Raw genomic sequence first — 63,840 nt, forward strand, 5'->3', positions numbered from 1 at the left:
GCGTCATCCACGACCATGCGTTTCGTTTATCTTCAGACCGCCAGCGTCTCGCAGCGGTGCCGTCTCATTGATAAGAAACTCGCTAATCTTACGAGCAGCTGCGCTGTCCTACGATCCGTCAGATGGGCCCTGATGAAACAGAACAATCGCAACTGCACCTCTTTCTCGCCTCAAACGCTTTCAGAACCGCATTTTAGAGGACAGTTTACAGGTGGAATAAGAGAACCTTCACGAACAGGCCGCCATGTTGTTCAGTTCGAAATTGGGAGCCGAAACTAAGGGCCGCTGGCGTGTCTATCCAATCAGGCGCCGGCAGTGTTGCGTGGTAGGCTGGCGACGTCGCTTGGCCCCGTACCGATCCCACAGAGGCATCTATCTGATGAAATATGCCAAAATTATTTCCATAGCACCGCCCATCCAGCAGTTTTGGGGCACGGTTTGGGTGAGAGTGTACCTTTACAGCTGCATTCAATCGCTACCAATTTGCTATGCTGCACTACATGGTAATGGTTATAATGCTTTATAACGCTTCACAGCAGGACATCAAACTCCCTCTCACAGTAGATGGAAATAGACACAGAAGCAGTATTGCAAACACAATGAAATAAAAAAGTGCAACTCGAACCAAGATTGATTACAAATTTTTCTAAACATTTATTGAAGCCATTTTGTTTTCCACAAGGAACAGAACACAATCAAAGAAAGAAGCATGCATCCACTGATTCTTTACAGCCCTGGCATACCCCACAGCGCCCCCTGGGTGCATGGAGGAGCAGTGTTGTTTCAGCTCGCTTGGGGGGGGGGGGGCAAACCCCAGGAAGGCGGGGGGCAAAAGGGGCGAGCATGGCACGTGTACATACAGACGGACGGACGGACAGACACAGAGGCTCAACACATATGATGAAACATATGATGAAGTGCAAAGGAGAAATCCTTTTATAAGGGTACCACACGTCAGTAAAAATAAAGAAAGCAGCCTCATTTAAAACCATAAAAAGCCAAAATGAAGGGGGGGGGGTGGCAGGGAAGAGAAAATGGCCATCATATCGAAGCTTCAAAAAAGAGATTGTCTATGAGATTCCTTTTAAATACCTATAAATATTCATCTTGACAAGATGGATGGATCTCTAAAAATAGATTCATAATCAGCATTCAGGCAATGTTGATGTTACATTATCGTTTTTTTTTTTTTTTTTTACTAAGACATCAAAAATGGAGATGAAAAGAAGAAAGGGAGGAGAAAAAAGTCTGAAAATCGTGGTCACCTAATCCAACACCCCCCTCCATCCCTCCCTCCCTTCATCCCTCACTCCCTCCCTCTCTCCCTCCCTCCGTCGCTCACTCTCTCCCTCCCTCCCTCAGTTCTACAGGATGTGAGGTTTCGAAAAAAGATTACTGGAGGCCCCAGGAAGTCCTGGTCCCCCGGAAAGGTGCAGCGAAGTTAAAATGGCGGGCAGGGGGGCGTGGCTATGTACAGGCCGCGTGGGGGCGTCGGCTTCTACGCCGGCATGTAGGGGGGCGGCGGCTCCTTCTCCGGCATCTTCACGGCCATCTCGTAGGTGGGCAGGACGTACTGCGGAGGAGCAAGCAGGGGATTGGTCAGCGCGTGTTTGTGACACCGCGGTTCTGCACGCTCTAAAAATGAGTGACAGCAGGAATTTTCACACACCTCTCCAGAAATGGTCTAAACTGCACTTAACCCCATTTTACTCAGAATGTGTCGGCAGGGCAGCAGAATTAAACCGGGGCACCAGGTGAGTTAAACCTCCGGCCAATCTGTGGCATTGAGCGAACAACTAACTATGGGGTGGGATAGAGAAACCCTGCAGTACTGCTGACTGACTGTGTGTGTGTGTGTGTGTGTGCGTGAGTAAGTACGTATATGTACATGTGTGTGCGTGTGTGTGGTGTGTTGTATGTGGTGTGTGCTGGTAGTACGTGCGTGTGTGTGTGCGTGAGTAAGTACGTATACGTACATGATGTGTGTGGTAAGTCTATATATGTATGTGTGTGCGTGAGTAAGTACGTATATGTACGTGTGTGCGTGTGTGTGTATGTGTGCGAGCATGTGTGCGTGTGTCTGCGCGTTGTGTGTGTGCATCAGATAATGGTGCATGGCTGTGGTTGTCTGTCTTGCGCAAGCTGAAGCTTGTGTTGGGCGGGGGGGGGGGGGGTACCTGAGGGGGGGTGTCGAAGGACGGGTAGACGGCGATCTCAGGCATGTTCCTGTTGTTGATGTACTTGTAGCAGTTCCACACGCAGCTGATCAGGTAGGCCTGGGGGAAGCGAAGAGAGTCACTCAGTATGGCTACAGTCAGCCAGTCATTCTGCAGTGCGGCCTTTCCCACGCCAGTACAGCCTCAGCTCCAGCCTTTATCCCCATTCACTCATTGGCTGAGAGCCAGCCAATAAGGTGCCACTTCCTGTACGAAGCCGCCTCCTCCCCAAACTCACCGAATTACGCCTAATAGACACCCTTCAGCTGATTTAGAAGTGCCAAACTCCAGTCCTGAAGGGGTGCAGTCTCTGCTGGCTTCTGCGATTTAATTTCAATCTGCAGCCAACGTAGACCAACGAAAACAAGGTGTGCAGACACTTCAGCCAACCGCCGACTTAAATTAAGCAGTTATGCGCAGGAGGACATCAAAAACCAGCAGAGTCAGCAGTCCTCCAGGACCGGACTTTGAAATCACAGCATTAAATCAACGGAATGGCATGTGGGTGGAGCTAAGTGAGTCCGGGCTCCCTTAATGACACACCGTGGTGACCAATCACAGGCCTGGCAGGCACCCTCACTGGCTGCTCCCAGTGACATCATGTCCATTATTTTCCTTCCAAGAAAAATAAAGGTACTTTCCAGCTCCAGCCTGAAGGTCGAATTTAAGCGAAATGAACGAAACCAAACCTAGGTTTGGGCGATCATCCATAACAATAATTATAAAATATTTCTTGAACTCAAGAACAATCTTCACTGCCATGAGGCATATAAAATTACTTTGTTTTTTTCTTTCTTGGATACTACCCAACGTGGCTCTGAACCTCTAAAATTCATGTGAAATGCTTCCCAAAAAAAAGAAGAAAAAAAAAAACATACATCCTTGTAATTGGGAGTGATGTGACAGCCAATCAGCAGCAAGGCCAAACAGCTCCCATTTGATCATGTGATGTGCTTCTGTCAATCACATGGAAGCTGCATGGCTGTGCTTCTGATTGGCTGTAATATATCAAGGTCTCTGAGTTTTTTTTTAAGCTTTTCATATGTATGGCCTCAGAAGGCTGAAAAAAAACATAGACAAAGAGAATGCTGACACTCCCTCATGGTGACACTGACCACACTGTGAACATTTCTCCAACACATCGGCTCTGCACTGAACACTCCCTAAACCTGCTATAAACGCGCATTCTACAGTAAATTATCACTACCGATATAAATAGGCCTACATAGAGGAATTTATTTATATCCTTTAAACAGAGAGAAAATATATGAGTTCAGTTATCGGCGGACAAAGGTTCCAGTGCCCTCAGCAGTATGGGCTGGCGGCCGTTCTGTTCGTTCACCAGCCGGTTCTAGGGGCGAGAACAGCAGAACGCCAACTGGGACTTGAACCAACAACCTTCCGACCACAGAAACCGAGCTCCTGACAACGATGGCGACAGCCCAGCCATACATGTTAGTAGTTCCCAGCATGCATTTGGGTGAGCAGCGCCAGAGACACCAGAGCGGCCTCTGAACAGCAGATGAAGTGGTGGGGGGGGGTGTACTTTGGTTGCCCAGCAACGCATAAAGCGCAGCCACGTTTAAAGACAAAAATGAAAAGAAAGAAAGGATGACAGGGAGAGAAGGTTCCACACTCTGAGCGTTTTCTAATTGCAGCCTCTCGCCATCTGGAAGCCGCCTGAGGCGGAGGAGACGAGCCAATCGGGAACACGCTCCGCTCCCCCTGCACACGCCGCAGAACTACAGACGAGGAAGACTAGCGCCGCTGCCTCATCGTCTCAGCGTGTGATCAGCGCGCGCTGCGCCACAAACGTCCAGAACCTACGCCCTGACCCTACGCCCTGACCCTACGCCCGGACCCTACGCCCGGACCCTACGCCCGGACCCTCGCCTGACCTCGCCTGACCCTCGCCCGACCCTACGCCCGACCCTACGCCCTGGACCCTAGCGCCTCGACCCTGACGCCCTGACCCTACGCCACCGCGACCCCCGCCGGACCCTACGCCCGGACCCTACGCCCGGACTCTACGCCCTGACTCTACGCCCTGACCCTACGCCACAAACACAGTTTCGGTGTGCCGCGTGCATATAGAGCAAACGCAAAAACGTCTACCTCTCCCTCAGCTTGTACAAAGGAGCATGAAAAAACTTCAGTCTTCAGAGCACATTTAAAAGAATGCAAAAAAAAAAAAAGAAAAAAAGTTTACAAGCTTTCTCAGCTCATATTAATTAGCCAGCAGTTTCTACCTAAAAAACGGGAAGCGTGAAATGTACCCCAAACCGATATGGACTCATTTCCATTTTACAAGAATCGCTTCTGCTTTGCATCAGCCCTGGTGCTAGCTGAGGCGTTTCGCAAGTTTCTCGTTCCCTTATCTCTTCAGCAGCACGACACAAAACGCTTCACAGAATAAGAGCTCTGCGACGGATTTGAAGGCATTTAAATTTAAATGCAGGATTTTTTTTACCTTGAAAATATCATAAAATAACCACGCTAAGGCATCTACGAGGCACTGGCAATATCTGTCTTCGTGCACTTTTGCCAAATTCGTGCACCTTCACCTGTATTTGCTATTCTAAAATGTGTTTGGGACGTTTTTGGGCATGCCGTCCTCTTTGCTGTGTGGGGAGAGGTGGTGGTTTGGGCTAGCTGCTGCAATGGTGGAAGAACCCCAGATGCAGCAAAGCAAAAAGACAAGCCGGCAGGGCTCGCTCAAGAACTAGAGCTAACCTTGGCATTGCGTTTCCTCAGTGGTGTCAGCTGAGGTTCGCCTTGAGGCTGAAAAGCAATGCGAAGCTGGCTTGTTTTCTACAGGACCCGTAAGTATCTTAACGTATCCAGCTAGATACGTTAGTTAGCTAGAGGGCCAAAGTCGGGTAGCCTACTCGGGGGTGAGTGGGCAGGGTTGAAGGGCTGGAGGAGGAGGCTTCTTAGACTGTAAACACATAGCCATAGCAAGGCTAAAAAATCCTGCATAGTATGTCTTTAAACAAAGACAAGGGGAATTTAGAATTTACTAAAATAATGACAAGATAGTAAAATGGAGCATAAAAAAGCAATATAATAAAAAATTCTATCTAAATTTTTTTTTGTAATTTTAGATAGAAACATAATAAGAAACATAGAATAGAGACTCAAGTACAAAGTGAAGACTGACAAAGCAATTCTACAGGAAGACTGTTCTAACTGCATTGCATTCTAACTGCAGCGCTGCTCCAGAGCTGTGAAGCTGGGTCACTTGGGATTGCAGTCATTTATCAGACGCTCTTATCCATTGCGAGGGGACATAAGAGTGTCCAGCAGAGCGTTATTAACAGCTGCCAGACCTGGCTAACAACATTAGCCGGCCAGCGAGAGCATGAGCAGCTTCACTGAAGCACTAAATGCCAGTTAGCATGCCGGCCTGCAAGCGGAATACCAACGATAAATTCACGCAGCAGACATCCGTACGAAACCACGAAGCTTGCCGTAGCAACGCTTATGTGATTGTATAATACAAGGCCACGGTGTGGGATTGCATGCCTGGACCAGCACTGGGGGGGGGGGGTTGAGAGCGAGGGCCTTACCTTGAGGAAGATGAGGAAAGCGAAGAAGATGAGGACGATGAGCAGCAGGCAGCTGGAGTCCAGGGAGAGGAGGTTGTCCTTGTAGGGAAAATCGGGCTGAGAGGACAGAGCAGAGAGCTTTGCGTCAGTCACGCAAGAAATGCGCCCTGATTGGCTGACTGACTGGCTGGCTGGCCAGATGACTGAATGACTGGCTAGCTGGCTGGCCGGCTGGCTGGCTGCCTTACTTCCTGACACACTGACTGACTAACGCACACACGCCGAGACTGAAACTATCACCAGCAATGCAGCCAATGCCATTTAGTTCCCGGAAATGAACTGGAATTCGATTCATTAAGTGAAAAATAATGACAGAACACTATTGGCTTCTTTTCTTTATTTTTTTCCCATTTCCAGAGCTGAAACAGGACGAGCCCAAAGCCAGGCTAGCATACGGGCGCAGTGAGAGCCATTAGCCTACACACGTAACAATAATCCCAGAGAGGATATTTTCAGCTACATTTCCCCTCTAATTAATATTCCCAAGCTCATTCGTTAGCCCAGTGCAGCTGGCTAATTGAGCATTTCGGTGTGGTTCACATTCCACGCCCCCCCCCGCCCCCCCCATGCAACACTTCTCTGACAGGCAAAGCAAGCTCATCCGCTCGGAGCCGGGTGAAATGCGACGCAGTCGGGGAGGGGCGGGGCCACTGACCAGCTGGTCCAGGTAGTCCTTGATCCTGGGCAGGTAGGTGAGGGAGCTGATGGCCACCAGGCAGCTGAGGGCGAAGTCGAAGAGCTGGTAGCAGAAGAAGGGGATGAGCCAGCCGTCGCGGTGCTGCGGGGGAGAGACCCAACAAAACCGTCACAAAATAAGAAAACTGAAACCTGCGAGCCCGCTTTCTCTCAGGGGGTTCTGGGAAACGAGGAACACCTGCACACGGCACTCCACGCTCCAAACGCACGTTTTTAAAGTTTTTTAACGTTACCGACATCATTTCCACCCGCAGAGGTCTTCCGCAGCTTTGCGCTTGAGAAGCCGGTAATCCAGCGTACAGGTGTTCCCCCTCCTCCCCCCTTCCCACCCCTCAGAACCGGGCCGGACGCACCACGCCTCTTTTCGCCGTGAATCCGTCGGTATACCGTGCGCGCAAAATATCCCTTCGACAGACAGGCGCTCAGCGGAGGGACAGACGTCACGGTCTGGTGCGTTAGTTTAAACCACGCCCCCTCTGTTAATATCAGCCTGTCGCCATCAAATCAGTGTGAAATAAATTTTAAAAAACGAGCTATGGGATTATCAGAGATCAGCATCTGAGGAGCGGCACTGCATAAACTACAGCTAGAGAGACCAGTAAAGCAGCACAAAGCTTTCTACCCAGAGAAAAAGGCCACCAAATGTATGTGCAGCCAGAAAGCCAGCTCAAACTGTGGTGTGCTGTGCTTGAATACTTTTATTTTTCATCTGACACTTCACTCTCTCTAGAATACATTCTAAACAAAGCCATTAGCTGGGAATACACTGAGCATGTTCTCTACCAAATGTAACAGATCTAATTCATACACAACTAATACCGGGAGCTAACATTAATATAGGACTATTAGATGCTAGTTAGCTACTACAATCAGCTACACACAAATAAACATCGCACCTGTTTGGCAATCTCTTCTCGTACGGCTGTTCAACAAAAAGAAGCAGTCAGCACTGTGAGCAGACCAACCCACCGGAGAGCTGAGCTGTGGTCAGGTAACTGATTAAACAAATAAAATAATTATAACCCAAGACCACAGCTCATTATATTTAAATATATAAACAACTGGCACAAGGGCCTGAGGTCACATGGTGCCAGACAGGCGGTGGAAATGATCCGGTGAGCAGGGTTTAGCATCGGGGGGGAAATGAGGACGAGGGCGGCTCGTCCCAGATCAGTCATTCCCTTTGATGCCATTGCCACGGTTACGAGAACTACCAGCCTTAAAAAAATATTATAAAAATAAAAAATTTCTTTTAAAAAGAACAAGCTCTGCCAGAACCACGGTCCCTCCATCCTGCGCAAATAAGACTCTGTACACAAAGCAAAGCGTCAGCAACCTGCTCAAGCCAGAGGGACAAAGTCCATTTGCGTGCCGTTACATGAAACAGGCACGGCGAGGGGGGGAGGGGTTAGACCGGAGAGTCACTACACAGGGCAAACGCCGGTCAATTAGCGATGCCCACAGAAGCGTGCGGGTTCAGGACAGGCCTCGGGTGCAGGCACCACCTGCAGTGAGTACAGCAGAAGCATGATGTCATGGACAGTGAGCCGGGCTTGTAACTATAGAGGTTGCAGGTTTGATTCCCAGGTGGAGAAAAGCACACTCGGGTACACTGCTAGTTAAAAGAGCAACAAAAAAGGGCAACTGTAATTTTTTTCAGTATCGTCAACATAGCCCGTGAAAATACCAAAATGTTTTCTGTCCAACTCTCAGTACTTTTCCACATTGCCCCACCCCATTCAGAGTTCAACCAGGAAAGCCATTAATTTCAGTCACGCGCTGAATTCATTAAACGCAGCTCAGAAAGATATATTTTCAATTTCAGAAACCGCAACCTATTACCATAAAAAAAACATGGCCAGTGTAGTCTTTACCAAATTTACAAAGGTGACTGTTTTCAGTGTTTGAGTGCCACGGAAAACTATTTTCCACATGCAGAAAAAGCAATCGTTGTCACTTTATAAAGGAATTTCAGGAAAACGTACAAAGGCTAGGTTCTCGTAATGGTAAATTATGCTGACCAAAGCATGTTTTAATACTTTTCTTTGGACAGCGATGTAGTTCTATGACTTCCGGTATATCGTTGTTGGCTAGACGAACTATGATTTGTTTGTAGGCCAAATTCATTGAGAGCTGGACAGGAACATTATCAGTTTTTTTCTTTTCATAGGACACGGTGACGATACTGAAAAAATGAAAATGACAGGTGTTATCCGTTAACAGGTTTCGATAAAATCAGTGAAAATGTCACGGTTAGCTGCCCAAGCTGCTGTGTGCGGGAGCCCGAGCTGAACCCCTCAACCTGAACGTAAAACGGCAGTTTGAAAAAAAAAAAACAAAACACATTCCTCTCCGCGCGGGTCCTCCGCGCGCGGCCACACAGCCGAGCCGCCAAAAACGACGTTCGCTCAGCAAGCGTTGACGAAAATAAAAAAATAAATAAAAACCACGGGCAGCGGTCCCGCCATTAACGGTAGGGACTGAGCCGGGCTTGTTTTACAGGGCGAAGGAAATGTGGCGCGGAACTTTTTTTTTTTCGCAGTCTGGCGCTTTGGGTAGCCAGCCCCCGCTGCCGGGGGGAAGGGGGGGGGCAGAGGGAGGGAGGGAGACGGGCTGTCACCGCTATGCAGCGTCAGGTTGCCGAGGAAACAAGGCGGAGCCGCCACTTACTGTAATGGCTCCGTACACCATCATGGCGCTGATGGTGAACATCAGCAAGGAGATGGCGAATCCCACGCAGGCGTTTTCTGGAAGGGAGAGAGAGAGAAAAAATGACATCACTCTTCTCAAAGAAGAAAAGTCAAACAAATACAGTCAAAAGTCGGTCTTCGTATGAAAAATTGGTTCCTGCAGCTTACAATTTATAAAGTGTCAAATTCAGGTGATTTTATTTACATTTTCAAATACATATTTTCACACTCATACTCATACTTAAAACCCAATCAGTAAGGTCTGAGAGAAAACCAAACACTGTTGTTGCTACAGCTGCCAGCAGATGCTAGACTGCACCAACAAACTAAACTACGAGGATAACGGGGTCTAAAGGAGAGACACTGTACACAATATCCCAGAATCCACCACAGTACACACACATGGATTGCCTTATAGTCATGTGACCAAAGCAGGTACAAACTGGCAGCAGCACCCGGTGTTCTCAGTGGTCATAATCACCACCAGCACCTGACCCGGGACCGTTCAGCCTCTAGCAACTCAAAACAGCGCCCCCTAGTGACCTCCACGGGTACACCTGGTTTTCCTTTCACTAGTTTTGAAACATTTGCTTTCATTCATTTTTTTTCTGTTCTAAATGACATCATTTCTGGCTGGAACTGGCGCCTCACAGGAAGGAGGGCCTCATTTCGAATCGCAGGGTGGGGGCTGGTTTATTCTCCCCGTGTCCACAGCCCAACTGGCTAACTGGAGACTCTAAATTTCCCGCAAGCATGCGTATGTGAGAGCCGTGCAATTGATTGGCAACCTGTCCAGGGTGTATACCTGCCTCTCACCCAATGCATGCTGGGATAGGCTCCAGCCCCTTCCCCTTCCCCTTCCCCTTCCCCCTGCCCCCCCCCCCCCACGACCCTGACCAGAAATAAGCAGGTTAGAGGACAGATTGACAGATTACCTTAGTTCATTAGTATGTATTGTTCAGCCTAGTGCGTGTACATGCGGTATAATACTGAATAGCAACAGTGGGGCCAGGTGTTGGAAAGTAGCTTTTGGCTATGCTTTCTTCCCCCATTTGCCTCACAATAAGCGAATGAATGCACCAGCTGTCTTTCTGAGGCCACACCTCAGTTTCATTGAAACGTAGCTCTCGCTAAATCAGCAGTACTGTCAAATAATTAACACTCAAGGGGTAGTTGAGCTGCAGTTCATTTCAAACGGGCTGAAATGCTCTCGTTTGGTGAAATGACGGGCTTATTACGAGGCACTGCCAGGGCTATATTGATGCTTTAATGTCCACCCCCCCCCCCTCCCCCATACACAGGAGAATACTCAGAATTAAACAGCATTCAGCAATGCCCAATTTGGCGCACCCCCACCCCCACCCCCAGGCAAAGAAAGCACAAACAGCATGCCCACCAAATTCAGATATAAAGAGAGAGGCTGTGCACATTTTCACAGTCAGGAGGACTCAATAAGACTGAGCAGGCCAATCCATCCAGTAAATGCACCTAGGCTGCCATTCCCTCAGTTTCTCAGACAGAGGCGTTTGTTTTCCTCACCATTTGTTCAGAGGAGCCTGTGCAAACGAAAGCCAAGCCATGCTATGCATCATTTAAGGAACTTAAAAAAACAAAACAAACGAAAATGGCCTACTTCCCTTCAGCTAAGTTTAACCCTTTCGAAGAGTAGGTTTGAATTCCATGTCAGTGTTCTAGAACTCCATCGCTTTCAGTTACCAATAGTGATTGTGACATCAGCATTAGAATGTTGAGTTATGAACATTCTAATCAGGCATTGTGAGCTGGGTAATGTAGGCAGACAGGGACCGGCGGAGATGGCTAGCAACCAACACGGAGATGCTCGTGGGCACCAGCCGGGCCTACAGCAACAAAACACATCAAAAAAAAATTCTACTCTAATGCAACACAGAGCCAGGGTGGAACCTTCTGGATTGCAAAACAATGGGACCAACACTCAAAGGAGTCCCCACCCAAAAAACTAAAAAAAAAAAACTAAAAATAAAACGATAACGAAAACAGAAACGCGTACAGAGAGCTTTCAAGGCCGTTCCACGTCTTTGTCCTTGGTTCTGTTGTTTACAGGCAGGCCGGAGCGCTGGCCGTTATTCACAAACGCGCAGGCCGACCCCCCCCCCCCCCCCCCACCGCATCACAGCAGTTATTCATTGGCTGCTGGACGGCCTCCAGGGCACACTGGGGCCCCCGCCGAATCGCCGCTCAATCAGCCCGACGATAAAATAGCGCCCGGTGGGGGAGCCCCCCCCGGCGGCCGCGGCACGACCCGGGCCCTTTCCTGGAAGCCCCCCGCGCAGGCCCCTAATTAACCGGGCCGTGGGGTCCCATCGATCCGCCGAGCGCCCTCTCTCACCGCGGCACCCCCAAAAGCCCCTGGCGCCGCGGCTACAGGCATAAACAATGCCGACGTCCTCCCTCCCCTTCCCGAGCCCGTCTCCCAACGCTCTGCGGCTGCACGTTACCGGCCGCGGCTCCGCCCCGAAAGACCGCATTACCCAGAGTACCTCTGCGTCAGCGCAAACCGGCTGCGGCTCCGCCCAAAAGACCGCATTACCCAGAGTACCTCTGCGTCAGCGCAAGCCGGCTGCGGCTCCGCCCGAAAGACCGCATTACCCAGAGTACCTCTGCGTCAGCGCAAACCGGCGCGGCTCCGCCCCGAAAGACCGCATTACCCAGAGTACCTCTGAGTCAGCGCGAACCGGCTGCGGCTCCGCCCGAAAGACCGCATTACCCAGAGTACCTCTGAGTCAGCGCAAACCGGCTGCGGCTCCGCCCCGAAAGACCGCATTACCCAGAGTACCTCTGCGTCAGCGCAAACCGGTTGCGGCTCCGCCCCGAAAGACCGCATTACCCAGAGTACCTCTGCGTCAGCGCAAGCCGGCTGCGGCTCCGCCCGAAAGACCGCATTACCCAGAGTACCTCTGCGTCAGCGCAAGCCGGCTGCGGCTCCGCCCGAAAGACCGCATTACCCAGAGTACCTCTGCGTCAGCACAAGCCGGCCGCGACTCCGCCCGAAAGACCGCATTACCCAGAGTACCTCTGCGTCAGCGTGAACCGCCCAGGCCAGGGCCGACTTCACGCGTCGAAAGGACGCTCACTTTTTGGGCAGACCTGGAAATCGGAACACAGTGTCTTTACAGACCAGGAACAGAGCTTACTGTGCCAGTGTGTGCCCACAGCAGTCTGGTTTATACACGGGTCGAATTCTCAAAGAGGGGCCAGTGGAAATGTTTTGTATTTAACACATGCCCTCTCCCCTGTTCCACACACACCCTCTCCCCTATTCCACACACACACACACACACACACACACACACACACACACCTTCTCCTCTATTCCACACACACACACCCTCTCCCCTATTCCACACACACACACACCTTCTCCTCTATTCCACACATACACACCCTCTCCCCTATTCCACACACACACACATACACACCTTCTCCTCTATTCCACACACACACCCTCTCCCCTATTCCACACACACACACATACACACCTTCTCCTCTATTCCACACACACACCCTCTGTACAACAGTCCACTTCACACCTGCCTTCGCTGGGCTGACACAGCGACAGACCCGCCCAACTTTTAAGAACAATGCATTTACAGGTCAGGGTGGGAAAGTGGGCTCTATCGCTCTGGAGTTCCCTTTCTCTCGTCAGGTTTATCGCAGTGGCGCAAGCCTGGTGCGTGAGGGTAAACCGCTCGGGCTGCCAGGGATCGCTTACGGGCGCGCGCGGAAACGCGCGGCGCGCCGCCGAGCGCTAACGCTCCGCGGGACGACGCTGGAGGACTGCCCAAAACCGCACCCCCCCCCCCTCACGCGCGACACGCCAGAACACTCTCAGCCGCACCCACGCAGTTTCAGCACGCGCCAGCGAGAAAGTGAAAGCCTCCATTTTGCTGTTTCGGATTACTTTCTCCAGGATTAGGACAAATCTCAGCGCGAGACAATGCCTTGCTGTTCACCCCCAGCAAGAGCGGGCCTTCAGCTGCTGGCTAATGTTTCCGGGAGGGAAAAGATTTACTCTGGTAAAGACGCCAGAACGGAAGGAAAACCGCCAATCAGACGCTGTACCCATTCCCCCCCCCCCCGCCAAAATCACAGCCAGGAAACCGTGTTCCTGGAATCCCACCGTACCGATTAGCCAGAACTTTTTTTAAATCCGTGTTTCGCTGGGCGAAAAAAAAAAAAAAAAAACTCCCTTTCGGTCACCTGAGCAAAATAATACCAAGACGACATAAAACCGAAATACATTTCTGGCACCGCGGCCGGCGAATCTAGCGCTCCTCATCGTCCGGTGCGAACGAATCAGAGGCCCACGTGAAAATCAAACAAGTCGGTTCCATGTGCAAAGCTTGTGGGCGGAGAGAGACAACAGCCAGCAGACGGCGTCGCACGGAGTCCCATGCCTGGGTTCAACCAGCACCAGTCCTTAACTCTGACTTACATTTCCACCACAAACACAGCGAGGGCGAGTTTGTTTTGGCAATAGCCAAACTCCCCCAAACTGGGACAATGAAGTGCCATGTGAGTCCATGGTAAGGACAGGGGTTTGGTGAATCCTGGCCTTGGAGCGAGGCCCGGTTTCTTCCACAGAACCACGACCCTGACACACACTCACGCACACACACACACACACACACTAATGTGCGCACACACACACACACACACACACGCGTGCGCGCACACACACACACACACACGTGCACACACACACACATGCACACGTGCGCACACACACATGCACACGTGCGCACACACGTACACGCGCGCACACACACACGCACACACACACACACACACACTCTCTCTCTCTGAAAGCCGAGCGGAGGACCGGGCGTCCAGCGGGCCGTACCTGCCATGCGGTCGGAGGCGAAGTAGTGCTCGATGACCTCATACTGCAGATCCACCGTGGGCACGTTATCTGGGTGAGTTACAGCCACCGTCAGGAGGATCCCCATCAACAGGTTCACCACCTGGGGGGGGGGGGGGAGAGGGAGAGAGAGAGAGGGAGAGAGAACACGAGAGAGTGAGACTGATTCCAAAACAAAGCAAGCACCAAACTTAGCACCTCCACGCGTATATAACCTGCTGTGGGGAGCCCGAGGTGTGAGTGCTCTGGAAAGACTTCTATGGTCCGTCCGGAGGTCTGTTCTTTAATGGGACAGACAGCAGCGTTACCCTCCCAGCCCGGCAGCCTGTTATCTGCTCATCAATCCCTCCTGTCAGAAGCCGTCTCCGCCGCCTGCTGTCCTCACGCCAGGCGTCAGCTCCACTTCAAAGAGCTTCAATCTGAACGCAGGCCCACGCCTACCCAAAGGCTACAACCAGCCCCGTCCTGCCCTGCCCCGTCCCGTCCCGTCCCGTCCCGTCAGGGACAGCATGCCAATCATTAATAAACACCCAAAAAAGAAAAGAAGAAAGAAAAAAAAGAAAAACAGTTTGCACACATCCTGAAAAGCAAAGGAGAGGGTGTGTGCTTTCACTTAGCATTAGCTTAGCTCTGCAGTAAAAGGCACTACATTAACTATATGGGCATGTCCCCATCATACCAGGCTGAGTGGGAGTGCTCTCCGACCAGTCACACACACACACACACACAAATAATCCCCAAATCACATGACTGACATTGCCATTCCATTACCAAAACGCAGCTGTCAGCAGTCTTGTTAGTCATGTTGCCTGGCAACCTAGTGCCATGACTTCACTACCCTTTGTACCTGAATGCTACGCCATGTCAGGAGGGTGACTAATTTTAAAGTTTTGTTTTTTTGGGGGGTTTTTTTTGGTCCAAGACTCAGGATTTCACCCTCCGTATGAAATGTTCATTTGGGAGCATTTATCGGTTTCAGTTGCTTAAAAAACAACTGTAAAAACATGATCTGAATGTGAAGAAACCAGTTTCAGGGAACCCAAACGACACAAACCGCGTGTCATTTCTGTTAACTTAGACTGCAGGGGTTCTCAAAACTACTCCTAGAGGGCAGCAGTGCCGGCAGGTTTTCGTAGAACAAATTCTGTCGGTTCCATCGGTTAAAGTTGCTGATTAACCTCAGTAGCCATTCACCTGGTTTCCTGAGTCCAGACTGACTGCTGATGACAAGCTGAAATCACCAGCCAACCGGCCCGGGGGGCTACAACCTCCCAGCAACCGGGCTCCATGGTCAACCTCCTCCATTCCTAATAAACCCCAAAATCCTTTATTGGCTGGACCGCAACAGCGGGGCCAGCCCTACAAACGCGAACGTCTGTGACTGAGTGACTGAGTGATGAAGTTACACCACTGGTCGGCCGAGTTATGAAGTCACACCATTGGTCGGCCGGATCACGTGTGTTAGGTCCAGCCATATACTAGGTTTTAACCTGGACTTGTCTGCAGTCTGTTGAGTTCCCCAGAGCCCATTTCCAACAGGAAGAAAAGCACACGGACTGATATTCAGCCTAATATTTCACCTCCGCACACAGTCTGGTGGCCTTGCCCCTGCAGACCTGGGTGGGCAGCCCCACAGACTCCCCTCCGCGGCAGGGTTCCCCCTGGACTGCCGCACGGCATTACTCAGGAAGTTTGGCTCGCACCGGCCGTTCGGTGCAGTGGAGCGTTAAATTTGGACAAGGCGGAACAGGCTGACCGCGTCCCGTCAGGTGGAAACGCTCTTCTGGTAAATGGTAAATGGACTGCATTTATATAGGCTAGCGCTTTTATCCAAAGCGCTTTACAATTGATGCCTCTCATTCGCCCATTCATTCGCCCATTCACACACACTCACACACCAACGGTGAAAGGCTCCCGTGCAAGATACCAATCAGCTCGTAGGGGTTAGGTGTCTTGCTCAGGGACACTTCGACACGCCCAGGGCAGGGGGGATCGAACCGGCAACCCTCCGACTGCCTGACAACCGCTCTTACCTCCTGAGCTAGGCGGCCTCGGGGACAGGCTGACCACGTCCAGTCAGGTGGAAAGGCTCTTCAGCCGATAAGTCTGGGCGTGCGCGCTTTATGGTCTTAGCCTCAGAGCTTAAACACCAGGCCAGTCAATCAGCACCGGGCTCAGATTAACCACCGGCTAAACCTGAGGAATAAATCCGCTCTGCTGCACAACTGGGGCGATGCAGGCCTCCCTAAAGCCTGGAGTTTCTCGGTAATTTCATTCCGGAAATCAGCATTTCCAGGAGCTGCGTTTGGATTACGTCACCTCACGGGTATTCAGCAGACGCTCGTAACTAAAGCGACTTACACAACTTCCTCATCTTCACACAACAAACCCAGCTGCGCATCTGGATCAAGGGTCCACAACGGCACTGGGAATCAAACCTGCAACCTTCAGGTCATGAGCCCAGTTCCCTAACCATTGCCCCACCTTTCCGAGGGGTAGGCAATGCTATGGGGACACTCTGCCACAGACTTACTGACCAAAGAGAAATTCTCTGCACCAGATATTCTTTTTGTTTTGCCAGTGTTTCAACCGTTTCGGCCAGCAAGCTCATTGCCCTTATAAGGAAATTAAATTCATCCTCCAGTGAATCTGGTCCAGGACAAGTACACCAATATGCTTACAGAGCTCATACACACGCTACTGAAAATGCTTGCCAGCAGCTGCAGCGCCTGAAATCAAGCTAACGTGCAGAAACTCACGGGAGCGACAGATTTAAAGTTCAGACGGCAGCGTAACTGAAAATAGAGGATTCTCTGCTCCCGATAACCGTGTGTTCTGCATATCTACACGCCCACTAACCAGTAAGGCAAGAACGAACGAATCCGTTTTGACTTTTACCGTTGCTTTAAGACCGAAAAGCAGGGAGTGAATTAAGGGATCCTTGCATCAGCACTTCCGTAAATCTCGAGGGCTTAAATGGCTTCCTTGTGTTCCCTCTCGACTGCGAACGGACTGAGGACGAGGGCGTGCTGAACAACAACAGTTTTCTTCATTACTCAAAGGCGCTTAATTTGCATCCCAACGGCGTTTGGCGGTACACAACCACCGCTTTCTCCTCCTGTGTTCCACGCCATTAATTGTGAATTAACGGCGCTTTTAACAGCGAAATTATAATAATAATAATAATAATAATAATAATAATAATAGTAACAACAACAACATTTATAAAATTGCTTGCGATGCTGTCATTCTGTTCGGTAAAAACACATAAGTCTTCCGATTAGATGTATTATTTTCCTAACTCACTCTGTTCGTGCTCAGGCGCAGTCACACGTGTATTAAATCGCAGAAAAGGCGAGACATCCACAGATGAAAATGAGGTGCCTTACTTCAGTCTACACTACCGCCGCCCCACCTTGGATAAAAGGAATCCACTACCTTACCTTAAATATAACTGTTAAACGCAGCTTAACCATTTCAAGCGCGAGTTCTGCACAAACAAATTATAACCTAAATAATCCGCGGCTCCCGATACTCAAGATTTGGGTAAAAGCCTGACTTCTCCCTCAATCATATATTATGGCTGCGAAGATATCTTTCGTTCACTCGCACTTCCAGGCAGGCTAATGAATATCAATGAATCACTTTTTTAAAAATTATGTACAGTACTTTGATTCCCATTTCAGAAATATTCATTAGAAAGAATACAACTGGATCTTTCGTATTTTTTGGGTCAATTAACAAGAATTGCAATGATGCAACGATGATGATCAAAAATGATCTCTCTCACTCACTGTATAAAAATTATGTCCCATTCTAATGAAATATTCTCAATATTTTGAACCATAGTTCAATAATAATTTAAGCTTTTTTTTCTTTTGCTTTTCCAGAACCAAAATAGCAGCATACTCTATACCGCCTGAAAGGGTGCTGCAATTGTACTGTAATTTGGAGGGGAAAAAGCAGTTCTTTCCGTTACAGAACCCCCCTTCCCCCAAGCCCCCCCTCGGAAACAAAATGACTCTATTCAAAGAAATTCACAATGCGGGGAGCATAACGGCTTCATCAAACGTCCTTACATAATAGAGAGAATGAAAAGTGCCAGTAGGCAAAACGAGGCTGACAAAAAACACACGGCATGCACAGCCCTTTAAAAAAAACAGAAACAAATAAATACTCAGTTACGAAAACCGACGTGCGTTATGTCAACATTATTCAAAAATTAACACCGGAAACCACAACAAACTGTTCACCCCAAGCATGCTGATTCTGTATAAGTAACTCACGGAAATACGAGTGTTGCTCGTTTTTTTAATAGCTGCAGTCATTTAAAGAACGGAAACAGGCGTATTTTGTTCGCACGGGGACGCTGTAAATCTGCATACTGGTATGGAAAATAAATCAGGGGAAAGACAGTCCAGTAAATAGTCCTAGAAGTTATTGCTTCGCACTGAGACGGAATGCAAGATTCTCGGTCATAAAATTGATGAGGTGGCTGGAATCGCTGCATCACATTTTGCGGTGGGCACTCGAAGTTCCCAAACAACCGCGCGGCTCACAGCCGAAATAAATGTTTGAAACGACAGAACCGAGGCCAACACTCGTATTTTCGTTACTGCCGTCCACTGCAGATGTCGGGACAATCCTTCGCTTGGATAAATAAAATAAATAAAACGCCAGAACTACAGGCGTCTAAGTGACATTTCTGACAAAACTGAATTGACACAGGAATGGCCTGCCGTGTCCCTTTGCTTTACACGAGGTTTTTTTTTCTTTTTTTTTAAAACCATCATGAAAACAAAACATCACAATGCAATGCCTGGTACTGAACTTTAAAACTACAGCTACGTCTGAAAGCAGAGACTTCTGCAGATAGAGCATTATAAGTCTAAAATCGAAGTCTATAACTGTTAAAAATTGATACTGTACCAAAGTAATTACTCAATATAGACTAATTATCCAATGCGACTACACACACGGTTAAATGGGGAGCATGCTGTACACTACTAGCTAGTAAACCGAGACACCAAAATGACGTCCATACTGGAAAATCTGAGAAAATCTAGCTAGCTAACTACACCTAAACAAAAAGGCCAGCTAATCAGCTGATGTGGCCATTGTAAAACAACAACAGCAATTTCCTTAGTTTGCAGTTGTGCTAAATGTTATTTACGATAAAAAGTCTTCTCACATTTGACTGTAGTTACATGAAATCAATGACCTACCAAGCCAACTAGCAAGTATGCGTTAAAGACCTCGCAGTAGCTAACTGGTCTAGTTAGCCTTACTTTAAAACCATAGAGCTTTCGCTAGCCTGTTTCAAGGATAAAACCGCTAAACAGTCATCAAAATGCGGTGACCAAATGCGCATTTCGCGAATTCACATACTGTCAACAAAAGCCACACACTTTGCTAGAATGCTAACCAGAATAGTGCTCGTTAGCTATCTATTAAACTGCCAGCTAACGTTTTACATTTGCTATCGGTCCACAAGCTGGCTGACGTCCGCAAAGACTGCACACCAGCAGCAGCGAAGGTTAAATACCAACGTTGCCCAGCTAGCGTGTGCATCCAAACGAAACAAAAAATTGAAAATAGTCATCTGGTGATCTGCAAATTCATAACAACATGCCACAGAAACCAGACAGCGAACACACCAAACTGTACGTGGTAACGTTATTTTTGGCTAACTAACCTTGGATGATGAGCTTCTGCCAGCTACATAGGAAACGGGCTAACTAGCATGTAGCAAGCGCTAGCAAGTACGTGTTAGCCATCTAGCTACTTACCATGTACCATGTTCCGAGAATGATGGTCCCAGTTCTAACATGGCAACATCCACAACATCTGGTAGTGTAGAATCTGTCTCGACTCGGTTTAAAATGCATATTGTCCTCTATCTGAGGGAGAAACATTGCTGGCCAGAAAATGCCCGAAGAACCCAATGCAAACACCTCCCACACCAAACAGCACAACGAAGGCTTCTGCACTAGCGACTGACGCAAACTAGACACAATGCAAAACTGACACATTTGACGAACAGTAAGTGTAACCAATAAGCGAGAGAGACGTAATTATCGTCAACAAATTTATTTTGACAGACAAGGGAAGTAACGAATTATGAAGCTAAATTAATATCGTTCTAATCCAAATAAGGTTTGACCCGCCCATTTGGAGATTATGGGTTTGGGCCGGTGCCAGACATAGAGCATACTGTATATGGTGCCAAATGACCCGTGAGATCATTTGGAAAACGAAACGCATCCGTGAACGATTGCCAATAAACAGGAACGTGTTGTGACATTCTTAAATTTTCAGCGAAGATACCACACCTACATTACAGCCAACTGTACGTATGTCCTTATGGAAAGAACGTCGTGTAGTAATGCTTTAAATGTGAAATACAAATTTTAATTTATTAAAACGTTTATACGTGAACTACAATGTAAAACATAATGGATATTAATTCATTACTAGGGCATTATAGTAAATTAATACATTACATTTCAGTTGTTACCCAAATACTCCATGATCTATAGAACTGTAGCTTTACATAATTCTGTTTATTGAACACAAAACAAATATAGACCTAGGTTTCATATAAAATAATCGGCATTGCAGTAATAGTCAGCTACTGTATGTTGAACAACTTTATTTTAGTGTTTTTTCAGATACACTGGTAAAAAAGTTAACACATATAAAATTGGAAACATGCAACACATTTTTATAAATATGCACACATTAAGAATAACAAAAATCATTTTTGAAGTATTATTTTACCTGTAATTCCCGAATTTGATATTTTTTACATGCAGTATCTAAAGTGAACCATTCCCTTTACAATTCATTGTCTCGCACCAGTATCTCAATAGCAGTCTTTGTTGTCCATTTGTATTGGTATTCAGTGTAATAAAATCACCAGTCACACACAGGTTTTTTTTACAAAGTTTGAGGTCGTTTAAATTTGAGCAAATGCATTCTCGTGATTTTGTTGGGTCGCAACCACCTCCATACCACATTTTTCTGAGTAAAAAAATGAACAACGTAGCTATAGGAAAGGTTTTTATTTTGGGGAGGAGAAGGAAATGTTCTTAAAACATTGCTACCATGGGTTTGTAAGAGACCAATGGTGCACTCACTGATTTAGAATTTTTGAAAGAAATCTTCTTTAATCCAACAATGAAAGGCTTTTTGATGAAGCCCATTCAAAATATGAGACGCCGATCAACTATAATAATGTTCTGTACTGCAAACGAAGTTGAACGTTCAGCTTCAAATTCAATCATCAAATTATGACATCTCGCAAAGAAAAAAAGAAAAAAATCAAATCAGTGACGATGTCTGCAATGGGCAGTAGAATGTTGAGGGCAAAAATCACAGGTAAAGAGTTCCAGGTTTTCTGATGTAGAGTATACCGACCAAACTTCAGGATAAACAGAAACAAGTAATTCTCGAGTCAACAACAACTTTCAGTCAACAAGCGTGAGCTGTATACCCATCCCCAAGGTGCAGTCACCACATAGATAAATACATACATACATAAATACATACGTACCACATACATAAAGATTTCACATTATTCAGCAGTGTTCTGTGCAGTATCTGAATGCCATTTGGCAGGAGGCAAAGTGTTTATAAAATGTGAAGTCGGCTGTTTAAAATTGATTTAAAGAGGATATTTGAGTATTGTAAAAAAAAAATTATAGGTTTCTTCCTCTCAGTGGATATATCACTTCAGATTAACACTCGAGTCAATTTTAGCAAACAGAGAACACACTTGTTCTTACAAAAGCAGCCGCAAGGAAGTTTAATCTCTAAGCACAAGAGGAGAGGCCGTCCCCATTCTGTGCATCTCGACAGCTAAATGAATCTCCAGGTGACACGTCGGCGGCAGGCTCGAGCAAACTCGAGCACTCCGTGCATGTAGCTCCATACAGTGCCCTAGCAACAGGGCGCTTGGCAACAGCGGGGTGTTCCCACTGCACGGAAACAAGAGCAGGCTGCCCAGTCCACAGTGCTCCAAAGACCCTGCGCTCTTTCTCTGGACGCTCTGGGGCAGCAGCGCAGTATAATGGCTAAGGAGTTGGTCTAAAGGTTGCAGGTTCGATTCCCCGGTAGGACACTGCCGCTGTACACTTGAGCAAGGTACTTAACCCGCATTGCTCCAGTATATATCCAGCTGTATAACTGGATACAATGTGCGTCGCTCTGGATAAGAGCGTCTGCTAAATGCCTGTAATGTAATGACACTCACTCAAGTCCAGTGGTAACCAACCCTCTTCCTAGGGGTACACCGCACCGTAGGTTTTCACTCCAGCCCTAACAAAGCGCACCTCATTCAACAGCTAGAGATCTTCACAAGCGGCTAACAAGCAGAGTCATAAGTGTGCCAGATTAGGGTTGGAATGAAAACCTGCAGGACGGTCCACTAAATCTCCTGGAACGGGATTGGCTGCCGCCGCTCCAGCCACTCGGGCCAGCCAGCGCTGCTAGCGAGCGAATTAACTTCTGTGAAGTTCCGTAGCTTCGATGCGAAATGCGATTGTCCCGTTCACCTGCGCCAGTGGGCACGAAAGGCAAACATCTCTTATCGACATCGCCGAATGCCAAGGCGTGTAACTCACGCCGAGGCGCCGAAGCGGCCAGGCTAACGCTGCTAGCGCTGCTCTGCGGCTCCGCGGCTAAACGCTACACAGCGGAGGCGTTCATTTCCTGATCAGGCTCTTCGCTCACGCCGGAAGCACACCAACGCACACCTGCTCTCTGCGTGCGGCACCGCGGGGCCACTGGACTCGACATCAGTACCGAAACTGCTGCGCTTATCCTGCCGTGGCCTGGCAACAGCTCGGCACAAAGGCGCCCGGTGCTCAGCCAAGATTTAGATTCTATTTATCTGAAAAGAGAAGAACGGTATTCCAGCCCTGGTTGTTTATTTGTTTGCTAGTGTTCCAAAATGAATTGCGCCAAAAAAAAAAGAAATAATAAAGCACATTTTTGTTGAAATAAAAAACTTACTGTAAAAAAAAAAACCAAAAAAAAAAGCAGAGAACAGAAATGCTCGGTGGAGTCACGCCTCCGCAGGAAGTTGTTTTGTCTCACGCCGAATATAGCAGGGCCGTCGCCAGGGCGAGAGGGGGCGCAGCAGCGGCGTGGGGGGGGGGGGGGAGTGTTAACCCGTGAAGTCAGCGCTCGGCTTCTTTCTGATCCGACTCCTCGGTGGATCTGGGGGGGGGGGCTGGGTCGCCACGGTTACCGCCCCATCTTTTGAGAGGTCCGCGCTCAAACGCGGTGATCTACGGCCGGCGGGTTTTCACGACCGGTGCTGTGGGGAAATGCCCCCCCACTTCGCCCCCCCCCCATCCCCCCCCCGGTCGTGTTTCCTGCAGGTCTCTGAGCTCCAGATCCTTCTCTCAGCCAATGAATGGATCACCCCAGGGTGTGCCTGGGAATGGAACCTTCTGCACACTCATCCCTTTTTATCTCTCCCTCCATCACGCATTCTCGTTCTCCGTCCTCTCTTTCACCTGCTCTGTCACTCTTTCGTTTCCACGTCATGCTCCCATGCATTCTCTCTCTCTCTCTCTTTCGCTTTCCATTTCTCTCTCACACACTCGGAAACGCACACACACGCTAGCGATCTGCACTGGTAATTGTTCTTTGGCCAGCCCTTCTAAAAGCGAAGCTTTTCCCAGGTAAAGTAGAGACATCGTACTCCAACTGTGATCCACTTGGCCGCTTCAGGTGGCAACGTCAGGTTTCCTTCCTCATTCTCCTCTTCTTCTTCCTGTCTTTTTTACCATCGGGGTCTAGAAATAAATAAAAAAAGAGAAAGAAATGATGAGGTCATTCAGCCTGAGGGCAGTGTTCCAGAACACACACACACACACATACACATCCACAAATACAAATACAAACACATACACACACAGACACACACACACACACACACAGACACACACACACAGAAACACACAAACACGCACACACAAAAACACACAAACACACGCACACACACACGCACGCACACAAGACACAGACACCTACACACACACGCACACAAACACACAAACACTTTCTGTCACACGCACAATTCAGGAGTGCACAGTTGACCAACTGAAGAGAAATAACGGTTCTGAGCTGTTTCAATTACGCCTATAAACAAATATGGCCGCCCTTGCTCACCCCTGCTCAACGTGATTTGCCAGTAGAAGGTCTAGAAATGGAGTGTCAAATCTTAATCTAAGGACAGGTGTGGGTGCAGGTTTTTGTCTGAGCCCAGCACTAAGACACACCCCTTTTCAAATAACATAACATCTATAAGTCACCAAAAATCTTTTTGGGGAGGATTTTTTTTTTTCATCATTAGCTTACAAATCAAATCAGCAATTTTATATGAGGATGAAACAACATTATTTGATCTAAAACTGTCACTTTCATGCAAAAACCTTCTGACCTGGAAGCGACACATTTTTGGAAGAAAGGTTCCAGAACAATAACAAAAAATGTTTAGTGGGGGTGGGGGGGGGGGGGGGGTTTGTCGCCGGATGGACGGACAGAGGTCTCCATGGCGACAAACTCCTCCAAGAGAGAGCGGGGCGCAAAACGTACCTCACAAAAAAAAAAAAAAGGGCGCGGGGTCCCCTAAACCCAGCGAGAGGATAAATCGGCTTCTCCCCAGAGAGCCGCCCAGGGCTCAGAGAGGAATGGTGCCAGGCAGCCAAGAAAGAAGAAGATTAAAAAATAAAAAATTTCCATGAGCCCAGAGCATAATTCCCGCCTCATGAATATGGAGGCAGGCGCGTTTCTGGCTCACGAGTTTTTCTGTGTCACAACAACAGAGTCGCTGCGATGCTGTTCCCCGGGGCCCCTCCCCCTCCCTCTCCCGTCGCCATGGTGAGTAAATAACGGCAGTTCCCGGTGACATCACTTCGGTGGAATCTCTGTGACTCGTCCGGAGCACACGCTCAGATTAATTTCCTGTCACCCCTTAAAGTCACATTATAACAGACTCAAGTTCCTACCCAAGTATAAACAATCACAAACAGAAAGGAGTCAGAAGACTCTTCAGATGAAACGTGTTGCGTATGCAGTATTTCACAGGCGTGCCACTTCCTCCGTGCTTGTTTCCACAACCCCGATGACCAGCTGGGTGCTCTGCAAAAGCGCAGATTACATCGTGACTCGGGTCCGTTCAGCACATGCACTTCCCTGACGAAGTAAGCAAAACGCGGTCTTAAATTGTGAAAGGCTGACATATTGTGAAAGAGCTCTGACCATATGCAAAAAAGAAAATGCCAGGAAACTGCATCAAGAAGTAATGCGGTTCACCCCAGGAAGAGCATCTGGTACAGTCAGCCCAAGTGCACTTCCCTAAAAATATCTTCTCTTGCAGAAATACATTCTGCAGTGCCAAAATTATATGCGGCATGGCCAACCGTGTTTGCACGCGTGTGGGTGGGTGTGTGTGTGTGTGCATGTGTGCGCGTGTGTGACTGTGTGTAAAAACTGGTGTCCAAGTCAACAGGGCTCAGAGCAGCGTTTGGAAAGAAAGTCGCTTCATTTGCAGAGTGGGTTGCATTAAACGGCAGGTAAATCAACACGGTCGAGGACAGAGAGTCAGAAGCAGACCTACTCTTAGCACACTGAAGTCCTTGGAATATTTATATTTGCATTAATATTTAATTGAATGGTTCAGATGCTTTCATCCAAAGTATCAGAAGCCCAGAAGGAGTTACGGTCAGGGAGCCAATCAGGCGTGCGGTTCTCACCGTCCGCAGATGTGGGCGTGGCCTTATTCTCCGCTCCCTGTTCGGTTGCCAGGTCATGACCCCCCCTCGTCTTCCTCCCCGGGCACTGACCCTGCAATGGTGCCAAAAAAAAAGAAAAGAAAACCCCCCACTCCAGGTCAGGCACAGGTCCCTCCACAGTACCATCAGAGGCAGCTGATTCAGCAGCTACGATAGGGAGGAACACTGGGATACTCCAATCTGGCGCTCGGGGCCAGTAGTGTTGCTGGTTTTCATTCCTCCCGTCCAATCAGGGACTGGGGTAAACCTGACGCGACAGGTGAGTTAAACCTCTGGCCAGTCAGTGGTGTTCATTGATTGGGTAGGAAAGAAAACCAGCAGCACTCCTGGCCACAGGGGCTGGATCTGAGTAACCCTGGACTAACACTGGAGCACCAGAAACGTTGCTCTAGACCAGAGGTCTCCAGCCCTGGTCCTGGAGAGCTACAGGGTCTGCTGGTTTTTGTTTTCACCTTAAAATCAGCACCCACTTGAGACCCAAGGCACCAGGTGAGTTGAGTTAACTGTGTAATCAACTGCTCTAATTGATTCATGAAGTGCAGAGTCACTATGAAAACCAGCAGACCCTGTAGCTCTCCAGGACCAGGGTTGGAGACCACCGTCCTAGACTGAAGTCAAAGGAAAAACGATGAGCCAACCGGTTATTTAATCAACCAATCAAATAGTGAGCCACGATGCTCTCCCACAGACCGTCGACCGGTCCACAGGTGCGGAAGGAGTGGGAGGGGTCGTGTATCTGGTTAGTCCTGCACTTTTATTAACAAACGAATCCGTGTTTCACAAAGTGCAGTGAAACTCCTGTTTTTCTGGGCGCAACAAATCGCCAGTGTTTCATTTCCCATTTACATCAACGACAAAAAAAAAAAAACAAACTGACAGAAAGTTACAGAAAGGACTAGAAGCCAGACAAAATAAACAGCACAGGGTCACTTCCGTGTCCTAAGAGAAAAGGGGGGTTGGGGGTAGGGTAGGTTTCCGTTCAGTCTCAACAGGACGTAAACCAGCAGAGACACGACCACGGAAGGACGGGAGCGCTGTTTCCCTCGTACGAAGCGACCATCTGCTATTCGGGCGAGGGCAAGGTGCATCGCCGGTAAGTGCGGATCTCGTCCGTCTGAGAAATCCTGCTCTTCACTGCGAAGCCCTTTTTAATAATTAAAGCCAGAACACACAAGAGGCTCCCCCGCTCTCTCCCAGCCACAGTCCACGGTGAATCGCATCTTAATTAATAATTGAAGATTAACCACCATTGCATAATGCCTCTGGTTCAGCCTGCCGAACGTGCTTCTCCCAGAAGACAAACCGCAAAAACCTCCTTGGCATCCTTTCTGACTGCGTTCAAGCTATATTAAGGGGACTTCCTCTCACTGTATAGCAGAGCTCTGTCTTTATTTAGGGGTGTTCCCGAGGGAGGGGTACAGCTGGCTGAAATGCGATGTGAAATAGGCCAGGAACAGCATTGAGTTAACTGGCCCTCTCCACAGGCCTCGTGGACATTAAGCTTTCCTGCAAAACGCCTGACTCTCTCACCCTGGGACAGAGATATACCCGCACGTACCATTAAAGGCTGGTTTTCTTTTCTGAACCGAGTTTAATCTCAAAAGAAATCCAGTTTTTTTCCATTTACATTGCTGCATTACTCTCCCCAAACACCCCCCAACAGCCTGAACGTAACATTATTTACAAAACTTACATGTTGAAATTTCGTTTTTTTCATTTTGTTTTGTTACATTTTTTTAGACACAATAAAAATTCTCGTTGAGCTCTATGTACTGTGATTGTCTCACGACTCTGCAAATAACAAGGGTTAGCTGGTTAGAAATCCCATGTGACAGAACAATGAAATTATTTTTTTGGGAGAATGGGTGAATGGAACACTTTAACAATTGCTGTTGTTATCTGGTGTTATCGTTTGCAGATACAAGGTTTTGCACAACACAGATGACAGTATTGCTACAAGGCTTTCAGACCTGCCAAATTAATTTTCAGAGGGGGATACTAATCCTTTACCTGGCATCCACAGTAAGGGCACAATCAGCACGCTTTTACACCCACCTGCCCCGCCTCCTGCCCCAGGGCACCGTCTTCCCCTGCCCAGTTACCCCACTCCTCTCTGGGAGGCTTCCAGTCCGACGTCTGGTCAAGTTCAGAGGGGTCCTCTGTCAACAGAAAGTAAACAGTGAAGCGTTCCCCGCCAGTTCACACTGAGCACACTGGAAACAAGCCTTACAGGGGACTGGACTGTTAACAGAACAAATGTATACATGGATCTGTCATCCATGTATACACTTCTTTTTCAATACTAAGTAGAGCCTCACTGTGAAATGAAAACTAAAAAAACAGAATGCTAACTACATGGTACCAGTGTTTCCTAACAGTATCAATACTGTATATCTCTATTGTCAATAGCAAGAGCAAAACTCCCACCAGTTTTGAACAAAAAGTTAAGGCTCTTTGCAACATCCAAAATCACAGGATTCTTCTGACTCATTCGCTGACTTTGGAATTAAAACTGCTGTTTTGTTTGTGGTTGGCAGTTCGACAGAAATGTTTTTTTTCTTTTTTTTTAATGTTAAAAAAAGTATAGAATCTTTATCTAGCTGTGACACCTGTGGTGGCTGGTGGATGTGATAACATTCCCAGAGGGGAACACAGTAATGATGATGTCATAATTATATTTACATATGAGGGGGGCGGAGCTTATCTAGGCCTGCCCACAGTGACAAGCCAACACATCAGTGATCTCAAACGGCAGTTCCGTTGGGCCACATTATCTGCAGGTTTTTTTGGGCAGTTTCAGCGCTTGAAGTGCTTGAATTGAGTCACTGACGGTAGCTACGGTGTCCACGCGCACAGCGCTGCCTAAATTGGCCGCTGGTTGAAACAAATCCGCACAGAAAAACTGCAGTGATGGCGGCCATCCAGGAGATCCCTGCTGCACGACGCAAAGTGCCCTGAGGCAAGGACGTGGCTCGCTGGCCTTGGCTAATGCTCTCACAGGGACACGGAAAGAATGACTGAAAGCAGATAAGATTGGGGAAACACAACACAGAGCTCCATCACGAGCACTGGAACAACCAGAGCCATTCCTGAGAGTGCTCGTAGACACTAAGGACTGAACAATGCCCTCCTGGAGGTCTTTTAGTCCCCATTAGCCTCAAGGGGGCAGCACTGCATTCAGGAATCCCATCAGACCCCTGAATAGGGTGCGTTTTCGGAGCCTTCTGAAGCGTTCTTCTTCCGAACAAAGGGGACAGCAGGGAATTATGGGTCCCGAGCCACTTTTTTCATCTTTTAAAAATGATGGCCTATTTTCTTCAACGTGCTTGAGTTTATTCAGACAGAGCAAGTATTATCAGTCACAGCTGTTTCATAGACTGAGGAAGGAAGCCATTTCCTGGGGGTGGGGGGGGGTGGGGGGTTAGGGTAAGTGCTTTAGGTCACTCCCATTCTCTGGCTGCCCAATCAGGGAGCAAGCTCTTTGTGGTGGGAGGGGCCAAAATCTCTTACTAAACAGCTGCAGAAGCCATCGGGGGAATCGATTTCCACAGACACATAAATAACTATACTGCCTTACAAAAAAATTTAAAATTAAAAAGCTTCAAACTTTGTGTTCTGTGGCCCTGGGACGGCTGCGGTCAGGAAAGACTGCATGGGGCGTCTATGCCAGCAGCCAGCTCTGACGGAGCCAAAAACAACGAAAATCGTGTCACTGTCTTAAGAGCATATATTTACAGCACATTCCAGTATGCGTCAATTTCTTTAAGGGAAACATCAGAGCACTGGAAATGTGCTGCAGCCACAGAGCTACCGCTACTCTTCAGAAGTGAGATTACAGGAATGTCAGGAACGGCAGGGAGAGGGTTAAGGATGGAGCGGGACAAATCCGGCTTATGGCAGGAGACTGCTTCTGGGCTGCACATCCAATCTCAGCTTTAACCCACAAAAATCTGGAAGTCTGGAGCGGGGGAGGGGAGGGGGTGTTGTGGAGAAATGCGAGCGACTCCTCCACCGCTAGGCTGGGGGTTCGAAAGGACAGTGGCGGGCGGGGCGGGGCGGGAGGGGGTTCAGGGGAACCGAAGTACGCTATTTCAATTAAAGGTCGCTGATATGACCTTTTTTTATTATTAGCACGTCTTCCTCTTGCTCGTGTACGAACAAGAGGACATTTACTCCGCATTTGAAAGCCGGGCTTCTCTTTGGCAGATGCTTTTGTTGTACAAAGGCCAGAAGTGACTCACTGATTTGAGTCAAGCGTCAGGTTTTATGTGGAGGACAAAAAACATTTTTTGGTTCAAACGTGTCAGTGATTTTTCTTCTTCTTCTTCTTCTTTTTTTTTTACGTACTACCCCACCGCCGCCCTCGTAGACAGCTTCTTTATGTAGCTACGTGTGGAAAAAGTAAAAATGTGTGAACCCGGGGCCATGAAACAATAGCCAAGAAAGAGGAATGAGAACAAAGCGAGGGATATAAAAAAAGAAGGAAAACAGGGAGGAAGATTAGAGAAAAAAGGCAAATAAGACAGCCTGATGCCAATGCAATGTCAGTGATTGGCACCTCTGTGGCTCCACCCAGTATGACGTCAATCAAAAACACTGTTCCATTACTACAAATAACACCACGTACAAACAACCCGGGTAACTGCCAGCACCAGATCTGCGTAATAAACAGAAAAACGTATTAATTAGTTACTAATTATGAAGCAAAAAGAACTCAGACAACACAAAAACAAGACACATTCAATCGTTCGGTATTCAACCAGATAGAGCGGTCTTGGCACAAATCAGTACTCCAACAAAACAAAGATTGTTTAAACAAAACAAAACAGATAAATTAATAAAGAGGATGAACAGGTTTGTAGCTTTTAACTGGAGTTCTAAGGCTGCTAAGAGTGGTCTGGAGATCTAAACGGGATTCGACTGGGCGGTACAGTCATGTGATCTCCCGTGAGTGAAGAGTCAGAGTTCCTAGAACGGGAATCCCCCAGACCCTGGTAAGCAGAATCAGGTGTCTTATCGCTGGGCTAAAACAAAAACCTGCACTCCCACCGGCCCTTTCCGGATAGGACTGGACGCCCCTGTTCTAGTCGCCTGCGGTTTGGGGGAGCTGCTTGCTCTGTTGGCTGGAGTTTTTGGGGTTCAGCCCCTCGCTGTGTTCAGGCAAAAAAAATTCACAGGCAATAGCAATTGCCCCTCTAGTCGGGAGACAGCCTTGAGACCGAGAAAAGGATTGTGGGTAATGTCCCTATGATACAATGGTCTGTCTTGGGTGGGGGTTGAACTTCACACCATATGAAGCTGACTCATCACATCACAGATGTGCTGCTATCCCAGCCTTGGGCATGGGTCAAACAAGTGTTTCTTATTAAACTTTCCATATCTGTTCGTGGTCATTAGCGATGTGTGAAAATGATTACTATGCTTCTGACGACCCCTGCTGGCTACCAGCGGAACTGCACCTTGGATGTTCAGATCCTACCCAGTCCAGAATAAAAGCACTTGCATGACTGGGATCCTCTAAACAGGCAAAGCATTAGCAGATTATACGGCACTTGCTGCTAGTGAAGCCCATCGCATCAACAAAGAGAGACCAGCAAGAGCTGAAGAGATGGCACTCATCAGTACACTTCAGTAAAGTCCCTCACTTTTTCAGCCTCTTACAGTGTGGCCAGTGACTGTTACTGAGACATAATACAAAAACAAAAAAATAATAACATTATATGAAAATACTTCAGACATTAAACACATAAAACACACTCACTACAATCAGCGAGAGCAGAGACTGGAGACTGTGTGTGTGTGGGGACCTCACACCGTGTGTGTGTGTGTTTGCGGTCGTGTCGTGGAGACGCCGCTCTCTCACCTAGACTCAGCCAGGCGTCCTCCACGCCCAGAGACGCCGTCTGAGCGCTCCACTCCTCCCGGGGAAGCGATGAGCCGTTGCCTGGGTTACCGAAAGAAGGAACACGTTTCTTTATAAATAGCCGCAAGCGAAAGAAAGATACGTTTTTATTTATTTTTATTTTTTTACAGCATGAATGTTTTAGGTGCCCTTTGCTGTTGTCTATCATAAAATTGCATGAGGTTCATTTTCAATATCTGAGGTCAACACACTATTTTCCACTCTTAAAGGAGGCTTGTCATTATCACATTATTTCATACTGTTTTGTTCATTCAGCTAGTTCACATTACCCTTGCATAACAATAATAATAATAATAATAAACCCGTTCGTGTACAAACACTTCCTGCCAAAACCAGGAAGTGCAATTAAACTTCCCGCCAAAACCAGGAAGTGCAATTCAGCGCAATCAAACTCACCAACGACCTGCCACCCTACTCACCAAAGTCAGAAGACAGGTCAGGGACAGTCCCGAACGTGACAGGCTCGGCCTTCACGTCTTTCGAATCCCACGTCCCTGGGAGGCACAGCAAAGGCGAGCTCTCAGGACGCGTCCTCAAACAGAGCAGGACTGCTGATCTGAGATCAGTTTACCCTTTTAACTCACAATGGACATGGTTTGGCAAATGGACAGAGGAGACCTGATCTTGGACCAGTGCTCTGTGCCATCGAAACCTGAATACGGGTCCACTCGTAATCGAAACACACGTGAGCATGAACCAGCTGACTGAGCATGCCCGCTCCAAAGATTCTTTATATTCTATTTTTAAAACTCACTAAAGCTCTGCTTCCCCTCTCCAAAAATGTTGCGGTTCGATGCATCCTCTGAAAACTGATCACGGCACCATGACCAAGGACAACGCTATGGCAACGGAGGTTCTGTACTGCAGCAAAGTGTAGGAAATTTCTGCAGTTATGGCAGACGGAAGGACCACAGGAGCTGAGTGCTGCCCAACCCTGTTCCTGGGGGCCTACCGTCCTGTAGGTGTTCACTTCTCAACCCTAACAAAGCACACCTCATTCATCGGCTAGAGATCTCATTGAGCTGATAATTCGTAGAATCAGGTGTTCCAAATTAGGGTTGAAATGAAAGTCTAGATCTCCAGGAACAGGGCTGGGCAGCCCGGGTTCATAGACTCGGTGGTGGTGCCCGGTGTTAGTACTGACCCACGTGTGAGAAGATGTCCTCCTCCAGCCCACTAGGGGGCGCCCACTCCACCGCCCTGCGGCTCGTCTTCTCCGCCTTCCCCGGCTCCTGGGGCCGCCCCTCTCTCCGGGGGGGGCCCCCAGTCGACCTGGCCTCCGGGCCCCGCGGCTCCCCCCCCGCCGGGCGTGGCTGCCACTCCCCCTCCGGGTGGGGCGGGACGTTCCAACGAATCTCCGCCATCGGGGGGCGCTGTTGGGACCCCCCTCTGGGATTCTCTGTGAGGAGGGGGAGAATGAGGCAGCTGTTAAAGGTCAAGCAGCCCCGCCCCCCCTCCCTACACAATGAAATGTTCAGTGTTAATTCAACTCCAACAAAGCTTACAGAGTCCAACAGAGAACACACAGACCAGGGCTGCCCAACCCTGCTCCTGGAGATCTACAACCCTGTAGGTTTTCACTCCAACTCAGACAAAGCACACCCCATTCAGCAGCTAGAGATCGCACTGAGCCGCTGATAAGCAGAACCAGGTGTGCCAAATTAGGGGTGAAATGAAAACCTACAGGACGGTAGATCTCCTGGAGCAGGTTTGGGAACCACGGCCCGAGCTGTTAAATGAGCCTTGCGCTTCGGAGCGAAAACCTACAGGACGGTAGATCACCGGGGAACAGGGCTGAGCAGCCCGGAGACAATCTCTAATCAGAGTGAAATGCGCTCTGTCAGAGATGAATGAACGGATAATTTTCCTGCGTTAAGTGCCCGGAATAAAGCCCCCCGTCTGCTGGCTAACTGCCCATCTACCCCCCCCCCACCCCCCCAGCTGCTGGGCCATCCCGGCTGACTCACACTGCAGCTGCAGCTGATCCGGCCCCTGGAGGAAAACAGCACTGACTGCGTGCCAGGAAAGTGTGGCACTGAGGGTACTGGGTACACAGTCTGGGTCTCAGCACAGCTAGACACATAACATACTACCGCTAACTCATATTCTCTCTCTCACACACACTGGCCTTAAACCCCATCCGCTCTTTATCGCACTTATCGTACGTCGCTTTGGATAACAGCGCCCGCCAAATAAACGTGATGTGTGATGTCAGACGTCGCAGTCCAGTCCTGGAGGGCCAGAATGTCTGCAGTCGCTTCCTTTCGACCGGCTACCATTTTAAGCCTTGAGAACAAGGCGCCAGACCTCCATAGCTAACCAGAGACTTAAATGAAGCACTTCAGGGCAGAAACTCGCTACAATCAGCAGACGCTGCAGCCCTCCAGGACTGGAGTTTGAGATGGGTGCCGCACATTTGGGCTGGTCCACCCAACTCTCTGCACAGCCACACAGTCACGCCCCCCTACTTTTCTCTCCCTCCCCCTCTTCTCTCCTGCATCTCCTTTCTTTCTCACCGGTGACACTTACCTTTTCTCTTCATCCGCTCCTTCCTCATCTGCCTCTTCTCTCTGCTGCTCATCTTCCTCTCCCAAATCCCTGGGGTAAAGACACACATCAACTGCCCCTTACAAAAACACACAACAGCCCCTTACAAAAACACACAACTGCCCCTTACAAAAACACACAACTGCCCCTTACGAAAACACACAACAGCCCCTTACGAAAAACACACAGCCCTACAAACACATAACTACCCTTACAAAACACACATCAACTGCCCTTACAAAACACAACGCCCTACAAAACACAACTGCCCCTTACGAAAACACACAACAGCCCCTTACAAAAACACACATCAACTACCCCTTACGAAAACACACAACAGCCCCTTACAAAAACACACATCAACTGCCCCTTACAAAAACACACATCACCCCTTACAAAAACACACATCAACTGCCCCTTACGAAAACACACAACTGCCCCTTACAAAAACACACATCAACTTCCCCTTACGAAAACACACAACAGTCCCTTAAAAAAACACACATCAACTACCCCTTACAAAAACACACATCAACTACCCCTTACAAAAACACACAACTGCCCCTTACAAAAACACGCATCAACTACCCCTCACAAAAACACACATCAACTACCCCTCACAAAAACACACATCAACTGACCCATACAAAAACACACATCAACTGACCCATACAAAAACACATATCAACGGACCCATACAAAAAACACACACAAACTTCCCGAAAACAATTATTAAAAAATGTTTATAAAATTATGGCATTCTGAAGGAAAAAAAAAACTAACAAAATGCAAGTTGTGAAGAGAATAATATTTTCTTTGGTTTTTAGTAAGGTTTAGATTTTTTTTTTTTACAACATAATTACCACTCTCTTCTCAAGCTTCTACACTATCATTACCATCAAATATCTTCTGTTACACATTTAAGGAAACTCTCAGTGTTAAGATTAAAGGCTAAAAATGATACATGTCTTCAGCGAAGATTTGTGTACTCTATTTTATATTTATTTTTATAACTGTGCACAGGGTGCACATAAACTCCCAAACAGAAGCAATTTCCAGGTCCCCAAAATGAAGAACAAGACCAAAAAAACAGCATTGATACAAGAATATTTAACTCATTTTAAATAAAAATACCCTCACTCACTGCTGAGCTTCTGACATAAAGCCCTTAGCCACGCTAATGTTTCCCATAATACATGGGTCAATCTGCACGCTAAGTAACCCTCCAGTAAATCGGTCCCTTGGTATAAGGGGCGGCACTGTGGTATAACGGGTAGGGAACTGGTCTCGTAACCAAAAGGTCAGAGGTTCGATTCCCGGGCAGGACACTGCCGCTGTACTCTTGAGCAAGATACTTAACCTGCAGTACATATCCAACTGTATAAATAGATGCCATGTAAAAAGCTATGTAAATGCTGTGTAAGTTGCTCTGGATAAGAGCGTCTGCTAAATGCCTGTAATGTAATGTATAAAAGGGGCGTGGCTAGGGGTGGTTAACAATGGCCGTATGCTACGGAATCCTATGGCGGCGCTTAATCGAGTTGCCATGGTAACCATAATTTGAAACGTATAGTAATCTTAACGCACAGTAAGGAGAAAGAATGCTCTCGAGCCGCGAGGTGTAAAGTGACGTCTAAACGACGGGTTGGGACTCAAGTACTGGAGTGAGCCAGCCTAGTTTATAGAGCTGACAGAAAACAAACACTGAGGTAATTTGTCAGAACAAAAAAACCAACAGCAGAGCAGCCTTGCAGGACCGGAGTTGTGCACCAATAATATTTTAAACCATTTTGGTGATTGACTGATTCGCTGACTGACTGCTTTACAGATTTACTGACTGATTGATTGGTGTGATTCACCAACTGATTGGTGAATAAGTTGGCTGTCTGACCTACTGACTGCATTAATGTTTCACTGATTGACGACTGGTTGAATGGTTTAAATCACTGATTGGTTGATTGGTTAATTGGTTGACGGACTGACTGACTGACTGATAGTTTGATTGACAGTGTGACATACCAGTCTCCTCTTCCTCCGTCCTGTCCTTGGTAGAGAACAGGTCATTGGACAGCAGGACGACTCTCTTCTCCGAAACATCAGTCTTCCTTTTCTTTTTCTTAGGCTAAACACAACAGGGAAAAGGAGAATCAGAGAACTATCACCAATGTCTCACAACACCCAGATCAGGAGACTCAAACCCTGGTCCTGGAGAGCCACAGGGTCTCTACTGGCTTTTGTTTTCACCTTTAAAACCGACCCCCAATTCAGACCCAAGTAACCAGGCAAAGTGAGTTAACTGTGTAATCAACTGCTCTAATTGTTTAATTAAGCACAAAGTGACCACGAAAACCAGCAGACCGTGTAGCCCTCCATGTACCATGGTTGATGACCACTGACCCAGATCCAGCCATGCACACAAACTCATGGTAGCAGTAGCACTGAATGACAGGTGTTGAGTGTTCAAAATGTCTCCGTTTGTATTTCTGTCGCTTTTCTATATTTAAACTGAAGACAGTCCGCTTGTGTTCTCCACACAGTGCATGAGAAGGATAGGAGGCAGCTCATCTCATCCTCTCTCTTCCTCCTCTTTAGCCCTCACATTCTGTTCATCAGAATGTTTTTTTTAACACTCTAAGCCAGAGATAGTCAAATACAGGGACTGATGTAAAGCTGATGTAATCTCTGGCCAATCGGTGCCATTATTGGACTACGGACTATCAGTATCAGTACTGCTGATTGGCCAGATTTGAGTATTCCTCTTCTAAGGTCATCTGAGGGCATCCTAACATGAATGGCTTGGTTTTCTTTTGCATCTTTACTCACTGCTCCTGTCTGTCTGCATTAGTGATCAAATTATTTTGTTATGGGTCTGATATTATGTTACACGGGGGGCTTTTATTGGTTAATTGGAGGATGGGGCGATTTAATTTAGGCCATATTTTTCCCATATTCTCTTTGCTGTCTCTCTGGAGTCCCCCTGCCAGCACACACACACACACACACACACCATCCACCCAGCCTCCCACCCACCCACCCACCCACATACACACACACACACACACTACACCCACCCACCTATCCACCCACGCACACACACATGACACACACACAGATTGTGCCAGATTCAAAAAGCAGCATTTTTTACAGTGCAGAAATGTGATGTGGTACTTTAAAAGCACAATCACACATTGGGCAGATTTACAGCACCAGTCCTAATGAAGACCTTCCTAAAAGCCTCTGATTACAGGTCTATGTAATACTGACAGGATCCCTGAGACACAACGGCAGGGAGTTACTGTGTATAACCAATGGGACCCCAGAGAGACCACAGCAGTCTGTATAACTGACAAGAGAACAGAGGGGAAACGAACTCCCTGCTTCTCTACGAACCACTCAGTCACTGCCCATCTTCCACCGTTGTCTGACCCATCTCTTCAGACTGTACCTGACCTAACTAACTATCACCACTCTGCAGGACGCTCCCAAATCTAGGATCGCTCTTATCACTTGCACGCTTCTGCTTCTAGACTAAATGACGAATGTCCGGAGACGTCGCAAACTGCTACGCTATTAGCGCCGCGGAGTCCCGTTTAGCTAACCCGGAATTCCGAGAAGCTACGTAGCCCAGCTGGCGAATCGGTCATCACGTCGCTCGCGCGGACTCGCGTTTGTCAGTTCATTAACGGCTTAATGGGAATAAATTATTCAAAGGGGGAGAAAGACGGTGTAGCATCGTTTGCCCCTCGGTCTCCCGCGAGTGAGACAAACAAAAGGGAACGCAGAACCTCATCCAGCTGTCATATCATCCCGCCGGCTAAGAGCGGGAGCCGCACGGCGATTTTCAGCGCCGTCCACATCCGCGGCGTGTTTCGCCCCCGCTGTCCAAGAGCGCCAGAAAACTATTTAAACTGCCGGGTCTACCGCTGTGCTTTCACCACTCGTGCTTAGACAGCCTGTCACGTCTGCGTTTGGACAACTGCACTTAATGACAACCCTTCGGCTGTTTGGTAGCCAAACCCCGTGTTGAATGGAAAATGGAACCGTTATCTATAATAATAAATCCATGCACTTATATAGCACTTTTCTCACACTCAAAGCACTTTACGGCAATAAACTTCACTTGCCTCAACCACCACCAACGTGTTGCACATCAACATTTTGCCCCAGAAAACACACCCCACATCAGCTGAGACTCAATAATTTAGGCAGGACACCTAGGGAACCCCCCTACTCATCACAATGAGTGTTCTGGGATCTTTTATGACCACAGTGAGTCAGGACCTCAGTTTAATATCTCATCAGAAAGACAGAGTCTCCTACAGTACAGTGTCCCCATCACAGCACTAGGGTTTATTTGACCAGAGGAAAGATTGCCCCCTGCTGGCCCACCAACACCACTCCCAGCAGCAACTCAGTTTTCCCAGGAGGCCTCCCACCCAAATACTAACTAAGCACACACCTGCATAGCTGCTGATATGGCCATATCGCCAAAACTTATTTTAACATTCAGAGATTTAACACGAAGGGGGAGGCACCTGTCCTTGTGTGTGTGCGTACAAGTGTGCATGTGGGTGTGTGCATGTGACTTTTTTTTTTTTTAAACCACACTCTTGTATGTTCTATAATTCATCTTCATTTGAACAACTGAGCCCAATTAATGTACAGAAGACATGGAATCTCAATGGGCCAATTGCACTGTGTTTATTTGAAGTTTAAACTACAGGTTTAAACCTCGAGACTAGAGAACTGCATTACAATTGGAACAGCTAATCCTTATTCCACATCTTTGGATAGCTATTCCAGTTGTAATGCAATTTGGTGGTCTAAACTCCAGCTGAGCAGACTGCAGTTGACCCAGTATGTCCCCACAAAACACTATTTGAAACATTCAGCAACGTATGAAGATTAGCCTGACTAGATGTAAACCGATCGTTATGACCAAATGTGTAAAAAATAAAAAAAATAAAAATAAAATCTGGACACAGAAACACAAAATGAAAAAATATTTAAACAATCAGTGATCACTAGGTCCCTATCCCATGGCCCAGATGTGCCTTAGAGAGAACTGAAATTGAACTTCAGGAACTGAATTTGAAAGTGCACTGTACTTGCATCCTTAAAAATAAATTAAAAGTGAAAATTGAATGCAAATCTATTTCATATTTACATTCAATTTCAATACAAATCAAAGTCGTGCCATTGAAATCCAGTTCTTAAATACAATAATTCAGTGTTATCATCCAATACAAGTTCAAGATACGCAATTCAAATGCACTCTCTACTTGCACTGATTTATGCCTACACTAGTTCCCAGGCAGAAAATCGCTGTCAGAACCATAGACCTGCTAATATTGCGTGCGTTATACCTTCAAAGGTTTGCCGTCTGGGCGAGCAGGACTCCGTGTGGCCTCGCTGTCTGCAATACTGCCGTCGGGCGCGGCGGCCGGATGCCCGTTTGGCTGGTCCTGTGAAGAAATAAAATGCCCTGAAACTTGCCCTAAAATCAAGTCAACAAGAACAAAAAGCATCAGCGGGCGCAGCAATGGCAGTAGTAATTACGGCTGCTGAGTATTGCCATTGGTCATGCTGAAGAGCGGGCTAATGGAAACGCATATAGCCTAATTAGCCCACGTCCGCCGCGCGGACACGGACGCAACAAAGAGAAATAACCGCTTCTCTCTCGTTGCTTATTGCAACCCGTCGTGTGGGACAATGAAAATCTTACACGAAGCCCATTTCGAAGCGCCGTTATTATGCCTATTGAAGGGTGAACTCGCCAGACAGAGCTCCAAGGGGAAAACAAACCACACAAACCAACTGAAAATGAGTAAATTAACGACGTGACACAAAGTGACATTAATGGCAAAATAAAATAAAATAAATTTCCAACATTTTATTGAATTTTTTTTTTCAAATTTATAAAGATATACACGTTTCTGACTTGAATTATTGTTCACACTATGTGGTGATAAGTTACCATCTTGTCTAAGCTATGGTCCTGGCTATTTAAAATACAGATTATACGAACTTGCAATAATGTTAATAATGCATATTATTAATGATGATGATGACGGGGATGATGATGATGATGATGACATACTCTCTCCTTCTCTTTTCTTTTTTTCTTTGTTGGGTCCTGTCTGCTCCTTTTCACCGTCAGGCGAAAGGGTGTTTGCAGGACTTGTTCGAGGGAGACGTCTGCATTGTTGAAATCGACAGTGAAGGTGGAAGAAATCCCACGCTGTCCACGTCTCCTGAACGAAACAATAACAAAGAAAACCACACCCCCAAGCAGCACGGAGACAAGAGTTAAAAAATTGGAACCGATCCACTGTTGGACGATTTCGGACAGCACTGATCCGCGAAAAATGTCTTGTCCAGCTTCGAAAACCGAGCGCACAAGTAAACCGAACATTTTTTCCTATTCAGTTCTTGAAAGGTAATGAGGCGAATGCTTCTTGATTTCTCAAAATGAAACTATCGGAAATTCAAATTCCAAGGAATATGTGGTGCATTTCAAATGCTTTCTTTCAGGGTTTTCTATACTTTTTCAGCATTATTTCGGAGGGCTTCACAACACCCAAAGAAAAAAAAATCCAAGACGTCAAACCGTTAGTCGTTGCCACCATGACAATGTGATGGAGTTCGGTCCACAAAATAAACACGTTCTAGCTGCGCAATTGAACGCCAATATCTCGATCGGACTGGAAAGTCAACAAAAAACGCAACTGCGTAAATGTTTTAGGAATAAGAACGCCGAGAGATTGACGGTGGCCATCAAAGTCCAATAATAAACCGTTAGTGGCAAATCCCGTGTCTGCTGTCGCCTGTCTCCCTCCTCGCTGCGATTGGTCGTCTGAAATACAGTTGCAACGTTTTGTACATTACGTTATCAGTGATTATGGGCTGTTAAGGGAGACCCAAGATCAACACAGACGTGGTTTGTAAATCACGCCATTTTTTTTAAAGATAAAATGATTTCCCTGTGTCGGTTTGAAAATACACACGTAATCACAATGCATTCGTTTTTCGCGCACTATTACGCGTCGGCTTTTACCACGAGCAGTTGCTCAAAATTAGAAGCATCATCGCCTCTTTGTCTGGGTGATCAGCCGGGACCCCAGTTAGAGCTACCAGCAAAAAAAAAAAAAAAAAAAAAATTTCTCTATCCGCGACCGCTAGGTGGCATCAGAGTATTGTTGATTTTAGATAATGTCTGTCTTGCTGAAACGGTACAATTTCTTCAGTAATTCCCGGGGGTGTTTTTAACCGTAATTGTGTGGCCCATGCTGGGGAAGGACTCAATATATCAGACCTTCATTCTTTTTTCCCCTGAACTGTTGCTTTGGATTTACCTGAAGACCTGTGGTTCCCAATCCTGTTCCTGGATCTACCGTCCTGTAGGTTTTCACTCCATCCCTAACAAAGCACCCCTCACTCAACAGCTAGAGATTCCATTGAGCTGCTAGAGTCAGGCGTGCCAAATTAGGGTTGAAATGAAAAAGACAGCATATCTCCATGAACAAGGGTTGACTAAGAACCCCCGAATCTCCCCATCCCCACCACTGTAAAGATGGCAGATTGTCAGAAACCTCTGTATTTAAAATATCCTTTCAGCACACACACAAGAACAGTCAAGGCCAATCATCAACATATACAAAGGTAGAAGCTATGGAGTACGGCTGTCCAGCCCCGGGTTCCTGGACATCTACCGTAATTTAGGTTTTCATTTCAACCTTAATTTGGCACACCTAACTCTATTAATTAGCAGCTCAACAAGATCTCTTGCTGTTGGTGTGCTTCGTTAGGGTTTGAGTGAAAATCTACAGGGCGGTAGATCTCCAGGAACAGGACTGGGCAGCCCTGTGCTGGAGGAACTCTTATCATCGCGTTGCAGGTACGGACTCTCTTAGGCCTGTGTGTACGCTGTGTGGTTTCCTGTGGACACACCAGGCTGAAACACCAGGGAGCTGAGTAGATTGGCGGGTGCACAGTGGAAGGGATTTCTGGGGGGGGCTCTGGCAAGGCACGCTCCAAGCAGAGGAGGGGATGAATATTTACAACTTCCTGTTCCGTGACAGGAACTCACTGTTCCAGCGAGGATGTCGCGGAAGAGACTGATAAAACTCGCCCTGCCAGCACCTCTGCGTTTTTTTTTTTTATCACGCCGCTGGTTTTCTTCGCGGCGGTGGCAGTTTTCCCATGATGCACCCTGCTGGCGGAGCCATTTTAACGCGTCCGGTCGGGTCAGCGGTCGCCTCCACCCGCCTCTGATCTGGCCCTGTCCGCCAGACGGCTCGATCTGATAGGCTACTTCGCTGTAAGTCGGCATGGTGGATGACCGAGAGACAAGCACAAGAAATAAGGGGGGGAAGGGGGGAGGAGGATTCTCTCTTCCTTATCTGATGGGATTGGCTCCAACTTTATTACAATATTTTATCATTTCAAATTTGGACATGAAAGTCGTTTTCGACGGCGCGTCTCTCCGCCGTGTTCTGGACGCAGTGTTCCGGCGCATAAGGCAGTCATTGACTGGGGGGGGGGGGTGGGGGGGGGGACAAGACGGCGGGCCGAGGGTCCTTCGCCTAACAATGGGTCCGTTTATCCCGGTTTCCCACGGCGCGGATCGAGGCGGGATGAACGCCGTCCTTCTGTTGAAAGAGTCAGCTCTCAGAGGAAGGCCAGGGCCGTGGATCGGTGGAATTCGGGCTGATCCCTGCTTCGATGCCTTTGAACGCGGGCTTGCTGTGAACCCTCCCATCCACCCACGCCCCGAGACCAGGGTCAGAAAGATCACTTCGTATTTCTTTGCGACGTCGATCGGGAATTCGGAGGTTAATTCGATTGGGAGTTTGGGACCTGCGTCGAAGAGATGGACATTCCGCTCACTAGTGCAAGTATGCGTCAGGTTCCTTGTTCATCCACTGGACAATGGACCTCTCTTTCCAAATAATGAAAATGACAGTCCACAAGTGCCCCTCACGTTCTCTCCTGTACTTCAGAGTTGTGACAGAGATAAATTCTCAGGCTTTGTAAAAAACAGAAAACAAAAGCAACATGCACCGCTGGAGTTGCACTTAGTTGTTTGGTTCCAGGACAATCTCAAACCATCTAAACGAGCTTCTGTTTTCATTCACAGTTTGTGCCATACCAGCATCTTGTCTGATTCTGTTAGGAGATGCTAAGAGATGAGCCGTGAAAATGAAGTCGTTTGTTTCCTGGTAGATTTTGTACTGAATGTGCACGCTGTGTGTGGTGACGTAAGTTGTGATCTAATTGTTGTTCTTGTAAAACTGGCTGCCAACAAGAAGAACAGAAAAACAGCCTTCATCTACCGGTGTCCTTAGCCCACCTGAGCGCTGGCTTTCGGTGTTATATCACTGCAAACTGTCTGCGATAAAAACTGTTGGATTATCTTTAGTTCCGCCACTGGGGCTTCCAGCTTTTATCTGATCATGTGCAGCAACCCGTGGCGAAGAAGATGAAATCTGCAGAGTCCTCAAGGAAACAGTTTAGCTCTTCGTTGGCTGAACAGAACCGTTTCTGCAGAGCTGTTCATACAAAAAAAAACAAACAAACAAAAAAAAAACAAACATCTCAAACACTTGTAAATATCAGACATATAGTTTCCTAGACGCTGAATGAGATGGAGATATGCCTCGCTGTGTTACAGATAATTACATTTAGAGCTAAATTCTTGAATGTGGGACACCTGCCAATTTAGGAGAACTCGGAAAACCATGTATCGCTGAGATAAAGTCCAACGCTTCCTGTACACTCCTGTTCCACTTCGGCTCTGCTGGAGCACCTCTTTATAAGCCTCTGAGCACAACGTATCGTTTAACTTTTATAGATCCTGCCTTTCACGGCATTGCTAATAAACAGGACACAACTGTCCTAATTGAAAACAGCTAAATATAGCGTTTATAGCTTTAAGATTACATTTCTCACTCGCTTTAAGTGTTTCTCTCTGCACCCAAGGCCATTGAGAGAATTGAAAAGGGAGATGAGATAATCCTTATTATGCCTACCCTCACAGGGTCGCTTTCACTTCTGTGGAAAATAAAAATGGACTCCCTCCTAAAAATGATTGTTTGTGCTCCCCTTCGCTGATTTAATTGCTCTTTTAAAATATTTTAGCGACAAAACATGTTTTTCGAACACGCTGCGCTGCCGAAGAAACACTACAGAAAACACAGGGGTGGGTTTTCTTCTTTTGTGACTTGAATAAAAAGTTAATAAGTGTGTCTGGAAAAATAGTTCTTAATTTTACCACGGAAGTGAAGTGCTCCACGTGTTTTGAATCAGTTTTATACATGTGGGTTAACAAAGAGAAATTACACATATGATATGTATTAATTGGGTTATGTCTTTTCTGAATATTACACTGAGAAAAAAATATTTGCAGACTGTTGGGGGAAACTGTAAGTGTGAGCATGAATTAAAATAAGTTCCTCATCATTATATGTAGCTGCTTTTAAATTAGACCTCTGTAATTTGCCACGATGGTGCTAATACCTAAAACAGTCATAGATTCAATGAATTTCTATGGAGAGTATTCTAGTGAATGCGCAAATACTCAAACTGTTTAACTTAATATTAACCACATGTATACTTTACAGATTATTGTAAGTACCATGTCACATTATTTTCTATCTTTAATCATTTCTGAATTACATTTATAATAGTGTACAATTTTATGTCAAAATTCCAATTTTTCTTCTCTACTTTGTCTTATTTTTGAGTTCGTGTTCTGCGATCTGCAAAGTGCTTTGATAACCGTGTAAGGAGCAGCACTTTACGTCGAAATGAAAGTTTAATACGATAATTGTTAGGAATGAGAGCAACAGAAGAGAGTGAAGATAAATCTGCAGTAACAGCCCCACAGGACAGCCCGACTGGGGGAAAACGACAGTCCGGTCTCAGTTTACTCACACGCATCTTGACACAGTTACATAATCTGCGTTGTGCTGTATTCCGGACAGCCCGGCGTATTTATGAGCTCTGGGGTCAGAGGTCGCCGCCCTGCTGGATGTGAAGGGGGGGGGGGGGCGTCGCTGAAGCCGCGGCGGCAGGAACGGCGGGAGTGAACGCCAGGCTGTCCGCCGTCCAGGTGTTAGCGCTCAGCGGCTAGCGCCCCGCGAGTCTCGTTCTGCTCTCGCGTCTGTTTGTAGGGGGGACTGAAACACGCGGGCGGCAGTGTGCAAGCAACACGCTTGGGGGGGGGGGTGCACCGGGGGGAGAGGGGAGGGGGAGAGGGGTGGCACGGGGGGGAGAGGGAGGGGGGGGGGGTGGCAAGGGGGGAGAGGGGAGGCGGGGGGGAGACTGGTCTGCTCTGTCAGTGTGTCTGTGGGGCTGACTCTCTCAGTCTCTGTGGGGTAACTGATGGGCAGCTTGCTCCTCCGGGCCTTATCTGGGTTGCAGGCTGCTGAAGGCGGCGGGTCTGGTCTGGAGCTCCTGTATCTGCGGAGTTAAGCAGTGCCGTCGACGCAGCGCCCAAAAGCTGGAGGTCACGCCTGATGTCCTTATCCTCAGGACCCGACCTGCCGGCCAACTGCCATATGCGAATGCCCAGCTGCCGACTGCCGACTGCCGACTGCCAACTGCCGACTGCCAACTGCCATCTGCCGACTGCCATCTGCCAACTGCCGACTGCCAACTGCCGACTGCCGACTGCCAACTGCCATCTGCCGACTGCCGACGCCCCGACGGTCGAGCTCGGTCTGTGTAAACCCGTCTCGGCTGCGATCGTAAAAAAAAAAAAAAAAGAAAGAGAAAGCTCCACTCCACTGCCAGCCGGTGGTTTCCTCAGGTTTTTCGTGGTTTCCCTTCAGGTCTTTGGAAACTGTGAGTCTGTGTGGCCCCCCAATTTGGGCAATCGGCCACTTTTAAATTAAGCGCCGAATGCTGAAACCGCACCGAAAAAAGCAGTTAGAAGCCTCAGCCCCACAGGAGCTGAGCATTACTCCCCTGATTTACGGCCTGAACGCGCAGTAAAAAACATGCAGGGCGCAGCAATGCAGCGCTTTCCGTAGGGAGGGGGAGTCTGCGCGTACATACGCAGCGCTTTCCGTAGGGAGGGGAGTCTGTATTTACGTATGCAGGCGTCTTCGTCCTGGATCTTATTCTGGCTTATTGGACAGAGAGACAGGAAGGACGGGGGAAGAGAGAGCGAGAGAGACGGGCGACAAACTGGTCGCGCGGTCGGGACTCGAACCGCCGACGTCGCGGCTCGTAACGAGCACGTGGACAGTGCTCTACAGGCTACGCCACGAGACGCACCTTATTCTCGTTTTTTAGGGGAGGTTTTTGGGGAGTTGTAGTATAACGGTCAGGGAACCGCGTTTCCGGTGCTAAGGTCGTGGGGTCAGATCCCAGCTGTGGCACTGTGGTTGCATCCTTGCTCGAGGTGCTGAATCTGATTTGCTTGACAGTGAACATCCAGCTGTGCAAATAGATCGTCTGTAAAGATCTGCGTACACTGCCTGGATGATGAGTAGCTAGATCAGTAGGTTCCCTCAGTCCTCTTTCCAAACGTTCACCTTAATTTGGGAGGGAAATGTATCAGCACGGAAATGTCCACCAAAGTGAACATTTTTAGCATATTCTCAACGGTAAATACTCGCATTGGAAAATGCGTAGCTTTCCTCATTGTGTCATTACAGTGAGCTATCTGAGTACTTCGTAATATATGAGCACTTCACCTTTCTTTGTGTAGTTTTATTTAGGATATTGTCAGCACTCATATTGCAAATTTTTTATTTTTACACGGGTGTTTTTCCTTCAGATGCTGAAAGACTTCGTTTCGCTTTCCCGGTCAGTGAGGGATCTCATTCGTAGCACCTCGCGTAAAGTGTTCTCCTCGCCTGTAAGGGAGGTAAGGAAAACAATTTTTTTTTTCCCCGAAAGAAAAATAAAAACCACGACATTCTAAAGTTTTACAGCTTCACGGTCATTCTGCCTTCCTGTGCGATATTTATGAAGCACTTCTTAATCAAATAAAAAGTCTATTTCAGTTAATGATAAACTACCAAACCCATAAAACATCAAGACAGTACAGATGCAGATGGAGCCCTCCCATTTACTGAGGAAGATAGAAATCATGCATTTACCTCTGAGGCCATGTTCTCATTGTTTATGTAAGAGAATCACTACACAAACAGGAGACCACGTTGCTTCCCAGCTCTGAATAAATATAGGAAAACGTAATAAAACTGTTCCAGCCATCCTTTATACATCACCAGCTCTCAGTCAGAGGCAATCAGTCACAGTCACATAAGCTGGGATTCAAATCAACATTTTTTCCATCACTTTGCCTATCAATTAAAAGGAAGAATTATCTTTTTTTGCTTCATAAATACAGTTGTTAGGGCCCTAACCATTGCTGACATCACTTATTAGGTTGAGTTGGCTCTGCTAACCAATATTAGCAGCTCCTCCCACTATGGGCAGTTCTAATATTTTGCCCTGAACATTTACCAGCATTAACCCTTTGAAAAGTAGGTTTCTTTTTTGGTTGGATCGTAACAGTGGGGCCAGCCCTACAAACGCGAATGTCTGTGACTGAGTGAGTGACCGAGTGAGTGAGTGATGAAGTTACACCATTGGTCGGCCGGATCACGTGTGTTAGGTCCAGCCATATACTAGGTTTTAACCTGGTCTTGTTTTCGAATTTTATTTCAAAATTCTAAGCCAGTGTTCTAGAACTCCATGGCTTTCATTTACCTGTAGTGATTGTTGCATCAGCATTAGAATGTTCAGTTAAGAAAGTTCTAATCACATATTTGTGACCTCACACCTTAAAGAGCTGAATGAATAATTTGACACATAAGTCCTCCCCCTCCATTTTTTTTAATGATGCATTCATGCAGAGTCGTTTGAGTTGGAAAAAACAAAGTGGTTACACGCACGGGGTAACATTCAAACACTGAGAGGAGAGACGGTGACCCTGACCCTGGTGTTAACAGAAATATGTGAAATAGCATAAAATGCCGAGCTCCTGTACAGGAAGAATGTCGACTCAGCACAGAGGGGGCACAGAAAGGGGGACGGAGGTGATTATTGATATTTTAATACGATTCCAGGCACTCTATTGCACAACTTAATCTTCTAAATACTGTTTTCTCTCTCTCTCTCTCTCTCTCTCTCTCTCTCTCTCTCTCTCTCTTTCTCTCTCTCTTCCTCTCGCCCACCATAATGAGGCCCTTTCTCGCTCAGAAATTTCGCCCCGACAAAGGGCCGAGTCATTATTTGAGTGATAGCTACAGACACCCCTGGAATAAAGGATGAAGAAAAGCCTTTCTTTTTTTGTAAGGCAATACCTGGAGGCTCCTGGCTGTGCCCTTCCCCGGGTTCGCATTCCTGGTTTTAAGGAGCGCTCTCAGACAGGGAGCGCGGAGAAGAATGGGGCTTTTGTGTCTGGAGGGGGGTCGCGGATCCCTGAGAAGCTGCAGTGTCCCGGCGCAGACTGCAGGTGAGGGGTCTCCATCGGCCTTATATAAACCGGGGTGAGCATTGATCGGGATCCGCGGAACCCAACTGGAAGCACTGATGTGTGTGCGAGTGTGTGTGTGTGTCTGTGTGTGTGTGTGTGAGTGTGTGTGTGTGTGTGTGTGCGTGTGGTGTGTGTGTGTGTGTGTGTGTGTGTGTGTATGTGTGTGTGTGTTGTGTGTGTGCGAGTTTGTGTGTGTGTGTGTGAGTGTGTGTGTGTGTGTGTCTGTGTGTGTGTGTGTGTGAGTGTGTGTGTGTGTGTGTGTGTGTGTGTGTGTGTATGTGTGTGTGTGTTGTGTGTGTGTGTGTGCCTGTGTGGTGTGTGTGTGTGTAGTGTGTGTGTGTGTGTGTGTGTGTGTGTGTGTGTGTGTGTGTGTGTGTCTGTGGGGTTGTGTGTGTGTGTGTGTGTGTGTGTGTGTGTGTGTGTATGTGTGTGTGTGTGTGTGTGTGTGCCTGTGTGTGTGTGTGTGTGTCTGTGTGTGTGTGTGTGTGTGTGTGTGTGTGTATGTGTGTGTGTGTGTGTGTGTGTGCCTGTGAGTGAGTGTGTGTGTGTGTGTGTGCCTGTGAGTGTGTGTGCGTGTATGTGTGTGTGTGTGTCTGTGTGTGTGTGTGTGTGAGTGTGTGTGTGTGTTGTGTGTGTGTGTGTGCGAGTGTGTGTGAGTGTGTGTGTGTGTGTGTGTGTGTGTGTGTGTCTGTGTGTGTGTGTCTGTGTGTGTGTGTGTGTGTGGTGCGAGTGTGTGTGTGTGTGAGTGTGTGTGTGTGTGTGTGTCTGTGTGTGTGTGTGTGTGTGTGTGCAAGTGTGTGTGAGTGTGTGTGTGTGTGTGTGTGTGTGTGCAAGTGTGTGTGAGTGTGTGTGTCTGTGTGTGTGTGTGTGCAAGTGTGTGTGAGTGTGTGTGTCTGTGTGTGAGTGTGTGTGTGTGTGTGTCTGTGTGTGTGTGTGTGTGTGTGTGAGTGTGTGTGTCTGTGTGTGTGTGTGTGTGTGTGTGAGTGTGTGTGCCTGCGTTTACACAGGTGCTCCATAGCAAGTGCGCTTCTGTCAATATCAGCTCATCTCCTGCCATACTCATTCCCTGAATGAGCACATCTCTGGACTCACTGTAATGGCTCTCCAAATGGAAAATAAATAAATGAATAAATAAATAAATAAATAAACAAACAGATGCTGTAAAATAATGAGAGCTCATCTCCACAGGACAGTCACGGGGAGGAGACTAATGTAAGTTCACTGTCATTCACCATCATTATTTATTATCGACTGAGGTTTAAAATAACTCATTAAACCTATTAAAGAGCTTGTACCATCTTCTCTCTCTCTCTCTCTTCTCTCTCTCTCTCTCTCTCTCTCTCTCTCTCCCCCCCCCCCCCTCCCTCCATTTCAAATACCTGGGTTATTCTCAGGAAAGAGTCTTAAGTACCTTAATGTTTTTGGGGCTCAGGGAATACCACTACTGAAGCGGGCGAGAGGTACCATCCCTAAACGAACAATTATGATGTTTTATCAACCTATTTAACGCTCCCTCTTTGTTTATATATTTCATTGATGAGTCACGTTTATTTTTTTCTTCTTTGTGAGATCTCGATTTACCTGTTTAACGGATGTTACCTGTTTGAGCTGTAACGATGTCAGGGATGTTCCACTTCCCAGACTGCGGCACTGTGCTAAGTCATCTGCTAAATGCCAGTAAATGTAATGTCATGTAAAATATTTAGTGGAAAACTGGAACGTGTACCAGAGGGAGGGGGGGGGGGGGGCACAGCACGAGTTTTCGACCTTTTCTGATCCAGGGATCCCCACCAAGGCTCAAAGGCACCCAGGGGACTTCATCATAACTTTATGAGGGTTACTTTTTTTTTAAAAAAAGGTTTTATATTTTGATTGTATTTTATATTTCCCAAATCTATATTTATATACAGTCACAGCACATCAAGTCTGGCCAGGGACCCCTACAGGATCCTTGAAGGGCCAGGACCCCCTGTTGAAAATTTGGGGTGTATAGGATTCGGGTGCAGTGCACCTACGTGGGTGGCATAACGGTGTCTCAGGAGGTTCAAATCCCAAATTCGGAATCAGGAAGAGGGGGGGAATAACACAGGTGAAAGGGAAAAGGGTAGGGCATTGTTAAAAAAAAACACAAATTTTTGACATAATGTAACTTACCGATAAATTCGCTGACACACTGCGCCACCTGAAAGGTTGTCATGCCAACGCATAACATTGCGCAACGCCGAAGAAAGTAGTTGTCAGAACTTTCGTGCGTCAGCCAAGCAGGAAGTGAACAGGGGGGGCTAGAATGGGGGGCGAAATGCCCGAGATGTAGCTTTTATTCAGCTTGTGAAACCGCTATGTCTCGAAAAGACTTCCACATTTAGATTTATGCGACACATAAACCTCAGGCCTAGAACTGATTATCACCCGACTTTGATTTACATTCGAGCGAAAGTGCTTGTTTTTCTTTTTTCTTTCTTCGCAAACACACATCTCGGCGAGTTCAGCGATCATCAAAATGAACTCGCCAAACCGTGTGTGTGAGGCGAAAACACTTGTATTATTATTATTGTGTTTTAAAAACTTGTTCTTATTTCTAAGTCATATTTGAGGAGAAATATGGATGGAGTCCAGGTCTCGGAGTCTTGTTCATCCCTCTGTTCCAGTAAAAACAGGCCTGCTCTTTTATATGTAGAGTAATCTCCTGATCTAGGCACTCCTTTGGCCGGGGGTGGTGGGGTGGGTGGTGGTGTTGGGGGTGGGGGTGGGGGGGGGGGTGGATCATGTATTTGTCATGTTTGCGCAGCGTGTTTACACTCGCGTGATTTCAGACGTGTGAATGGGCATGTGATCACACCCCCCGATGCCTCACGCCAGCCCTTACCCAAACGCACAGGGCCGTCCGTGAGTCACCGCGCAGCTACACAATGGGGCACAATGAAGTTAATCTCTCAGGGTTACAGGTACTGCGCACACACACACACACACACACACACACACACAGACACACACACACACACACAGACACACACACGCACTGCACACCACACATATACACACAGACACACTCATACACACACACATATACACACACACACACACACACGCACACTCACAGACACACACACACTGCACACACACACACACACACTCATACACACACACACACAGACACACACTCATACACACACACACACACACGCATACACACACACACTGCGCACACACACTGCACACCACACATATACACGCACACACACACACACACACACACACACACACTCATACACACACACACTGCACACCACACACAAACACACACACGCATACACACACACACTGCACACCACACATATACACACAGACACACACACCACGTAGGCACACACACACACAAGCACACACAGACACACACACTGCACGCCACACACATACACACACACCACACATATACACACAGACACACACACCACGTAGGCACACACACACACAAGCACACACAGACACACACACCACGTAGGCACACACAAGCACACACAGACACACACACCACACAGACACACACACACTGCACACCACACACATACACACAGACACACACACCACGTAGGCACACACACACACAAGCACACACAGACACACACACCACACAGACACACACACCACGTAGGCACACACAAGCACACACATACACACTCATACACACACACACTGCACACCACGCATATACACACAGACACACACACCACGTAGGCACACACACACACAAGCACACACAGACACACACACCACACAGACACACACACTGCACGCCACACACATACACACACAAACACACACACACTGCACACCACACATATACACACACACACACGCACCACACACACCACGTAGGCACACACACACACACACTGCACACCACACACATACACACGCAAACACACACACCACATAGGCACACACACTGCGCACACACAGACACACACCACGCAGGCACACACACACACACTGCAAGCCACACACATACACACACACATCACACAGGCACACACAGGCACACACACACACACACACCACATACAAATACACACCACACAGGCACACACAGGCACACACCACTCACACAAACACACACACACAGGCATACAAACCACACACACACACACACAAACACACACACAATTCCCTGGGATTCAAGAGCACCTAGTACTCGTGTCTGATGCTGTCGATCCCGTGTGAGCGCTTGTTTATCCTTTCCATTGCCACACACACAAGCCGCCTGCTTCTACACTGAAGATAAGGCATGACATGACTCAGAACGCGTGTGTGCACAGCACTACGCCGGACCAGCATATGGCTGCGCAGACAGGAAACCACCGCTGATTGGTCATGGGTTCAATCTTGGGTCAGGGGTCACATCCCACAACATGACTCACTTATTACAGTGTGAAACCGGACTGGTTAGAATGGCTGATGTGCCAGCAGTGTGAGCTGCCCCTTAAAGCACCAATGCTAAATAATTACGAGTATATTAACAAACTCATGGTTTGGTCCTTGAACCAAGATTCAGAAGTGGACTTCTTACCCTCTGGCTCAAAACCTGTCCCCTGCAAACAAAATCTACACCTCGCTTGAGTTGCGCTGTCCTTAATATATGTCTTCAAATCTACTGCAGTCACCAGGCTGAGTTTGAAGTAAGTTTGGAGGGACATTTGCTTGTAAATTCACAGTTCAAATTTTTTTTTGATTGATTTATTGATTGACTGGCTGACTGACTGAATCGAAATCTATGTTTAACTCTGTCCCTGGGTTGAGGTGATAAAGCTTGTGAAGTTAGTGTGGAGGGACAACTTGCTCGTAAACTTCACAGGTCAAAAAAAAAAGATTGATCGATTGATTGATTTATTGATGGACTGATTGATTGATTGAATTGAAATCTAGGCTTAACACTCTATCTGAGTTAATGTTATAGAGCAGGGATCAGCAACTCACGGTCCTCGAGGGCCGAGAACTGCTGGTTTTCCACCCTCCCTTTGCCTGGGAGTCAGGTGTGAAGACAGTCTGGCCAATCAGTAGCACTAATTACCCGGGAGAAAAGAAAACCAGGGCTGGATTTGGATTCGAGGGCCAGAGTTGATGATCCCTCTTACAGAGCTTAAATCCCCATCTGCCGACAGTACCCCGTGGTTTTTCCGGGCTTTCTCTGAACCCGAGGCCGTCTGCTTTCCGCCTAAAATCAAATCCAGGGCATGCAAGGATTTAGCACGTGGCCATCGGCCAAAACCAACAGTCCTCCGACAAACATCTACTGTGTGAGCTGATCAGTTAACAAAAGCCAAAAGTCCCAGCCACGAAACACCGACCCAGGAGATAGAATGACTTCTTCCTTATTCTGAGGAGCATGTGTATTGGGGGGGGGGGGGGGGGGGGGGGTACTGTACGTTCTAGATCCAGTCTGGACCTGTTCTGACCAGTTGCCGACCACGGCTTGCAGTACAGGAAGTGGTAAGAGGTAAATCAGTGTGTGTGTGTGTGCATGTGTGAGTGTATGTGTGTGTGTGCGATTTTTTTTTTTTGGGGGGGGGGACTTGGAATTTGGAACAGTCTGAAGTGGAGGGTGAGAGCTGTGGGAAATTCTGTCCTACTCTGGTTTTATCAGCTCAGAAGCTGGGGGTGGGGATGATATCTATAATTTCAAGTCGGAACAAACTGTTAAGCGTGCGTGTGTGTGAAAGTAAGGCTTCAACTGTGTGTGTGTGTGTGTGTGTGTGTTTGTGGGTGCATGCTTGTGAAAGACACGGAGAGGGTGTGACAGAGAGAGCTATCTCCGAGGAATTGAGCTAATGTCTTTGGTGACAAACAAAGAACGATATTCTCAAACATATTTCAGATGACTGAGTTCTGTCAGAATAAGCCCTCCAAAGCCCCCGCATCGTGCATTCAATGGAAGGGGCACAGCCTTGTCCGCCATCTTGCTCTGATCTTTGTTTTATTATCATTGAGAGAGAGAGAGACAGAGAGAGAAAGAGAGTGAGAGAAAGAGACAGAGAGAGAGAAAGAGAGAGAGAGACAGAGAGACAGAGAGAGAGAGAGAGAGAGAGAGAGAGGGAGCAAGCCTTGTGTGGGAACACTTGAGATAGAAGAGAACTGGGCCCCCTCTCCCTGTTCCTCCCTTCTCCTCCACACCTGGCACACATTCTCCTCAAGATAAAAAAAAACCTTTGATGGAAGAACACACATGGGGGAGGGGGGGAGCAACTCCCATCACCGCCCATCATAGCCCCCCCCCCCCCACCACCACTGCGTTGTCACTGCTGGAATGTGAGAAAATCTGGGATTCAGAATTCATTTCCCATGGAGCGGCTGGAGGGGCAGGCTGAACCAAGGCCTCTCTCTCATGAGCAAAGCCCCCACCATCGCCAGGAATTCCGTCCATGCACATTATACTCACGCACGCTAACGCACACTCACGTACACTCGCGTTTGCACACTCACATACACTCGCGTTTGCACACTCACGTACACTCCTGTATGCTCACGCACGCTCACGTATGCTCAAGCTTCAACTGTACGCTCCGTCGCATGACGTCACCTCGCTAACGCGCTCACTGCTAACGTACGCTCAGGCTCGCTAACGTAGCTCAGCTCGCTAACGTCGCTCACGTCATCGCGCTGCAACGTATCTCACGCGCTAACGTACGCTCACGCTCGCACGTACGCTCAGGCTCGCTAACGTACGCTCAGGCTCGCTAACGTACGCTCACGCTCGCTAACGTATGCTCAAGCTTGCTAACGTACGCTCACGCTCGCTAACGTACGCTCAGGCTCGCTAACGTACGCTCACGCTCGCTAACGTACGCTCAGGCTCGCTAACGTACGCTCACGCTCGCTAACGTACGCTCAGGCTCGCTAACGTACGCTCAGGCTCGCTAACGTACGCTCACGCTCGCTAACGTACGCTCAGACTCGCTAACGTATGCTCACGCTCGCTAACGTACGCTCAGGCTCACTAACGTATGCTCCCGTACGCTCTACGCTCGCTAACGTAGGCTCACGTACACTCACGCTCGCTAACGTACGCTCAGGCTCGCCCTCGCGGCCTCGCTCTCGCGGTCGCATCCTAAGCGCTGGATTTCAGGACCAGGCCGCCGGCTGCACGTCTCGGCAGACGGGTTCGTTTCGAGGACAGGAGTCAGACGCGCCGTAAATCCAGTTAATCCGCGGAGTGAAAAATGTCCGCTCGGTTATTTACCTGACAGGGACGGCGCGTTGCTCTGATTTTACTGCGCGCAGTAAATTCTCTCTGAGCCGTCGTGACTCGCCCCAGAGAGCCAGTCTCCGCGGGATTCGCCTCTTCCATTTGAATCTTCAATCGGTTGAAATTTCGTTTGAATCTTCATCCTCTCGGAAGCTTGAAAGAGCTTGAACGGTTCCCTCCCTCTGGGCTGCTATCTCGTCCATGGGGCTGAGAGGTCACTGCTCCACACAAAGCAGCAGGGGGCGCTGTGATAATAATAATAATAATAATTCCTAGCATTGATATAGTGCCTTTCTCACACTCAAAGTGCTTTACAGTGATGAGGAGGGGAACCTTGTCTCAACTGCCACTGATGTGTAGAGCCCACCTGGGTAATGCATGGGAGCCATTTTGTTCCAGAAGGCTCACCAGGCATCAGCCAAGGTGGGAGAGGGAGAGAACCATTTTTTAGCCAATTAAATCAAGGGCCGATTAGGGGGCAGATCGAGAGAGCCAGGTTGGGAACTTAGCCAGGTACACAGGGGGACCCCCAAATCTTTGTAATAAGTGTCATGGGGACTTTAATGGCACAGGTTACCCACAAATGGACGTTTACAGGAGCCTTTCAATCAGAGCCATTGCCGCTGATACAACGGAAGCAGTAAAGTTTTTTAAAATCAAAATTTTCTCCTCTGGCTCTGTCTTTACCTCAGTGTGGTATTTGGGGCGTACTGTCCTTCTCTCTTCACCAGGAAAATCCTTCCCTGGGGGCTTCTACAGCACCGTTCCCTCTCATCCAGCCTTTTGGGAATTTTCCGGAATGCCCTGGCTTGGGATTGGGAACGCCAGGGCGAGAGCAAACAGGACACCACCTCGTTGATGAAAACGTACAGGAAGTACTGCGATACATTGCAGACATCTGATCTGTCTTGAAGACGTAAATACATCGCACAGCAGCTCAATACACCCGGGGATACTCGGTCAATGTTCTCATGTGTTGCAAAGAGCAGCAATATATATTGGCAATATATTTTGTTCAAAATATATTTCCAATGCATTCCAGCTGCGCGGGGGAAAAGGAATCCTCGTAAAGCTGGGGCTCCAAGCTCCGCCCCCCCCCCCCGGGGCCTGTTTGGCCCTGCATGGGCCTTTGTGTGGGATCTGACAGGTAAACACCTGACACCCAGCAGGGAATTTGGGACAGGGCTCTTTGTTTCGGGCATGAGAAAGTGGGCCCGGAGGACGAGGCGGGACAGGGCAGGGCGGGGCGGGGCGGAGTCCCGCGTGTTTTGGGAGATGAGCCATGTTCTGGGCCGTGTGCTTCCGTCTCTCCTCCTCTGCTGCTCTCTGCCCCGTCTCCCCTCTCTCTCTCTCTCCTCTCTCTCTCTCCATCTCTCTCTTCCCTCTCCTCCCTCCTCTCTCTCTTCTCTCTCTCTCTCTCTCTCTCTCTCTCCTCTCTCTCTCTCTCTCTCTCTCTCTCTCTCTCTCTCTCTCTCTCTCTCTCCTGCGATCCGTACGCTCGCGGGCTCTCGCGGTCCTCCTGTTGCGTCGCGCAAGACCAAACACGCCCGTTTCCCCCACACGCGTGTCCTTCAGCGCAACACTCTGTTCCCTCACACGCATGTACCACACACATACTCGCACGCACGCACACACACACACACACACACGCACGCACAGAGGAGCTGAGAGACCCGATGTGGAATTCTCAGCTGCGCGTGTACAGTGCTACAGCTGTGGCCACTGGTGGCTGAAAGAACACAAGCAGCGGAATGGAACAGGATGGAATGCGATGACATGGAATGCGGCGTTCAGAACTCGGCGCGCAGCCCCATGAAGAGTAGGTTGTTTTTCAAAATTTCTACGTCCTGTGTTCTAGAACCCCGCTGCTTTCAGTCCCCGGTAGTGATTGTGACATCAGCTTTAGAATGCTCAGCTTAGAACATTCTAATCACATATTCGTGATCTCGCACCTTGATGGCTTAAGGGGCATGCTGGTATTCAGCAAGTTCAGAGCATGTCATGGCTTATGTCTGGCAGCTCTGGGAATAACTGTCTAACCTGAAGGGGGGAGGGGAGCGGATGGGGAAGGGGGGGTGTGTGTGTTTGGGGGGGAGACGGGGGTCAGCCGTAGCACTGACCCAGTCTAAACACACACAGTATTACCCGGGGCAGTGAGCAGGCCCATACAGCCGAAACGGTCCCGCCCCGTCTCGCCTCTGTAAAAGCCCCACCCCTAGCCTGGGACACCGCCCGAGCCCCTGACCAGCTGGACAAAGGCCCAGGTCATGTGACTGAGCGCCCTCTTGACCCCTCTCAACGAAAGTGAAGGGAAGTTTGGCTACAGCGCGTCATTAGGGTACTCCTTCTCCTGGGCCAGGGGTGTCCAGTCTTATCCTAAAAGGGGCCGGTGTGGGTGCAGGCTGTTGTTTTCAGCCCAGCACCAAGACGCCAGAGTCTACTTATCAAGGTCGACCATGATTAGTTGAACCAGGTGTACTTCTGGGCTAAAACGAAAAAAAACAAAAACTGGCGCCCACACGTGTCCCATTCAGGATAAGGGACTCCTGAGACACCCCTGGCCCAGGAGAGGGAGTACCCACCCGAATGACGGGCTGTACGCCCTGGACACCCCTGTCCCGGGCAGAACGCAGACAGATACCGTCTTCAGCTGCCGAGAAGCGCCGCCACGGACACAAGCCAACCCGCCATTAATGCGTCAGCGCCTTCATCGGCGAGGAGGACGAGGGGGGGCCTGTTTCTCTCTCTCTCGCCGACACGCTTCGTGACCCCCCTGCACTTTTACAACCCGGCTCGTGTTTCCTCTCTTTGGTTTTTGGTGTCTCTTCACTCGTTTTTTTTTCTTTTTTTTTTTTTTTTCACTCGTCTTTTCCGGCGTCTGCCTCCCTCTCTCGCCCCTTTTCTCCAGCGCAGCTCGTTCTCTCTGAGCAAACAGAGCGGCTGTGTAAACAGTCCCCCTCTCCGGGGGGGCGGGGGAAGGGGGGGGAGGGGGGGTGCTCCGGCACCTTCCACAGATTTTCACCTAAATCTTCCAGGTTGAATGAGTGTCCGCAAACACACGACGGAGACATGAATCTTCTGGGGGAGCACATTCCTGGACACACACACACACACACACACACACACATGTACACACACACATACATACACAGCTGTCCACAAACACACAACAGAGACATGAATCCATTTGGGGAGCACATTCCTGGACACACACACACACACACACACACACACACACATTCGTGCACACACAGGAATATACGCACACACAGCTGCCCACAAACACCCATATATACTCAAAGACCCACGCACATAAACAATCTTTACTTTAACACACTTACTTTAACAGCGATGGAAAAAAAGGAGACAATTATTTGTCAAATCTGAACTGGGCGAGGGTGAGGGTGAGGGTGAAGTCAGTCAGACTTTAGGATTCCAGACTCTGTAGGAAACATGGGGGGGGGGAAGAGAAAGCGGACATACGGAGTAAATAAAGGCATCACTTAACCCCTGAGAATCTTCCTCGGCGTGGAGCGGCTCGCGCGTGGAAACGGAACGCGTCGCGCTGGCGCGTGGAAACGGAACGCGTCGCGCTCGCGCGCGGTAAATCACCTCAGCGGGCCTTTGATGCCGAGCTATTCGCGTCTCCCGCCTCCCGCTGCCAGCGGGCCCCCGGACATCTGGAGACCAGCGAGCCGCTTTTAACCGCTTCACATTTCGGCATTAAAGCAGCCATATGGGAACATTAATTACGCGTTAAAAAAAAAAAAAAAAAAAAAACGGAAAAGAAAAGAAAAAAAAAAACGTGTTTATTTATTACGGTGGAAAAGACGGTCGTAAATCAGGGAGGGAAAAAGGCGACCGGCCCCGCAGTGGCAAGCGAGAAGAGGAACGAGAGTAAGAAGAAGAAGAAGGAGAAGAAGAAGAAGGGAAGATCAGTCGTCAGATGCAGAAATCATCAGATGTCAGCACTGAGGGGGGGGGGGGGGTCGATGAGAATTTTAGCGAGAGGTTTCACCCCTTCATTAAAAAAAAAAGAAAACGAAATAAACTCCCAGCGTGGTCGTCTCCTCTGCACAACATTCGCTTTCACTAAATTCGGGAAGCGAGAGAATCCAGTACGGTTACTGTTTTGTTTTATTTTGTTTTCTCTTGTAAAAATCGGCTGAAAGTGATTATTGCTTCGCGTCCTTCTTCGCGACGTGAGACCCAGTGAAAGCAGCTCGGCCTGTTGTTCAGTCTTTAAGGGGACGCTGCCTGTGGCCGGAGGCTGCGGGGGGAACGCCGTGTAACCGACTTCCAGACTGTAAAGTGACCAATAAACTCTCCTCCCTAATGGCGTTTGGGGGGGGGGGGGGTCTCCCTAATGCGGGACGGGGGCTGCCCCTCGTTATCCCAGAATTCCTGCCTTCAGTACTCCGGCCCTCCTTTCCCTTTGAAGGTGTCCCGTGGCCTGTTTTCTTGTCGGAGCGCCTACATTTCATCCGACTTTGAGAAACGGAGCATAAAAAAAGCAGGACCAGGGAAGAGGGAAAGTCGGGGTGGGGGGGGGGGCGGTGGGGGGGGGGGTGAAGGGGTCAATGAACTTGAGACAGGAGAAGAGAAAAAAAAACAAATTTGTGAAAACGTTTTGACAAAAAAGACACACAAGAGTATGCACACAAAATAAAAACACTTCAGATCCTATTGCCAAAGGATAAATCATTTGATTAAGCTCAGTATGGCACTGGCAAAGCATTGGCAAAGAGTTGAAGAAGCGTTGGTCATACGTTGTTAAAGGGTTGGTAATACACTGCCACCATGCCTCCATAGCATGTGCAGGTATTCAGCTGAAGGTGAGGCACACCTGGGTCTCAGTGCACTCACACACACCTGTGCTGAGGAGTGCTGAACCTGTGGGCACAATGGACAGTCACTCCACTGAAGCAGCAGCCAAGCCATGGTTGACATCTCCTCACTGGCCGAAAACAGGGACAAACTCCACCAATCACAAACGGCATTGGTGGCAAGCAGTACAGCAATACCGACAGTGATTGGTCAACACTTGCTTCTTGCTGTAGGTATTAGCCAGGAAGTTGATTAGACAGAAAGCCTCCGCCAAACATCCCTGGTGATGTTCTATTGGTTGTTCGCAGCGTACGCTGTGATTGGTGGAACTCCTCTCTTTTTTTCCTGCCAGTATTGTGATGTCATTATTTTCCCATCCATTTTCATCAAGTACTTCTGTGATTTCTCTGGAACCAAAAAAAATAAAATAAAAAATAGGGAACCCCAATAACAATTTCAAAAAGGAACGGCTCGTGGTGTCACCCCTGACTGAAAGTAACCCCGGACACCCCAATGGGACGAGAGGACGATGCTGGAACATCGCTGAACATGATACAGAACCCATGCCAAAAAAAGGCCTATGAAAAAACTCCCTTTTCGCTCCCCTGCCCCTCCTGGCACTCATTAAGTGTCTGAAGGTATGTGGAGAGGAGCCCAAACACAACATGGCAGCCAGGTATGTCTGTGCCACAGGCCTGGGGTCTGATCATTAACCAGTGAGTGCAGGGAGAGTCATCATCCTCTCTCTCTCTCTCCCTGTCTCCCTCTCTCTCTCTGTGTCTCTTTCACTCTCTCCCCCTCTCTGTCTGTATTTCTTTCCCACTCTCTCTCAGCCTCCCTCTCTCCCTTTCTCTCTCCCCCTCTCTCTCTCTCTCTTTCTCGACACAGCAGATGGCAGAAGCAGTGGGAAAACCCCTGATCCCTGACAGCGAATGAAAAAGTTGCCGTTAGACGGCAGAGATAACAAAGGAGACGGAGCTGAAGACCTCTGTCTGCGTGGCGGCAACAACGACGTCCAATCAAACGCGTCGCCGGCGTGCGTGCTGCGGCCACTTTGAACTCCGCAAACTGACACGCACGCACACACACAAACTGACAGACACGCACGCACACACACGTAAACCGACAGACACGCACACACACGCGCACATGCACACACATGTAACCCGACAGACACGCACACACACGCTCACATGCACACACACGCAAACCGACAGACACGCACACACATGCGTACATGCACACACATGCAAACCGACAGACACGCACACACACGCACATACATGCAAACAAATAGTGGACTTCTCCAGACTGGTTTTCTACAAGGGAATCCATTGTACATTGTACATTGTGGGTGGCAGGCAGAGTATATTAGGGTGGTCCAGAGCAGTGAGCATTGGGAGAAAGAAAGAGAGAGAGAGGGAGAGTGAGAGAGAGTCAGAGAGAGAGAGAGGGAGAGGGAGAGGGACAGAGAGAGAGAGAGGGAGGGATAGAAAGCAAGGGAGATAGAGAGGGAGAGACCATTTTCTCAGGTTCTTGGTAGTTCAGGGCAATTGTTTATTTGATAGCACGCATGGTCACCAGATCCTTGGAGTTATACTGTATGTGTGAGAATGGTATCTTTAGGCTTTACACAACTATTCCATACCTCCTCACACTCCCTTCTCTCACCAGCACACACACATACACACAGACACACGCACGCAGGCACACACACACATGCACACACACACACACACACGCAGACACGCACACACGCAGGCACACACACACACACGCAGACAAACACACACACACACACACACACGCAGGCACACACACACACACACACACGCAGACACGCACGCACGCAGGCACACACACACACACACACACACACACGCAGACACGCACACACGCAGGCACACACACACACGCACACACACAGACACACACACACAGTGAACGGTGTCAGGACAAATCAAGCTTTTTTTTTTGGTTACCCAGAAGCACTCTGCATTCCACACCACTAGATCCCCTCCCACCGACATTGCAGTGAGCCTGCTGGCCGAATAGCCGCAGTAGGAAATTCTGGAGCGCAGTCCCCCCCAGCTGAGTCACAGGAAAGATTTCAAACGGCATACCTGATGTCCTTCCTGCCTACCGTCACAGACGTGGCTAAGGGTATCAGTGAGAGCTGGCCGGTGCGATTAACCATCCTTATTTGCACTTCAAGCTGTTTTTGGCGGCTCAAAGATGAGCATTAGCAGTCCTGGCGTCCCGGAGCTATGTTGCCTTAGACACTTAAACAGCACTAGGCCCACCAGTTTTTTGGACACCGGCTGCATTAAAAACACGAGGGTGGCTTCATCTTTATTTATTACTTTAAAAAAAAGAAGCTTCCCTGTTGCTAAGGGCAATATTTAATTATTTTTTTTTGTTTCCTTCACGGGAATCGCCGGTTCATCTCAGCTACCGTGAAAAAATATTACAAAAAAAAATACTCCCTGAAATGTCGGCGTACTGAGACTTATTTGCATACTAAGATTGATGTCCTGAACGGCGTAAGGCGCGGAAGAGGGACTCCGATTCCCATAACCACGCTTCGGCAGTCCGCAAGCCGTCCTTTCCCGAGAATCGGAGACAAAAGAAATGACAGCGCGCGTGAAACTTAAGGGGAGATTCGCTGCCAAAAACGCGGGTGTCTGCGCTGCCGGAGACTGCAGCCGCGCTGGAACCGATCCTCCCACACGAAGCGGTTATCCCCAGCCGGCACTGCCGAACATCTGTCGGCGGGCGTAAGAACAGAACCGATAAAATCAAAGTCTGCTGAGACGTAAACTGTGTGAAGGCAAAAAAAAAAATAATAATAATAATTCAGTAAAGCAAACACTGACAGAGGAGCTGATGCAG

At 48.2% G+C, this 63,840-nt stretch overlaps 2 protein-coding genes across 2 annotated transcripts; both read right to left on the reverse strand.

The window, feature by feature from the left end:
- Positions 1–630: 630 nt before the first annotated feature.
- On the reverse strand, positions 631–20,121 carry laptm4a (lysosomal protein transmembrane 4 alpha). Its single transcript, XM_064303326.1, has 7 exons — positions 19,900–20,121; positions 14,093–14,213; positions 9,191–9,267; positions 6,480–6,602; positions 5,786–5,881; positions 2,178–2,276; positions 631–1,573 (listed from the first exon to the last, which is right to left on the reverse strand). Exons 1-7 carry the CDS (start codon positions 20,023–20,025, stop codon positions 1,499–1,501), a joined length of 717 nt encoding a protein of 238 aa, XP_064159396.1. The 5' UTR covers positions 20,026–20,121; the 3' UTR covers positions 631–1,498.
- A 1,673-nt stretch (positions 20,122–21,794) lies between these two features.
- LOC135236783 (protein LYRIC-like) lies at positions 21,795–41,416 on the reverse strand. The gene is made up of 9 exons (XM_064303317.1): positions 40,488–41,416; positions 39,754–39,852; positions 36,407–36,509; positions 34,370–34,438; positions 32,985–33,239; positions 32,260–32,334; positions 31,781–31,861; positions 27,973–28,076; positions 21,795–23,916 (listed from the first exon to the last, which is right to left on the reverse strand). The coding sequence occupies exons 1-9, from the start codon at positions 40,800–40,802 to the stop codon at positions 23,875–23,877; spliced, it is 1,143 nt and encodes a 380-aa protein (XP_064159387.1). The 5' UTR covers positions 40,803–41,416; the 3' UTR covers positions 21,795–23,874.
- Between the last annotated feature and the right edge of the window lie 22,424 nt (positions 41,417–63,840).

This window comes from Anguilla rostrata, chromosome 1 (genome assembly GCF_018555375.3).
Source record: "Anguilla rostrata isolate EN2019 chromosome 1, ASM1855537v3, whole genome shotgun sequence".
NCBI lineage: Eukaryota > Metazoa > Chordata > Actinopteri > Anguilliformes > Anguillidae > Anguilla > Anguilla rostrata.

Excerpts from the sequence above, each read along its gene's own strand:
- laptm4a (XM_064303326.1), bottom strand. The coding sequence starts at position 20,025 with ATGTTTCTCCCTCAGATAGAGGACAATATGCATTTTAAACCGAGTCGA. Across the intron at positions 14,214-19,899 it reads TTCTCGGAACATGGTACATG|GTGGTGAACCTGTTGATGGG; the intron begins GTAAGTAGCTAG and ends CCCCCCCCCCAG. Across the intron at positions 1,574-2,177 it reads CCTTCGACACCCCCCCTCAG|TACGTCCTGCCCACCTACGA; the intron begins GTACCCCCCCCC and ends GCTCCTCCGCAG.
- LOC135236783 (XM_064303317.1), bottom strand. The coding sequence starts at position 40,802 with ATGTTCGGTTTACTTGTGCGCTCGGTTTTCGAAGCTGGACAAGACATT. Across the intron at positions 33,240-34,369 it reads GGAGCGGATGAAGAGAAAAG|AGAATCCCAGAGGGGGGTCC; the intron begins GTAAGTGTCACC and ends CCCTCCTCACAG. Across the intron at positions 23,917-27,972 it reads TGGGGCAGGAGGCGGGGCAG|ACCCCGATGGTAAAAAAGAC; the intron begins GTGGGTGTAAAA and ends ATTTATTTCTAG.